This window comes from Cetorhinus maximus, chromosome 28, assembly GCF_964194155.1.
Source record: "Cetorhinus maximus chromosome 28, sCetMax3.hap1.1, whole genome shotgun sequence".
Taxonomy (NCBI): Eukaryota; Metazoa; Chordata; class Chondrichthyes; order Lamniformes; family Cetorhinidae; genus Cetorhinus; species Cetorhinus maximus.
Window position 1 is genome coordinate 4,626,398 of NC_135906.1, and position 71,652 is coordinate 4,698,049.

A 71,652-nucleotide genomic window follows, 5' to 3' on the forward strand; every position below is an offset into this window, starting at 1 on the left:
CATCCCGTAAAGGAAATAGACCAACAGTCAGCCCAAAAGAAGGCCCAATGCCAAGCAAAGGAAGCCCATAAACGAGGATGCTAGACAGCTCGTACAAAAGAAAGCAGGGCATCAGGAAACAACTCAACAGCAGCTGACGTAGTACTCTCCAGGTTCAGTGCAGGAGAAGCACTGGAATCAGTAAAAAGTAATGCCCCTACATGTCTGAACATACAACTTAGGAGCAGGAGTAGGCCGCTGGGCCCCAAGAGCCTGCTCCACTACTCAGAAGATCATGGCTGATCCGATTGTAACCTCAACCCCACATTCCTGCCTACCAGCGATAACCTTCCAACCCCGCCTTGTTAATCTATCCAGCTCTGTCTTGAAAATATTCAAAGACTCTGTTTCCACCACCTTTCGAGGAAGAGAGTTCCAAGGACTCTCTACACTCTGGGAGAAACGCTGCTGACTTTGCCTTCCCTGTAGATGTGGAAGGACTTTAGCTGCATACCTGGTCAGCTGGCAAGCTCCACAGACCGATCGGCGCAGGCTTGGAGGGCCGAAGGGCCTGTTCCTGTGCTGTACTTTTTTTTCTTCTTTGTTCTTTGACTGCTCAAGCTGAAAGCAAAGACAAAAATACAGCAGGCCTCGATCGAAGAACTCCTCTGCGCTGTGAGCTAGTTGCTCACACGGAAACTCAGCTACAAAGACTCATGGATTGTCTCTCATGCCTGTCACGTGTTCTCCCTTGTGACTGAGTGTTTCTCGAAATTTTCCATTACCTGCCAGTTACACGACACATCTAGCGCAACCGTAGACAGCGACCTTTCTCCATTACGCCTTTGCCCCAAACTTTAGTGCGTCCCTCAGCACGTAGTCCTGGACCTTGGAATGTGCCAACTCTTTGCAATGGAAGACCAACAAGTTTCGGACAGCCAAAGAGTGTCTTTCACCGAGTGGATCCTCCGGCGGTAGTTGATGTTTGTCTCGGCGTGTGTCCCTGGGAACAGCCCCTGGAGCACAGAGTCCATACCTGTGTCACGGAACTGCTCGGGATGCACCTCGACAAGAACCACGGCCACTCTCTTCAGAGTTCTGGTGATGAGGCATTCTGCCAAATGACCCTGACGGTCTGTTCGGCGAACCGTCCGCCGGAATCCACCATCTCCTTTTCCCGCAGGGCCTCTAGGGTGATACGTGCTAACCACTGCCTGATGGACTTGCGGACAAAGGTGTTTCTCTGCATAAGTTTTTCCACACGGGGCAGGTGATACGGCACTTGGAGCGTTCCGCGGCAGGGTGGCCAGACCCATCCTTCGCAACACCAGGGACAGGTAGAACCTCAGCACGTAGTGACGCTTGGTGTTTGGGTCTACACACAGCTTGATACTGCCATACACAAAGGTGGCCATCAGGATGAGGGTGATGTTGGGCATGTTTTTTCCCCCTTCATCCAGAGTTTTTTTACATCATGTCCCTGCAAACAGGATCCACTTTTGACCTCCAGATAAAGCGGAAGATGGCTGGCGTGATCGCCACAGCGCAGGAGTGAGGAATGGGCCAGACCTGCGCCACGTACAGCAACACCTGTCCCTGGTGGAAAAATTTATGCAGAAAAACACCTTTGACCACAAGTCCATCAGGCAGTGGTCAGCACGTAACGTCCTAGAGGCCCTGAGGGAAAAGGAGAGGGTGGACCCTGTGGGATGGTTCCCCGAGCAGACTGTCAAAGTCATTTGGCAGAATGCCTCATCGCCAGAACTTTCCAACAAGCACCAAGACGAAGCTTGGCTGGTGGTGAGAAAGGCCCTCCCCGTCAGATCCTTCCTACACGCCAGGAGTCTCACCCCCTCTGCACGTTGCCCTCGAGGTGGCTGTGGTGGGGAAGAGACCGTTGTTCACCTCCTTGTGGATTGTGCCTTTGCAAAGAAAGTCTGGAGAGAGATGCAGTGGTTGCTGTCGAGGTTCATCCCGAGCAGTTCTGTGACACAGGACTCTGTGCTCTACGGGCTGTTCCCAGGGACACACACCGAGACAAACATCGACTGCAGCTGGAGGATCATCAACTCGGTGAAAGACGCGCTTTGGTCTGCCCGAAACTTGTTGGTCTTCCAGCACAAAGAGTTGTCCCCGACCGATTGTTGCGGACTGGCACAATCCAAAGTCCAGGACTACGTGCTGAGGGACGCACTAAAGCTTGGGGCAGCTGCCGCCAAGGCGCAATGGGGAAGGGTCGCTGTCTAAGACATTTTTACCACAGCGCACCGAGAGACTGGGAACTGTTTAGAGCCCCTCGGGCTGTACAGATCAAAATGAAAGGCTGTAAATGATTGTAATATTGTTTGTACTGATGCACCTGGTGATACATTTTGTAAAAGTTTAACCTGGATTGTACCCTTGTAATGTTGTTTTTGAAATGGTTTTGAATGTGATTGAAGATTTTTTATGAAAAAAGTATATTTTTACAAAAAAAAAAAAAATCTGTTCTTATCAGTTTAATATCTGATACGTCCCTTATCTGGGGACCATATATTAAATTGATTTTTGGAGCAGGGAGATGGAATAGGGGCTTGCTCCGTCCACTCCACGCATCGACCTGGTATTGCAGTATCTCTGGGAATGGTGCACCACCCCTTTCCAGGGGATTTTCAATGCTAAAAATAGTTTTCTTACAAACATCTGCTTTCTTTACTTTTCAACATGCACATCTTTCAAAACACAACTTTCTTTCTTTCTCATCGCTTCTCGGCCTTTTGGCTAAGATCAAGTGTTGCAGGAGCGACACCATGGTCCTGCCATGGCAAGGTCGGGATGGAAGGCCGATAACCAATCGCAATCCGAATTCATACCGTGGGTTACCTATCACCGTCCGAGTCACGGTGAACCACAGCGACGAAGGAGGATCACCTATGGATCGGGGCTTCTTCACCAGGAGGATCCTGTTGAAGGCGTGTGGCTTCCAAGCTACGGAGATCTTCACCCTGCACGACTCCCGCAAAGGTGGTTATTTTGACGTCACGTTCAAGCGAGTGGCAGACTGCGTCCGGCTCCTGAGGGTGTTCGAGGAGAAGAGAGACCTGCCGGAGATGAAGATCCTGACGGCGGAGCCGCACTTTTCTCTGCCGTTGCAACGGGAACGTGAGGTGATGGTGCATGTGTACAACCCCTTCGTCCCTGTCGCCGACGTGGTCACCTTCCTCACCAGGTACTTCGATAAGGTGGGGAGCGGCACTGAGATTCGAGACGACTTGGGGATCTGGACAGGCAAACGCCTGTTTAAGGTCACGCTAAAGACCGATGGTAAGGGAGCCATTTTCCACCCTCCTTCCAGTTTCGCTATCGGGGGAAACCGTGGCTACCTGGTCTACGCTGGGCAACCCAAGCATTGTCGCTCATGCGGCAAGGCTGGTCATGTGGCGGCCAACTGCAGCGCCTCCCTCTGCAAGATCTGCAAACAGGAAGGGCACCAGACAAAAGACTGCAAACAGGCCAAGTGCTGCAACCTGTGTGGCGAGGCAAGTCACCTCTACAGGACCTGCCCCAAACGCTGCCGTACTTACGCACAGGCAGCCAAAGCCGACCACGGGGAAGCAGAAGAAATGTTCCGTGTCACTCCAACCACCAAGGCCCCCAGGGAGCTCAACGGGACAAAGGAGGACACAGAGAGAGACAAGGTGGAGAAAGAGATTGAGGCAACAGAGAGCCAATCAACAGCACTACCCCCTGAACCTTCCAGTCCTCAGGACAGCGAATCAATGGAGGAGGAGGCAGCAGTGGAAAAGCAGCAGGGGGAGTGGCGGACGGTGAAGAACAAGAAAAGTAAGAGGGAGCGAAGAAGAAGCAAAGGCGTTTCCCAGAGAAGCGGCAAGAGGCGTCTCCCATCCGACACGGATGACAAGGGCAGCAGCTCTTCGGATGATGAAGTGCCAGAGCGGCACCGACAGAAGAGGCGGCAAAGCTCCAGGGCGTTGGAGGACGAGACACCCGAGCTCCAGAAAATTGGAGACAACAAGGAGACCAGCGCACCCCAACTTTGCCTGCACCTGAGGAGGCCAGTGCACCACAGCCCCTGGAATCTGGGAGCAGTGAGGCAATCATCGCACCCCAGCTCCAGGAAGCCGGGAACAGCAACCCCCCAGAGGGGGTGAGTTTTGGAGAAGCTTCTCCAGCAAAGGTCATCTCAAAACCCGCTCACCACGTGAACCTCCAGATGCCACTGGAGCAGAACACGGCCAAGGAGATCTACCTCAGCCCATCCAAAGTGAAGGAATTTGAGCTCACTACGGGTATGAAGGAGCAGACTAAAGGTCTGGGACTCTCAGAGACAGTGGGTTTGGTAGGAGAATAAATGCTTTAATATGGGTTTAAAGATTGTATCCATAAATGTGCGTAGCATTAAATCTACTACGCGATGTGTTGCGACCTTGGACTACCTAGCCAAGGTCAAAGCTGACCTGTTGTTTCTGCAGGAGTGTGCGATACCGCACCTCAGCTCCTACAGGCAATGGTCACGATGGTGGTCCCACGGGCCATCGATCTGGTCGGGCGGAAACGACTCTCGTTCCTCCGGCCTGGGTATTCTGCTGCGGGGAGGCAACTTCACCGTCTCCGAGGTCAAGGAGGTGGTGGGCGGGCGACTCCTGGTAGCAGACGTAATGTACAAGAACGCTCCACTCCGGTTAATTAACGTGTATGGCCCGGCACAAGGGGCTGAGCGGCTGGAGGTTTTTCAGCAGCTCCCACTGCTGCTGGCGACCTCCAGGCCGGTCATTCTGGGCGGGGACTTCAACTGCATCATCGATGCGGCTGGACGATCCGGCAGGGCCGGAAGCAGATTGGACGCTACGTCCAGATCCCTGATGGAAACAGTTAAGGATGCCAAGCTGCACGACGTCTTCAGCAACCCTGCAGACGGAGCGCAGCGTAGATACACCTGGTCGCGGCCAGACGGGTCCATTCGTTCCAGGATAGACTTCCTGTTTGTGTCCCGTGCATTCACAGTCAGATCCACCGAGGTCAAGCCGGTGTTCTTCTCTGACCACTGCCTCCTACTGGCGGACTGCCACTTGGAGGAAGACCTGAGGGTGGGCAGGGGGGCATGGAAGCTAAATGTGCAACTGCTGACCCCAGAGAACATTGAGGAGCTCAAGAGGGATTACAAAGGTTGGAGAACCGTGAAACCCCTCTTTGAGTCCCTGACACACTGGTGGGAAGTGATCAAGGGAAGCATCAAGAGGTTTTTCATCCTCAAAGGCACCCAGAAAGCTAGAAAGGAACAGAGGGAAATGTCCCGACTCCAGGAAAAGATGCAGAATCTGCTCCGGCTGCGGTCGATGGGGGTCGATGTCAAGGAGGAGCTCCAAGAGGTGAAGGGCCAGCAAGCCTCGCACTTTGCCTCGGAGGCCTCCAAGATCATCTTCCGTTCCAGAGTCCGCTCCGTGGAGCAGGATGAGACGTGCTCACGTTTCTTCTTCCAAAAGGTACACAGAGAGCGCTCTGTGATCAGCAGCCTGAAGGAAGAAGACGGCTCAGTAAAGTCATCACGGTCCGACATTCTGAGGATCAGCAAATCCTTTTATGCCGGACTGTATGACGTGAAGCCCACGGACAGCACGGCCTCCCAGTCCTTCCTGTCCTCTATCACGGAGGTCCTAGACCACAGTACGCGGGAGAGCCTAGACAAACCGCTAACCCCTGACGAACTGACTAAGGCCCTCGAGTCCTTCGAGAAGAGTAAAACCCCCGGAAGCGACGGCCTGCCGGCGGAGTTGTATTCGGCTCTGTGGGACTTGATCGGCCCAGACCTGCTAGAAGTGTACGAGAGTATGCTCCTGGCCGGCAGCATGTCAGAATCCATGAGGAAAGGCATCATCACCCTCATCTACAAGCACAAGGGGGAAAGGGAGGAAATTAGAAATTGGCGACCCATTTCACTGTTGAATGTGGACTATAAGATTCTGTCCAAGGTCATCGCCAACCGGGTCAAATCCGCTCTGGAATTGGTGATTCACCCTGACCAGACCTGCTCTGTGCCAGGCAGGAAGATCTCTGACAGCCTGGCGCTGCTCAGGGATACGATTGCCTATGTACAGGACAGGGGTGTGGATACCTGCCTCATCAGCTTGGATCAGGAGAAGGCCTTTGACAGAATATCGCACACCTACATGGGGGATGTGCTCTCCAAAATGGGCTTTGGGGAGGGAATTCGAAATTGGATCCAACTGCTCTACACTAACATCAGTAGCGCAGTCTCAATCAATGGGTGGGAAACGGATAGCTTTCCGATTAAATCTGGAGTCAGGCAGGGCTGTCCTCTCTCGCCTGTCCTTTTCGTGTGCTGCATAGAACCCTTTGCCGAGTCCATCAGGAAGGATCCGGGCATAAGAGGAGTGACGATCCCAGGCAGTGGAGGCACTCAGGTAAAAGCCTCCCTGTACATGGACGACGTCGCCGTCTTCTGCTCGGATCCGCTGTCGGTGCGCAGACTGATGCACGTCTGCGACCAGTTCGAACTGGCCTCGGGAGCCAAGGTAAATCGTGGGAAGAGCGAGGCCATGTTCTTTGGGAACTGGGCTGACCGATCCTTTGTCCCCTTCACTGTCAGGGCTGACGGCCTGAAGGTGCTGGGGATATGGTTCGGAGGGACCGGGGCATGCGTTAGAAACTGGAAGGAGCGAGTGGCTATGGTGAAAAGGAAACTGGGCATGTGGGAGTGACGCTCCCTCTCCATTGCGGGTAAGAACCTGGTCATCAGGTGTGAGGTACTCTCGCTGTTGCTGTACGTGGCGCAGGTCTGGCCCATTCCACACTCCTGCGCGATGGCGATCACTCGAGCCATCTTCCGCTTTATCTGGAGGTCGAAAATGGATCGTGTCCGCAGGGACGCGATGTACAAGCCTCTAGATAAAGGGGGAAAAAACGTGCCCAACATCGCCCTCATACTGATGGCCACCTTTGTGTGTGGCTGCATCAAGCGGTGCGTAGACCCTCAGTACGCAAACACCAAGTGTCACTACGTGCTGAGGTTCTACCTGTCCCCGGTGTTGCGAAGGATGGGTCTGGCCACGCTGCCGCGGAACGCTCCAAGTAGTTGGACCGTGCCGTACCACCTGTCCCTGGTGGAAAAATTTATGCAGAAAAACACCTTTGACCACAAGTCCATCAGGCAGTGGTCAGCACGTAACGTCCTAGAGGCCCTGAGGGAAAAGGAGAGGGTGGACCCTGTGGGATGGTTCCCCGAGCAGACTGTCAAAGTCATTTGGCAGAATGCCTCATCGCCAGAACTTTCCAACAAGCACCAAGACGTAGCTTGGCTGGTGGTGAGAAAGGCCCTCCCCGTCAGATCCTTCCTACACGCCAGGAGTCTCACCCCCTCTGCACGTTGCCCTCGAGGTGGCTGTGGTGGGGAAGAGACCGTTGTTCACCTCCTTGTGGATTGTGCCTTTGCAAAGAAAGTCTGGAGAGAGATGCAGTGGTTGCTGTCGAGGTTCATCCCGAGCAGTTCTGTGACACAGGACTCTGTGCTCTACGGGCTGTTCCCAGGGACACACACCGAGACAAACATCGACTGCAGCTGGAGGATCATCAACTCGGTGAAAGACGCGCTTTGGTCTGCCCGAAACTTGTTGGTCTTCCAGCACAAAGAGTTGTCCCCGACCGATTGTTGCGGACTGGCACAATCCAAAGTCCAGGACTACGTGCTGAGGGACGCACTAAAGCTTGGGGCAGCTGCCGCAAAGGCGCAATGGGGAAGGGTCGCTGTCTAAGACCTTTCTACCACAGCGCACCGAGAGACTGGGAACTGTTTAGAGCCCCTCGGGCTGTACAGATCAAAATGAAAGGCTGTAAATGATTGTAATATTGTTTGTACTGATGCACCTGGTGATACATTTTGTAAAAGTTTAACCTGGATTGTACCCTTGTAATGTTGTTTTTGAAATGGTTTTGAATGTGATTGAAGATTTTTTATGAATAAAGTATATTTTTACAAAAAAAAAAAAAAAAAAATCTGTTCTTATCAGTTTCATCCAACTGCTCTACACTAACATCAGTAGCGTAGTCTCAATCAATGGGTGGGAAACAGATAGCTTTCCGATCAAATCTGGAGTCAGGCAGGGCTGTCCTCTCTCGCCTGTCCTTTTCGTGTGCTGCATAGAACCCTTTGCCGAGTCCATCAGGAAGGATCCGGGCATTAGAGGAGTGACGATCCCAGGCAGTGGAGGCACTCAGGTAAAAGCCTCCCTGTACATGGACGACGTCGCCGTTTTCTGCTCGGATCCGCTGTCGGTGCGCAGACTGATGCACGTCTGCGACCAGTTCGAACTGGCCTCGGGAGCCAAGGTAAATCGTGGGAAGAGCGAGGCCATGTTCTTTGGGAACTGGGCTGACCGATCCTTTGTCCCCTTCACTGTCAGGGCTGACGGCCTGAAGGTGCTGGGGATATGGTTCGGAGGGACCGGGGCATGCGTTAGAAACTGGAAGGAGCGAGTGGCTATGGTGAAAAGGAAACTGGGCATGTGGGAGCGACGCTCCCTCTCCATTGCGGGTAAGAACCTGGTCATCAGGTGTGAGGTACTCTCGCTGTTGCTGTACGTGGCGCAGGTCTGGCCCATTCCAGACTCCTGCGCGACGGCGATCACTCGAGCCATCTTCCGCTTTATCTGGAGGTCGAAAATGGATCGTGTCCGCAGGGACGCGATGTACAAGCCTCTAGATAAAGGGGGAAAAAACGTGCCCAACATCGCCCTCATACTGATGGCCACCTTTGTGTGTGGCTGCATCAAGCGGTGCGTAGACCCTCAGTACGCAAACACCAAGTGTCACTACGTGCTGAGGTTCTACCTGTCCCCGGTGTTGCGAAGGATGGGTCTGGCCACGCTGCCGCGGAACGCTCCAAGTAGTTGGACCGTGCCGTACCACCTGTCCCTGGTGGAAAAATTCATGCAGAAAAACACCTTTGACCACAAGTCCATCAGGCAGTGGTCAGCACGTAACGTCCTAGAGGCCCTGAGGCATAAGGAGAGGGTGGACCCTGTGGGATGGTTCCCCGAGCAGACTGTCAAAGTCATTTGGCAGAATGCCTCATCGCCAGAACTTTCCAACAAGCACCAAGACGTAGCTTGGCTGGTGGTGAGAAAGGCCCTCCCCGTCAGATCCTTCCTACACGCCAGGAGGCTCACCCCCTCTGCACGTTGCCCTCGAGGTGGCTGTGGTGGGGAAGAGACCGTTGTTCACCTCCTTGTGGATTGTGCCTTTGCAAAGAAAGTCTGGAGAGAGATGCAGTGGTTGCTGTCGAGGTTCATCCCGAGCAGTTCTGTGACACAGGACTCTGTGCTCTACGGGCTGTTCCCAGGGACACACACCGAGACAAACATCGACTGCAGCTGGAGGATCATCAACTCGGTGAAAGACGCGCTTTGGTCTGCCCGAAACTTGTTGGTCTTCCAGCACAAAGAGTTGTCCCCGACCGATTGTTGCGGACTGGCACAATCCAAAGTCCAGGACTACGTGCTGAGGGACGCACTAAAGCTTGGGGCAGCTGCCGCAAAGGCGCAATGGGGAAGGGTCGCTGTCTAAGACCTTTCTACCACAGCGCACCGAGAGACTGGGAACTGTTTAGAGCCCCTCGGGCTGTACAGATCAAAATGAAAGGCTGTAAATGATTGTAATATTGTTTGTACTGATGCACCTGGTGATACATTTTGTAAAAGTTTAACCTGGATTGTACCCTTGTAATGTTGTTTTTGAAATGGTTTGGAATGTGATTGAAGATATTTTATGAATAAAGTATATTTTTACAAAAAAAAAAAAAAATCTGTTCTTATCAGTTTAATATCTGATACGTCCCTTATCTGGGGACCATATATTAAATTGATTTTTGGAGCAGGGAGATGGAATAGGGGCTTGCTCCGTCCACTCCACGCATCGACCCGGTATTGCAGTATCTCTGGGAATGGTGCACCACCCCTTTCCAGGGGATTTTCAATGCTAAAAATAGTTTTCTTACAAACATCTGCTTTCTTTACTTTTCAACATGCACATCTTTCAAAACACAACTTTCTTTCTTTCTCATCGCCAAGGTAAATCGTGGGAAGAGCGAGGCCATGTTCTTTGGGAACTGGGCTGACCGATCCTTTGTCCCCTTCACTGTCAGGGCTGACGGCCTGAAGGTGCTGGGGATATGGTTCGGAGGGACCGGGGCATGCGTTAGAAACTGGAAGGAGCGAGTGGCTATGGTGAAAAGGAAACTGGGCATGTGGGAGCGACGCTCCCTCTCCATTGCGGGTAAGAACCTGGTCATCAGGTGTGAGGTACTCTCGCTGTTGCTGTACGTGGCGCAGGTCTGGCCCATTCCACACTCCTGCGCGATGGCGATCACTCGAGCCATCTTCCGCTTTATCTGGAGGTCGACAATGGATCGTGTCTGCAGGGACGCGATGTACAAGCCTCTAGATAAAGGGGGAATAAACGTGCCCAACATCGCCCTCACACTGATGGCCACCTTTGTGTGCGGCTGTATCAAGCTGTGCGTAGACCCTCGGTACGCAAACACCAGGTGTCACTACGTGCTGAGGTTCTACCTGTCCCCGGTTTAGCGAAGGATGGGTGTGGCCACGCTGCCGCGGAACGCTCCAAGTAGTTGGACCGTGCCGTACCACCTGTCCCTGGTGGAAAACTTTATGCAGAAAAACACCTTTGACCCCAAGTCCATCAGGCAGTGGTCGGCACGTAACGTCCTATAGGCCCTGCGGGGAAAGGAGATGGTGGATCCTGTGCGATGTTTCCACGAGCAGACTGTCAAAGTCGTTTGGCAGAATGCCTCGTCTCCAGAACTTTCCAACAAGCACCAAGACGTAGCTTGGCTGGTGGTGAGAAATGCCCTCCCCGTCAGATCCTTCCTGAAGTCTCACCCTCTCTGCATGTTGACCTCGAGGTGGCTGTCGTGGGGACGAGACCGTTGTTCACCTCTTTGTGGAATGTGCGTTTGCAAAGAAGGTCTGCAGAGAGTTGCCGTGGTTTTTGTCGCGGTTCATCCCAAGCAGTTCTGTGACACAGGTCTCTGTGCTCTACGTGTTGATCCCAGGGACAGGGACGCACATCGAGACAAGCAGGTGGAGGATCATCTACTCGGTGAAAGACGCTCTTTGGTCTGCCCGAAACTTGTTGGTCTTCCAGTGCAATGAGTTGTCCCCAGCAGAGTGTTGCAGACTGGCTGGCACATTCCAAGGCCGAGGACTACGTGCTGAGGGACGCACTAAAGCTTGGGGCAGCCGCCACAAATGCGCAGTGGGGAACGGTCGCTGTCTAAGACCTTTCAGCCATAGTGCACCGAGGGACTGGGAAAGGTATAGACCCCTCGGCCTGAAAGACTCACATTGAATGTATGCAGTGAATATTACATTTATCACAATTGTATTGAAGCACCTCAGAGTGCAACATGATCTATGTAGATAACTTGAATACTATTGCACTGTCTGACTGCCTGTAATGAGCATGTTGAAATGTCTGTAATGTTCATTGATCGTATTGAAGCGTCGCAGGGTGCGACATGATCTATTTGAAAAACTGGAATATGATTGCACTTTTTGCGATGGCCATTTTGAAATGTTTTGTAATGTTCTTTCAGATATTTTATGGATAAGGTATATTTTTCCACAAAAAAACGACAACAGTTACAAAGAAAACCAACAGCAGCAACAACAGCTCTTCTCCACAGTCTGAATTAGAATTTCAGAGTCAGAAAACAGAGCAAAAAAACACGCAGCGTCCTGAAATGACAAACCTGAAATGAAAGTGTACTTAGTGTATCAAGCCTTTAAACTGCATTGCTGAAAACTCCTTCCTGCCTGCTAGTGCAACAAGATGCTGCAAAGTATATTACACAGCGAATCAGGCCTTCAGTCGTCTTGACTTGTGCAGCTCCAGTGACTTCAGGCCTCCAAAAGCAGGCCAGTATTTGAAAGGGCTCCTCTTGACAAGTGTAAGACCCTGATCAAACTAAATATTTTAATTTTCTTAACCAGTGAGATTGAACGAACCGTGATGCATGTCCAAGACAAAATAGAATATAAAGCAATGTAAAGTAAATTAATAACAAATTGAGAAAGTAAATATGGAACACAAAATATTTTAAAACTAGGGCACAGGTTAAAAACATGATCCTAATTTCTGTTGAACTGAATGAGGCGAGTCATTACAGTGCGTGACCGATTTGTTTAAGTGTGCGGGCCCATTAAACTTTTTGCACAGCCGCGCAAATTTAAAGGGGCTTATGTGGCGGTGTGTCTGTGAGGAAACCTCTCCTCATATCTTGTATCCCACTGTGAAACCGTCTTCAGCTCCCAAATTGCACTCAGACAATGTGCTACATTTGCATATTGTGCAGGAGTCGGGGGAGGGGTCATGGGGCTGCCCCTTGTCTCTGTACTTGAAATGGCAGCCAGGCAGCAACTGTAGTGCTTCCTCAAATCCAACCTGAAGAAAAGGCAAGACATGTTGGGTGCTGAGAGGGAGAAGCATTGCCACTTTAGGTTCTACTTGGATTTTACTGAGGTAAAAGGTGATTGAAAAAGTCAAGCCTTTCTCCCCTAGCAGTTACCACTGAGGACAGAAATAATACCGAGCGCTGATCTATCACCGAGCACTGAGGCCGGCCAAGGGGAGGCATCTGAAAGCTGCAGAGAGAGCAAGAAGCCAGGATGGACGACTGAGAATACTGGCTGAGATAGACAGCAAAAACTGTGACACAAGCTCAGGTAAGCGTGGTGTTTTGCAGTTCAAGTTCATCACTTTGTGACAGTATAGGTATTTTTCACTTTCCTAGGATAAGGCTGTTCCCTTTCTAGAAGTTAGAAACAGCCGTGCAGATGTATTTTCTGCGCTCCTTTGCTTGCCTGCTGAATAGGACTGATGGGAGGGGAAAAGGTGATTAAAAGAGAGCCGACATCATTGCAGGCTGGCAGATGGTGTGCTGTGCTGTGCACGCAGGTGGTTTTGTTGTTTGGCTTGTGTGTGACTTCTGGTTGAAGCTGAAAGATTTCTAAAATTTTGAAGGAAATAATCTTCGAGAAGGGGAGAAACATTTTCAACATTTTAACAGGATCTAAGGCTGTTCGCTGTGTCGTACCTGTACTTATCCTTGCTGCCACCTGCCTTCTCACTGCTGATCATCATCTTGTGTTATTATAATGATATAATGCATTGGACTTATTTACTGTGACTTCATAACATGACACATTTCCCTTCTGGTGATGTCATGCTGACATCCCGTAAAGGAAATAGACCAACAGTCAGCCCAAAAGAAGGCCCAATGCCAAGCAAAGGAAGCCCATAAACGAGGATGCTAGACAGCTCGTACAAAAGAAAGCAGGGCATCAGGAAACAACTCAACAGCAGCTGACGTAGTACTCTCCAGGTTCAGTGCAGGAGAAGCACTGGAATCAGTAAAAAGTAATGCCCCTACATGTCTGAACATACAACTTAGGAGCAGGAGTAGGCCACTGGGCCCCAAGAGCCTGCTCCACTACTCAGAAGATCATGGCTGATCCGATTGTAACCTCAACCCCACATTCCTGCCTACCAGCGATAACCTTCCAACCCCGCCTTGTTAATCTATCCAGCTCTGTCTTGAAAATATTCAAAGACTCTGTTTCCACCACCTTTCGAGGAAGAGAGTTCCAAGGACTCTCTACACTCTGGGAGAAACGCTGCTGACTTTGCCTTCCCTGTAGATGTGGAAGGACTTTAGCTGCATACCTGGTCAGCTGGCAAGCTCCACAGACCGATCGGCGCAGGCTTGGAGGGCCGAAGGGCCTGTTCCTGTGCTGTACTTTTTTTTCTTCTTTGTTCTTTGACTGCTCAAGCTGAAAGCAAAGACAAAAATACAGCAGGCCTCGATCGAAGAACTCCTCTGCGCTGTGAGCTAGTTGCTCACACGGAAACTCAGCTACAAAGACTCATGGATTGTCTCTCATGCCTGTCACGTGTTCTCCCTTGTGACTGAGTGTTTCTCGAAATTTTCCATTACCTGCCAGTTACACGACACATCTAGCGCAACCGTAGACAGCGACCTTTCTCCATTACGCCTTTGCCCCAAACTTTAGTGCGTCCCTCAGCACGTAGTCCTGGACCTTGGAATGTGCCAACTCTTTGCAATGGAAGACCAACAAGTTTCGGACAGCCAAAGAGTGTCTTTCACCGAGTGGATCCTCCGGCGGTAGTTGATGTTTGTCTCGGCGTGTGTCCCTGGGAACAGCCCCTGGAGCACAGAGTCCATACCTGTGTCACGGAACTGCTCGGGATGCACCTCGACAAGAACCACGGCCACTCTCTTCAGAGTTCTGGTGATGAGGCATTCTGCCAAATGACCCTGACGGTCTGTTCGGCGAACCGTCCGCCGGAATCCACCATCTCCTTTTCCCGCAGGGCCTCTAGGGTGATACGTGCTAACCACTGCCTGATGGACTTGCGGACAAAGGTGTTTCTCTGCATAAGTTTTTCCACACGGGGCAGGTGATACGGCACTTGGAGCGTTCCGCGGCAGGGTGGCCAGACCCATCCTTCGCAACACCAGGGACAGGTAGAACCTCAGCACGTAGTGACGCTTGGTGTTTGGGTCTACACACAGCTTGATACTGCCATACACAAAGGTGGCCATCAGGATGAGGGTGATGTTGGGCATGTTTTTTCCCCCTTCATCCAGAGTTTTTTTACATCATGTCCCTGCAAACAGGATCAACTTTTGACCTCCAGATAAAGCGGAAGATGGCTGGCGTGATCGCCACAGCGCAGGAGTGAGGAATGGGCCAGACCTGCGCCACGTACAGCAACACCTGTCCCTGGTGGAAAAATTTATGCAGAAAAACACCTTTGACCACAAGTCCATCAGGCAGTGGTCAGCACGTAACGTCCTAGAGGCCCTGAGGGAAAAGGAGAGGGTGGACCCTGTGGGATGGTTCCCCGAGCAGACTGTCAAAGTCATTTGGCAGAATGCCTCATCGCCAGAACTTTCCAACAAGCACCAAGACGTAGCTTGGCTGGTGGTGAGAAAGGCCCTCCCCGTCAGATCCTTCCTACACGCCAGGAGGCTCACCCCCTCTGCACGTTGCCCTCGAGGTGGCTGTGGTGGGGAAGAGACCGTTGTTCACCTCCTTGTGGATTGTGCCTTTGCAAAGAAAGTCTGGAGAGAGATGCAGTGGTTGCTGTCGAGGTTCATCCCGAGCAGTTCTGTGACACAGGACTCTGTGCTCTACGGGCTGTTCCCAGGGACACACACCGAGACAAACATCGACTGCAGCTGGAGGATCATCAACTCGGTGAAAGAGGCGCTTTGGTCTGCCCGAAACTTGTTGGTCTTCCAGCACAAAGAGTTGTCCCCGACCGATTGTTGCGGACTGGCACAATCCAAAGTCCAGGACTACGTGCTGAGGGACGCACTAAAGCTTGGGGCAGCTGCCGCAAAGGCGCAATGGGGAAGGGTCGCTGTCTAAGACCTTTCTGCCACAGCGCACCGAGAGACTGGGAACTGTTTAGAGCCCCTCGGGCTGTACAGCTCAAAATGAAAGGCTGTAAATGATTGTAATATTGTTTGTACTGATGCACCTGGTGATACATTTTGTAAAAGTTTAACCTGGATTGTACCCTTGTAATGTTGTTTTTGAAATGGTTTGGAATGTGATTGAAGATATTTTATGAATAAAGTATATTTTTACAAAAAAAAAAAAAATCTGTTCTTATTGTTTGTACTGATGCACCTGGTGATACATTTTGTAAAAGTTTAACCTGGATTGTACCCTTGTAATGTTGTTTTTGAAATGGTTTGGAATGTGATTGAAGATATTTTATGAATAAAGTATATTTTTACAAAAAAAAAAAAAAAAAATCTGTTCTTATCAGTTTAATATCTGATACGTCCCTTATCTGGGGACCATATATTAAATTGATTTTTGGAGCAGGGAGATGGAATAGGGGCTTGCTCCGTCCACTCCACGCATCGACCCGGTATTGCAGTATCTCTGGGAATGGTGCACCACCCCTTTCCAGGGGATTTTCAATGCTAAAAATAGTTTTCTTACAAACATCTGCTTTCTTTACTTTTCAACATGCACATCTTTCAAAACACAACTTTCTTTCTTTCTCACTCACCCGCACCATCTACACACAAAAAACACGCACGCTCACCCAACGCTCACAGACACCACTCTCATCTCACAAACACTCTACCTCACTCATACAAAAACATCTTTCACTTGCAAATACACCTCTCAAACACTCTCTCAGCTGCACCTTTCGCCTCACAACACTTTCAACCAGCTCTCTGCTGCCGCTCCCGCCCGCTGCTGCTGCTGCTGCTGATACAGCAACAGTCAAAACTCACACCTCAAAGCTCACACACTTTACACAGCTACTCGGAAACGTCTACATCCACGTTCACACAATCCTTACGCTGCACAAGGAGCCCATTCCGCCCGTCGTGACTGCACCAGCTCTCCCAATGAACATTTCACTTCGTGCCATTCTCCTGCCTTCTCCACGTAACCCAGCACATGCTTTCTTTTCAAATAATCATCTCATTCCCTCTTCAATTGAACCTGCCTCCGCCACGCTATCAGGCGGTGCATTCCAGACCCTGACCACTCGCTGCTCCTATCACTTTTGCTTCTTCTGCTAGTTACTTTAAACCTGTGCCCGCTCCTTCTCGATCCTTTCATCGGTGCAAGCAGTTTCTCCCTATCTACTCTCTCCAGATACCTCATGATTTTCAATACCTCTATCAAGTCTCCTCTCAGACTTCTTTTCCCCAAGGAATACAGTCCCAACTTCTCCAATCTTACTTCATAACTCAACTTCCTCGCCCCTGGAACCAAACTCGTAAACCTCTTCTGCACTCTCTCCAATGCCTTCACTACCCTCCTAAAATGCAAGTCAAAATGCAATCCATCAGAGTCAGCATGGCTTTATGAAGACTAAATCGTGTTTGACTAAATTGCTAGAGTTCTTTGAAGATGTGACAAGCAAAGTGGATAATGGCGATCCTGTAGATGTAGTATGTCTGGACTTCCAGAAGGCATTTGATAAGGTGCCGCACAAAAGATTAATACACAAGATAAGATCACACGCAGCTAAGGGTAATATATTTGCTTGGATAGAGCTTTGGCTAACCAACAGAAAGCAGAGAGTCAGGATAAATGGGTCTTTTGTGGATGGCAAGCTGTAACTAGTGGGGTGCCACAGGGTTCGGTCCTTGGGCCCCAACTATTTACTTGGATTCAGGAGTAGAAGGTACCATAGCTAAATTTGCAGATGACACCAAAATAGGTGGGAAAGTAAGTTGCAGTGAAGAAATGAGAAATTTACAAATGGATATGGACAGGTTAGGTGAATGGGCCAAAATTTGGCAGATGGAGTTTAACGTGGATAAGTGAGGTTATCCAGTTCAGCTCCTACAGGCAATGGTCACGGTGGTGGTCCCACGGGCCATCGATCTGGTCGGGCGGAAACGACTCTCGTTCCTCCGGCCTGGGTATTCTGCTGCGGGGAGGCAACTTCACCGTCTCCGAGGTCAAGGAGGTGGTGGGCGGGCGACTCCTCGTAGCAGACGTAATGTACAAGAACGCTCCACTCCGGTTAATTAACGTGTATGGCCCGTCACAAGGAGCTGAGCGGCTGGAGGTTTTTCAGCAGCTCCCACTGCTGCTGGCGACCTCCAGGCCGGTCATTCTGGGCGGGGACTTCAACTGCATCATCGATGCGGCTGGACGATCCGGCAGGGCCGGAAGCAGATTGGACGCTACGTCCAGATCCCTGATGGAAACAGTTAAGGATGCCAAGCTGCACGACGTCTTCAGCAACCCTGCAGACGGAGCGCAGCGTAGATACACCTGGTCGCGGCCAGACGGGTCCATTCGTTCCAGGATAGACTTCCTCTTTGTGTCCCGTGCATTCACAGTCAGATCCACCGAGGTCAAGCCGGTGTTCTTCTCTGACCACTGCATCCTACTGGCGGACTGCCACTTGGAGAAGGACCTGAGGGTGGGCAGGGGGGCATGGAAGCTATTCGTGCAACTGCTGACCCCAGAGAACATTGAGGAGCTCAAGAGGGCTTATGAAGGTTGGAGAACCATGAAACCCCTCTTTGAGTCCCTGACACACTGGTGGGAAGCGATCAAGGGAAACACCAAGAGGTTTTTCATCCTCAAAAGCATCCAGAAAGCTAGAAAGGAAGAGAGGGAAATGTCCCGACTCCAGAAAAAGATGCAGAATCTGCTCCGGCTGCAGTCGGTGGGGGTCGATGTCAAGGAAGAACTCCAAGAGGTGAAGAGCCAGCAAGCCTCGCACTTTGCCTCCAAGAACATCTTCCGTTCCAGAGTCCGCTCCGTGGAGCAGGATGAGACGTGCTCACGTTTCTTCTTCCAAAAGGAACAGAGAGAGAGCTCTGTGTTCAGCAGCCTGAATGAAGAAGACAGATCAGTAAAGTCAGCGCAGTCCGACATTTTGAGGATCAGCAAATCCTTTTATGCCGGATTTTATGACGTGAAGCCGACGGACAGCACGGCCTCCCAGTCCTCCTTGTCCTCTATCACGGAGGTCTTAGGCGACAGTACACGGGAGAGGCTGGACAAACCGCGAACTCCTGACGAACTGACTTAGGCCCTTGAGTCCTTCGAGAAGAGTAAATCTCCCCAGAAGCGACGGCTTGCCGGCGGAGTTGTATTGGGCTCTGTGGGACTGGATGGGCCCAGACCTGCTAGGGGTGTACGAGAGTATGCTCCTGGCCGGCAGTATGTCAGAATCCATGAGGAAAGGCATCATCACCCTCATGTACAAGCACAAGGAAGAAAGGGAGGAAATTAGAAATTGGCGACCCATTTCACTGTTGAATGTGGACTATAAGATTCTGTCCAAGGTCATCGCCAATCGGGTCAAATCCGCTCTGGAATTGGTGATACACCCTGACCAGACCTGCACTGTGCCGGGCAGGAAGATCTCTGACAGCCTGGCGCTGCTCAGGGATACGATTGCCTATGTGCAGGACAGGGGTGTGGACACCTGCCTCATCAGCCTGGATTAGGAGAAAGCCTTTGACAGAATATCGCACACCTACATGGTGGATGTGCTCTCAAAATGGGGTTTGGGGAGGGAATTCGCAATTGGATCCAGTTGGATCCTACTCTACACTAACATCAGTAGCGCAGTCTCAATCAATGGGTGGGAATCAGATAGCTTTCCAATTAAATCTGGAGTCAGGCAGGGCTGTCCTCTCTCGCCTGTTCTTTGCTGAGTCCATCAGGAAGGATCCGGGCATTAGAGGAGTTACGATCCCAGGCAGTGGAGGCACTCAGATCAAAGCCTCCCTGTACATGGACGATGTCGCCGTCTTCTGTTCTGATCCGCTGTCGGTGTGCAGACTGATCCACATCTGCGACCAGTTCGAACTGGACTCGGGAGCCAAGGTAAATCGTGGGAAGAGCGAGGCCGTGTTCTTTGGGAACTGGGCTGACCGATCCTTTGTCCCCTTCACCGTCAGTGCTGACGGCCTGAAGGTGCTGGGGATATGGTTCAGAGGGACCGGGGTATGCGTTAGAAACTGGAAGGATCCAGTGTCTATGGTGAAAAGGAAACTGGGAATCTGGGAGCGACGCTTCCTCTCCGTTGCGGGTAAGAACCTGGTCATCAGGTGTGAGGCACTCTCGCTGTTGCTGTACATGGCGCAGGTCTGGCCCATTCCAGACTGCTGCGCGACGGCGATCACCCGAGCCATCTTCCGCTTTATCTGGAGGTCGAAAATGGATCGTGTCCGCAGGGACGCGCTGTATAAGCCTCTAGATAAAGGGGGAATAAACGTGCCCAACATCGCCCTCACACTGATGGCCACCTTTGTGTGCGGCTGTATCAAGCTGTGCGTAGACCCTCGGTACGCAAACACCAGGTGTCACTACGTGCTGAGGTTCTACCTGTCCCCGGTTTAGCGAAGGATGGGTGTGGCCACGCTGCCGCGGAACGCTCCAAGTAGTTGGACCGTGCCGTACCACCTGTCCCTGGTGGAAAACTTTATGCAGAAAAACACCTTTGACCCCAAGTCCATCAGGCAGTGGTCGGCACGTAACGTCCTATAGGCCCTGCGGGGAAAGGAGATGGTGGATCCTGTGCGATGTTTCCCCGAGCAGACTGTCAAAGTCGTTTGGCAGAATGCCTCGTCTCCAGAACTTTCCAACAAGCACCAAGACGTAGCTTGGCTGGTGGTGAGAAATGCCCTCCCCGTCAGATCCTTCCTGAAGTCTCACCCTCTCTGCATGTTGACCTCGAGGTGGCTGTCGTGGGGACGAGACCGTTGTTCACCTCTTTGTGGAATGTGCGTTTGCAAAGAAGGTCTGCAGAGAGTTGCCGTGGTTTTTGTCGCGGTTCATCCCAAGCAGTACTGTGACACAGGTCTCTGTGCTCTACGTGTTGATCCCAGGGACAGGGACGCACATCGAGACAAGCAGGTGGAGGATCATCTACTCGGTGAAAGACGCTCTTTGGTCTGCCCGAAACTTGTTGGTCTTCCAGTGCAATGAGTTGTCCCCAGCAGAGTGTTGCAGACTGGCTGGCACATTCCAAGGCCGAGGACTACGTGCTGAGGGACGCACTAAAGCTTGGGGCAGCCGCCACAAATGCGCAGTGGGGAACGGTCGCTGTCTAAGACCTTTCAGCCATAGTGCACCGAGGGACTGGGAAAGGTATGGACCCCTCGGCCTGAAAGACTCACATTGAATGTATGCAGTGAATATTACATTTATCACAATTGTATTGAAGCACCTCAGAGTGCAACATGATCTATGTAGATAACTTGAATACTATTGCACTGTCTGACTGCCTGTAATGAGCATGTTGAAATGTCTGTAATGTTCATTGATCGTATTGAAGCGTCGCAGGGTGCGACATGATCTATTTGAAAAACTGGAATATGATTGCACTTTTTGCGATGGCCATTTTGAAATGTTTTGTAATGTTCTTTCAGATATTTTATGGATAAGGTATATTTTTCCACAAAAAAACGACAACAGTTACAAAGAAAACCAACAGCAGCAACAACAGCTCTTCTCCACAGTCTGAATTAGAATTTCAGAGTCAGAAAACAGAGCAAAAAAACACGCAGCGTCCTGAAATGACAAACCTGAAATGAAAGTGTACTTAGTGTATCAAGCCTTTAAACTGCATTGCTGAAAACTCCTTCCTGCCTGCTAGTGCAACAAGATGCTGCAAAGTATATTACACAGCGAATCAGGCCTTCAGTCGTCTTGACTTGTGCAGCTCCAGTGACTTCAGGCCTCCAAAAGCAGGCCAGTATTTGAAAGGGCTCCTCTTGACAAGTGTAAGACCCTGATCAAACTAAATATTTTAATTTTCTTAACCAGTGAGATTGAACGAACCGTGATGCATGTCCAAGACAAAATAGAATATAAAGCAATGTAAAGTAAATTAATAACAAATTGAGAAAGTAAATATGGAACACAAAATATTTTAAAACTAGGGCACAGGTTAAAAACATGATCCTAATTTCTGTTGAACTGAATGAGGCGAGTCATTACAGTGCGTGACCGATTTGTTTAAGTGTGCGGGCCCATTAAACTTTTTGCACAGCCGCGCAAATTTAAAGGGGCTTATGTGGCGGTGTGTCTGTGAGGAAACCTCTCCTCATATCTTGTATCCCACTGTGAAACCGTCTTCAGCTCCCAAATTGCACTCAGACAATGTGCTACATTTGCATATTGTGCAGGAGTCGGGGGAGGGGTCATGGGGCTGCCCCTTGTCTCTGTACTTGAAATGGCAGCCAGGCAGCAACTGTAGTGCTTCCTCAAATCCAACCTGAAGAAAAGGCAAGACATGTTGGGTGCTGAGAGGGAGAAGCATTGCCACTTTAGGTTCTACTTGGATTTTACTGAGGTAAAAGGTGATTGAAAAAGTCAAGCCTTTCTCCCCTAGCAGTTACCACTGAGGACAGAAATAATACCGAGCGCTGATCTATCACCGAGCACTGAGGCCGGCCAAGGGGAGGCATCTGAAAGCTGCAGAGAGAGCAAGAAGCCAGGATGGACGACTGAGAATACTGGCTGAGATAGACAGCAAAAACTGTGACACAAGCTCAGGTAAGCGTGGTGTTTTGCAGTTCAAGTTCATCACTTTGTGACAGTATAGGTATTTTTCACTTTCCTAGGATAAGGCTGTTCCCTTTCTAGAAGTTAGAAACAGCCGTGCAGATGTATTTTCTGCGCTCCTTTGCTTGCCTGCTGAATAGGACTGATGGGAGGGGAAAAGGTGATTAAAAGAGAGCCGACATCATTGCAGGCTGGCAGATGGTGTGCTGTGCTGTGCACGCAGGTGGTTTTGTTGTTTGGCTTGTGTGTGACTTCTGGTTGAAGCTGAAAGATTTCTAAAATTTTGAAGGAAATAATCTTCGAGAAGGGGAGAAACATTTTCAACATTTTAACAGGATCTAAGGCTGTTCGCTGTGTCGTACCTGTACTTATCCTTGCTGCCACCTGCCTTCTCACTGCTGATCATCATCTTGTGTTATTATAATGATATAATGCATTGGACTTATTTACTGTGACTTCATAACATGACACATTTCCCTTCTGGTGATGTCATGCTGACATCCCGTAAAGGAAATAGACCAACAGTCAGCCCAAAAGAAGGCCCAATGCCAAGCAAAGGAAGCCCATAAACGAGGATGCTAGACAGCTCGTACAAAAGAAAGCAGGGCATCAGGAAACAACTCAACAGCAGCTGACGTAGTACTCTCCAGGTTCAGTGCAGGAGAAGCACTGGAATCAGTAAAAAGTAATGCCCCTACATGTCTGAACATACAACTTAGGAGCAGGAGTAGGCCACTGGGCCCCAAGAGCCTGCTCCACTACTCAGAAGATCATGGCTGATCCGATTGTAACCTCAACCCCACATTCCTGCCTACCAGCGATAACCTTCCAACCCCGCCTTGTTAATCTATCCAGCTCTGTCTTGAAAATATTCAAAGACTCTGTTTCCACCACCTTTCGAGGAAGAGAGTTCCAAGGACTCTCTACACTCTGGGAGAAACGCTGCTGACTTTGCCTTCCCTGTAGATGTGGAAGGACTTTAGCTGCATACCTGGTCAGCTGGCAAGCTCCACAGACCGATCGGCGCAGGCTTGGAGGGCCGAAGGGCCTGTTCCTGTGCTGTACTTTTTTTTCTTCTTTGTTCTTTGACTGCTCAAGCTGAAAGCAAAGACAAAAATACAGCAGGCCTCGATCGAAGAACTCCTCTGCGCTGTGAGCTAGTTGCTCACACGGAAACTCAGCTACAAAGACTCATGGATTGTCTCTCATGCCTGTCACGTGTTCTCCCTTGTGACTGAGTGTTTCTCGAAATTTTCCATTACCTGCCAGTTACACGACACATCTAGCGCAACCGTAGACAGCGACCTTTCTCCATTACGCCTTTGCCCCAAACTTTAGTGCGTCCCTCAGCACGTAGTCCTGGACCTTGGAATGTGCCAACTCTTTGCAATGGAAGACCAACAAGTTTCGGACAGCCAAAGAGTGTCTTTCACCGAGTGGATCCTCCGGCGGTAGTTGATGTTTGTCTCGGCGTGTGTCCCTGGGAACAGCCCCTGGAGCACAGAGTCCATACCTGTGTCACGGAACTGCTCGGGATGCACCTCGACAAGAACCACGGCCACTCTCTTCAGAGTTCTGGTGATGAGGCATTCTGCCAAATGACCCTGACGGTCTGTTCGGCGAACCGTCCGCCGGAATCCACCATCTCCTTTTCCCGCAGGGCCTCTAGGGTGATACGTGCTAACCACTGCCTGATGGACTTGCGGACAAAGGTGTTTCTCTGCATAAGTTTTTCCACACGGGGCAGGTGATACGGCACTTGGAGCGTTCCGCGGCAGGGTGGCCAGACCCATCCTTCGCAACACCAGGGACAGGTAGAACCTCAGCACGTAGTGACGCTTGGTGTTTGGGTCTACACACAGCTTGATACTGCCATACACAAAGGTGGCCATCAGGATGAGGGTGATGTTGGGCATGTTTTTTCCCCCTTCATCCAGAGTTTTTTTACATCATGTCCCTGCAAACAGGATCCACTTTTGACCTCCAGATAAAGCGGAAGATGGCTGGCGTGATCGCCACAGCGCAGGAGTGAGGAATGGGCCAGACCTGCGCCACGTACAGCAACACCTGTCCCTGGTGGAAAAATTTATGCAGAAAAACACCTTTGACCACAAGTCCATCAGGCAGTGGTCAGCACGTAACGTCCTAGAGGCCCTGAGGGAAAAGGAGAGGGTGGACCCTGTGGGATGGTTCCCCGAGCAGACTGTCAAAGTCATTTGGCAGAATGCCTCATCGCCAGAACTTTCCAACAAGCACCAAGACGTAGCTTGGCTGGTGGTGAGAAAGGCCCTCCCCGTCAGATCCTTCCTACACGCCAGGAGGCTCACCCCCTCTGCACGTTGCCCTCGAGGTGGCTGTGGTGGGGAAGAGACCGTTGTTCACCTCCTTGTGGATTGTGCCTTTGCAAAGAAAGTCTGGAGAGAGATGCAGTGGTTGCTGTCGAGGTTCATCCCGAGCAGTTCTGTGACACAGGACTCTGTGCTCTACGGGCTGTTCCCAGGGACACACACCGAGACAAACATCGACTGCAGCTGGAGGATCATCAACTCGGTGAAAGAGGCGCTTTGGTCTGCCCGAAACTTGTTGGTCTTCCAGCACAAAGAGTTGTCCCCGACCGATTGTTGCGGACTGGCACAATCCAAAGTCCAGGACTACGTGCTGAGGGACGCACTAAAGCTTGGGGCAGCTGCCGCAAAGGCGCAATGGGGAAGGGTCGCTGTCTAAGACCTTTCTACCACAGCGCACCGAGAGACTGGGAACTGTTTAGAGCCCCTCGGGCTGTACAGCTCAAAATGAAAGGCTGTAAATGATTGTAATATTGTTTGTACTGATGCACCTGGTGATACATTTTGTAAAAGTTTAACCTGGATTGTACCCTTGTAATGGTGTTTTTGGAATGGTTTGGAATGTGATTGAAGATATTTTATGAATAAAGTATATTTTTGCAAAAAAAAAAAAAAAAAAAATCTGTTCTTATCAGTTTAATATCTGATACGTCCCTTATCTGGGGACCATATATTAAATTGATTTTTGGAGCAGGGAGATGGAATAGGGGCTTACTCCGTCCACTCCACGCATCGACCCGGTATTGCAGTATCTCTGGGAATGGTGCACCACCCCTTTCCAGGGGATTTTCAATGCTAAAAATAGTTTTCTTACAAACATCTGCTTTCTTTACTTTTCAACATGCACATGTTTCAAAACACAACTTTCTTTCTTTCTCACTCACCCGCACCATCTACACACAAAAAACACGCACGCTCACCCAACGCTCACAGACACCACTCTCATCTCACAAACACTCTACCTCTTTCACTTGCAAATACACCTCTCAAACACTCTCTCAGCTGCACCTTTCGCCTCATAACATTTTCAACCAGCTCTCTGCTGCCGCTCCCGCCCGCTGCTGCTGCTGCTGCTGATACAGCAACAGTCAAAACTCACACCTCAAAGCTCACACACTTTACACAGCTACTCGGAAACGTCTACATCCACGTTCACACAATCCTTACACTGCACAAGGAGCCCATTCCGCCCGTCGTGACTGCACCAGCTCTCCCAATGAACATTTCACTTCGTGCCATTCTCCTGCCTTCTCCACGTAACCCAGCACATGCTTTCTTTTCAAATAATCATCTCATTCCCTCTTCAATTGAACCTGCCTCCGCCACGCTATCAGGCGGTGCATTCTAGACCCTGACCACTCGCTGCTCCTATCACTTTTGCTTCTTCTGCTAGTTACTTTAAACCTGTGCCCGCTCCTTCTCGATCCTTTCATCGGTGCAAGCAGTTTCTCCCTATCTACTCTCTCCAGATACCTCATGATTTTCAATACCTCTATCAAGTCTCCTCTCAGACTTCTTTTCCCCAAGGAATACAGTCCCAACTTCTCCAATCTTACTTCATAACTCAACTTCCTCGCCCCTGGAACCAAACTCGTAAACCTCTTCTGCACTCTCTCCAATGCCTTCACTACCCTCCTAAAATGCAAGTCAAAATGCAATCCATCAGAGTCAGCATGGCTTTATGAAGACTAAATCGTGTTTGACTAAATTGCTAGAGTTCTTTGAAGATGTGACAAGCAAAGTGGATAATGGCGATCCTGTAGATGTAGTATGTCTGGACTTCCAGAAGGCATTTGATAAGGTGCCGCACAAAAGATTAATACACAAGATAAGATCACACGCAGCTAAGGGTAATATATTTGCTTGGATAGAGCTTTGGCTAACCAACAGAAAGCAGAGAGTCAGGATAAATGGGTCTTTTGTGGATGGCAAGCTGTAACTAGTGGGGTGCCACAGGGTTCGGTCCTTGGGCCCCAACTATTTACTTGGATTCAGGAGTAGAAGGTACCATAGCTAAATTTGCAGATGACACCAAAATAGGTGGGAAAGTAAGTTGCAGTGAAGAAATGAGAAATTTACAAATGGATATGGACAGGTTAGGTGAATGGGCCAAAATTTGGCAGATGGAGTTTAACGTGGATAAGTGAGGTTATCCAGTTCAGCTCCTACAGGCAATGGTCACGGTGGTGGTCCCATGGGCCATCGATCTGGTCGGGCGGAAATGACTCTCGTTCCTCCGGCCTGGGTATTCTGCTGCGGGGAGGCAACTTCACCGTCTCCGAGGTTAAGGAGGTGGTGGGCGGGCGACTCCTCGTAGCAGACGTAATGTACAAGAACGCTCCACTCCGGTTAATTAACGTGTATGGCCCGTCACAAGGAGCTGAGCGGCTGGAGGTTTTTCAGCAGTTCCCACTGCTGCTGGCGACCTCCAGGCCGGTCATTCTGGGCGGTGACTTCAACTGCATCATCGATGCGGCTGGACGATCCGGCAGGGCCGGAAGCAGATTGGACGCTACGTCCAGATCCCTGATGGAAACAGTTAAGGATGCCAAGCTGCACGACGTCTTCAGCAACCCTGCAGACGGAGCGCAGCGTAGATACACCTGGTCGCGGCCAGACGGGTCCATTCGTTCCAGGATAGACTTCCTCTTTGTGTCCCGTGCATTCACAGTCAGATCCACCGAGGTCAAGCCGGTGTTCTTCTCTGACCACTGCCTCCTACTGGCGGACTGCCACTTGGAGAAGGACCTGAGGGTGGGCAGGGGGACATGGAAGCTATTCGTGCAACTGCTGACCCCAGAGAACATTGAGGAGCTCAAGAGGGCTTATGAAGGTTGGAGAACCATGAAACCCCTCTTTGAGTCCCTGACACACTGGTGGGAAGCGATCAAGGGAAACACCAAGAGGTTTTTCATCCTCAAAAGCATCCAGAAAGCTAGAAAGGAAGAGAGGGAAATGTCCCGACTCCAGAAAAAGATGCAGAATCTGCTCCGGCTGCAGTCGGTGGGGGTCGATGTCAAGGAAGAACTCCAAGAGGTGAAGAGCCAGCAAGCCTCGCACTTTGCCTCGGAGGCCTCCAAGATCATCTTCCGTTCCAGAGTCCGCTCCGTGGAGCAGGATGAGACGTGCTCACGTTTCTTCTTCCAAAAGGAACAGAGAGAGAGCTCTGTGATCAGCAGCCTGAATGAAGAAGACAGATCAGTAAAGTCAGCGCAGTCCGACATTTTGAGGATCAGCAAATCCTTTTATGCCGGATTTTATGACGTGAAGCCGACGGACAGCACGGCCTCCCAGTCCTCCTTGTCCTCTATCACGGAGGTCTTAGGCGACAGTACACGGGAGAGGCTGGACAAACCGCGAACTCCTGACGAACTGACTTAGGCCCTTGAGTCCTTCGAGAAGAGTAAATCTCCCCAGAAGCGACGGCTTGCCGGTGGAGTTATATTCGGCTCTGTGGGACTTGATCGGCCCAGACCTGCTAGGGGTGTACGAGAGTATGCTCCTGGCCGGCAGTATGTCAGAATCCATGAGGAAAGGCATCATCACCCTCATGTACAAGCACAAGGAAGAAAGGGAGGAAATTAGAAATTGGCGACCCATTTCACTGTTGAATGTGGACTATAAGATTCTGTCCAAGGTCATCGCCAAGCGGGTCAAATCCGCTCTGGAATTGGTGATACACCCTGACCAGACCTGCACTGTGCCGGGCAGGAAGATCTCTGACAGCCTGGCGCTGCTCAGTGATACGATTGCCTATGTACAGGACAGGGGTGTGGATACCTGCCTCATCAGCCTGGATTAGGAGAAAGCCTTTGACAGAATATCGCACACCTACATGGTGGATGTGCTCTCAAAATGGGGTTTGGGGAGGGAATTCGCAATTGGATCCAGTTGGATCCTACTCTACACTAACATCAGTAGCGCAGTCTCAATCAATGGGTGGGAATCAGATAGCTTTCCAATTAAATCTGGAGTCAGGCAGGGCTGTCCTCTCTCGCCTGTTCTTTGCTGAGTCCATCAGGAAGGATCCGGGCATTAGAGGAGTTACGATCCCAGGCAGTGGAGGCACTCAGATCAAAGCCTCCCTGTACATGGACGATGTCGCCGTCTTCTGTTCTGATCCGCTGTCGGTGTGCAGACTGATCCACATCTGCGACCAGTTCGAACTGGACTCGGGAGCCAAGGTAAATCGTGGGAAGAGCGAGGCCGTGTTCTTTGGGAACTGGGCTGACCGATCCTTTGTCCCCTTCACCGTCAGTGCTGACGGCCTGAAGGTGCTGGGGATATGGTTCAGAGGGACCGGGGTATGCGTTAGAAACTGGAAGGATCCAGTGTCTATGGTGAAAAGGAAACTGGGAATCTGGGAGCGACGCTTCCTCTCCGTTGCGGGTAAGAACCTGGTCATCAGGTGTGAGGCACTCTCGCTGTTGCTGTACATGGCGCAGGTCTGGCCCATTCCAGACTGCTGCGCGATGGCGATCACCCGAGCCATCTTCCCCTTTATCTGGAGGTCGAAAATGGATCGTGTCCGCAGGGACGCGCTGTATAAGCCTCTAGATAAAGGGGGAATAAACGTGCCCAACATCGCCCTCATACTGATGGCCACCTTTGTGTGCGGCTGCATCAAGCGGTGCGTAGACCCTCAGTACGCAAACACCAAGTGTCACTACGTGCTGAGGTTCTACCTGTCCCCGGTGTTGCGAAGGATGGGTCTGGCCACGCTGCCGCGGAACGCTCCAAGTAGTTGGACCGTGCCGTACCACCTGTCCCTGGTGGAAAAATTTATGCAGAAAAACACCTTTGACCACAAGTCCATCAGGCAGTGGTCAGCACGTAACGTCCTAGAGGCCCTGAGGGATAAGGAGAGGGTGGACCCTGTGGGATGGTTCCCCGAGCAGACTGTCAAAGTCATTTGGCAGAATGCCTCATCGCCAGAACTTTCCAACAAGCACCAAGACGTAGCTTGGCTGGTGGTGAGAAAGGCCCTCCCCGTCAGATCCTTCCTACACGCCAGGAAGCTCACCCCCTCTGCACGTTGCCCTCGAGGTGGCTGTGGTGGGGAAGAGACCGTTGTCTACCTCCTTGTGGATTGTGCCTTTGCAAAGAAAGTCTGGAGAGAGATGCAGTGGTTTCTGTCGAGGTTCATCCCGAGCAGTTCTGTGACACAGGACTCTGTGCTCTACGGGCTGTTCCCAGGGACACACACCGAGACAAACATCAACTGCAGCTGGAGGATCATCAACTCGGTGAAAGACGCTCTTTGGTCTGCCCGAAACTTGTTGGTCTTCCAGCACAAAGAGTTGTCCCCGACCGAGTGTTGCGGACTGGCACATTCCAAGGCCGAGGACTACGTGCTGAGGGACGCACTAAAGCTTGGGGCAGCTGCCGCAAAGGCGCAATGGGGAAGGGTCGCTGTCTAAGACCCTTCTGCCACAGTGTACCGAGGGACTGGGAACTGTTTAGAGCCCCTCGGGCTGTACAGCTCACAATAAATGTACGCCCTTTGTTTTGATCATTTCCGATTTCATGATCTATCTCTAAATCACAAAATCTTGATACTGCTTTGTGATGTCACAGAATTTTTTACAGTGTGGAAGGAGGCCATTCGGCCTATCAAGTCTGCACTGGGTCTCTGAAAGAGCCTTCCACCTAGTCCTACTCCCCTGCCTCATCCCCGTAACCTTGCACATTCTGTCTTTTCAGGTAACGATCCAATTCCCTTCTGAATACCTCGATCGAATCTGCCTCCAGCACCCTCTCAGGAATTTTGTTCCAGACTCCAACCACCCTCTGGGTGAATTAATCTTTCCTCACATCACATTTACTCCTTTTGCCAATTATTTTGAATCTGTGCCCTCTAGTCCTTGATGTTCACTTGAGTGGAAACAGTTTCTCACGATTTACCTTGTCCATATCTCTCAGGATCTTGAATACCTCCACCAACTCTCCTCACAGCCTTCTTTTCTCCAAGGAAAACAGTCCCATCCTCTCCAATCTATCCTCATAGCTACAGTTCTTCATCCCGGGAATCATTCTTGTGAATCTCCTCTGTACCCTCTCCAATGTCTTCACATCCTTCTTCAAGTATGGCGCCCAGAACTGGACGCAGTATTCCAGATGAGGCCTAATTAGTGTCTTATACGAGTTCAACATGACCTCCTTACTCTTGTACTCAATGCCCCTATTAATAAAGCCTAAGATACTATCTGCTTTATTAACTGCTCTCAACACGTCCTGCCATCTTCAATGGCCTATGTACGTCTGAGTTCCCTCTGTTTGTGCACCTCTTTTAGAGGCTCTTCCTTTATTTTATGCTGTCTCACCATATTCTTCCTGCCAAAATGGATCACCTCACACTTCTGTACATTGAACTTCATCTGCCACTTGTCTGCTCAATCCACCAACACGTTGAAAGAACCGAGGAATACTCTGGTACAAAAGTTCAACACTCGGAGTCCAGATGCAATATTCAAGTGGTTCCTTTATTACGCATGCGGGGAGCAAACACTGGGCAATCCAGGCACTTCTCCACCGAGGTTCAAATGAGCACAGTTTATATATCTTTTATTATCAGTAACTTAATGGTATTAATTAGACAAAGGCCACAGCACAATGACCCCCTGGTTGACTGAGACCTGATCCCTTTGTTGGACGTACATTATTCACGCGTGTCCGATACTAACTGGGAGCCGGGGTTCCCTTGTATCCTGAGCGGGTGTGATGGTTTCCTCTGTGGGTAATTTCTAATATACAACCCTCCGTTCGGTTGTACCCACATTTGTCCAGCACCACCCCCGTTCCAACTGGTTGGGAGCAAATTGTGAGGCTACCTTTCCTCCTGCACCCACTCAGTGATACCCCGTGTATGCCCTCATTCTTGCGTATGGCATGCATATCTATGGGGTAGTACCGGAGGGAGTCATTGTCTCGGATTAACCCAATGTTCTCCACTTGGTACTGAGGGTGTGGGCCCGTGTCTGCTGTGACTGAGGGGATTGCCCATACCTATCACGTTCATTTGGTTTGAGGTGCACTTCTGAATCACCGCATACACCCTGGTCACTCCTTTCAATGTACATGCGTCGATGACGCCTGGGTTCTTGGCCATCCCCCACTACCGGGCACTGTTGATCCAGCCCAGTACCTCCCCCCTTTGGATCTGGCCCAGATTGTGTCTTAATTGCCCGATCATCCACCGGCCGTAAGCTGGCTTTTTTGGGTGCTGCCCTCTTGTCGTTCCTCCCTTTCTGTTAATTGGCTGGTGGCTTTAGCATGGGTCTCTATAACGTGTACGCTTTCCAATACAGATGCCACACTCTTGCCCCCTACGGCCGCTGCCGTTTCACCACCCCTCGCTACTCTCATGAGCAAGCTGCCTCATGATCCCTTTAAGATTCGTGACCTCGGAGTTGATTCCTTGAATGTCGAGAGAGTTTACCAGGGAAGTCCCTGTGTTCACCCCTGTCAGTACATTGTTAACTAACTCTTTCTCCTGGCGGTGGAAAGCAGGATGTCCCCTGAATCTAGTGGCACCCGTGGCGTCGGCCGGCTGATTAATCACAGCCTTACTCAGTAATTTGTACAGTTTTCGTAGGGGTGCTTGGTTACTGCAATACTCAGGCAGTTGCTTACCTGCCAGGTTCACAATTACCTGTACAATTTCATGTTTAACATTATCATACAAGAGTTCACCGTCCATATACAGTACCAGTTCATTCTGTGGCCCAAGGGTCATGTCTGGGCAAGATAGTCTCTTGTCGTGTCCTGTGATAGCGGGGTGGTGTCGGTCCGGGGGTCCGCCGTTGCAGTCAACTCTCCGTGTTTGGCCCTCAAGATCCAATGCCAGGTATCTGTCATTCCCAAGTCCTCCTCCCCGGGACAGTGACCCCAGTTGTTGTTGTCCTGGGGTGTGAAGGTAAATTGTGAAAAATCTCTCACACACTGTATCTGGACCTGTACCCCCTTCGCACATGTCCAGGGTCCGTCCGAACCATCGCTGATCTGGAAGCATAGTGGGCCCTCATTTTTCCATCGGAGTTCCGTTCCCGAATGCGAGCTCTGCCCGAGGCTCTCACCATCGCTCATTCCAATGGATAGTTGCGTAAGCCCGGTGCCACACTTGAAGAGCATTGACCTTTCCGTTGTGACATTCACACCTCCTTTCACGCAATATCCGTCGCTGACATTCTTGTAGTATAAGCCCATACCGGCCACTGCTTCACGGTTTACATTCTGTATGCCGGTGGCTGCGATAGCCAGGGCCCTGGTAATGATCATGGACACCCAGCTTTTTTCCATCTTGGCGTGGAGGTTACCCGGTTATTGTTATTTCTGTAATGAAGCACACTGCTGGTGATCACCAGGGTTTAGGTTGGATATAAGAGGCAGCTTTCTCCTTTACGTCCCTCCTTGTGCACAGCCCACGGTGACCCTCCCCGTAGTTGAGGATTCCCCCTTTTGTCTTTCAGATGGCCAGTCCTCCAGATCGGGAATGAATCCTAAACCACTTGGCCTACACAGTACGGACTGCTCGTTGCCCGTTTTCCCCCCGCTGCCTGGTAATTTAGTCTCTCTTACTTACATCATACCTTTTCAGTTGCGACCAGTGTTTCCACCTAGCTTTTCCCTTCATACCGACGCAGGCACGTGAATAATTCCGTACGGTCCAGTCCATTTTGGGGCAAAAACTGGTTGGCTAGGGGTGATATGAACAAACACCATGTCTCCGACCTCAGCCGGTGGTGACGGGAGTCCCCCTTTTGTCCTCTCTTCTAAATCCCTGATAGCCTGTTGGTCCTTCACTTCCTGTTGTAATTCCTTTAGCTGTCCATCCAATTGCTTAATATCGTTTTTAATTTTATCTCTGATGGGTCCCATATCCTCACTTCCGGTGGCTCTGCCCTCTGGCAAGCGCATAGCCCTCCCGGTCAGCAACTCATAAGGGGTTAAACCAGTTGTCCTGTTGGGGGTAGCCCTCAGTCGCATCAATATGCAGGGGAGCACATCCACCCATCCCCCACCAGTTGTTGTGTTTGCCATTGCAATAGCATTTTTTAACGTGCGGTTCATACATTCTTCCATTCCTGAGCTTTGTGGACGGTCAGGTACGTGAAATTTCTGTTTTACTCCGAGCAGCTCACACGTCCTTTTCATAATACTGTCCGTAAAATGCGCTCCTTGATCCGAATCTATCTGTAAAGGGATTCCCCATCTTGGTACTACTTCAAAAGCGAGGATCTTTGTGGCCGTGGTGGCGCTGCAGTCCCTGGTGGGGAAAGCTCTAGTGAACCTCCAGTGCACCTACACCCCCATAGTTACAATATGCCTCAAACTTCCAATTGCCATATTCATGGGCACTCTCGCCCTTTTCTTGTTTTACTCCAGTCACTGTATTCCAATTAACTGGGGCTTGCCCTAAGACTTGTGCCATTTCTGCTCTAAAGGCTCGGAAATCAGCTTGCTGCTGTCCCTGGTCTGCAGCGATATCATTACACCAGGTTCCGTCCTGATACGCTCGCTGCAGCCGTCCCCAAAACGCCTCAGGTAGTTTTATCCGGACTAACCCGCGAACGTCCCTGTTATGGAGATTGTGGCATTGCCGTATTTCCCTCAATTTTTGCCAAAACGACTCATTTCCATGTCTAGGTTTTAGTTGGGGTAATTTGTTTCCAATAGCTTCATGGTTGCGCTAGGTGACAGGGACACATACGTGGTTCTCAGTTGCGCCGGGAAGCCCCCGTTATAGCTCTCTGTCCGTGTATTGGCGCCTGGGCCGGCTGCCCATTTTGTGCCGGTACGGCCGCTTGAGCGCAGCGTAGATACACCTGGTCGCGGCCAGACGGGTCCATCCGTTTCAGGATAGACTTCCTGTTTGTGTCCCGCGCGTTCGCAGTCAGATCCACCGACGTCAAGCCGGTGTTCTCTGACCACTGCCTCCTACTGGTTGACTGTCACTTGGAGGAAGACCAGAGGGTGGGCAGGGGGGCATGGAAGCTAAACGTGCAACTGCTGACCCCAGAGCACAGCGAGGAGCTCAAGAGGTCTTACAAAGGCTGGAGAACCGTGAAACCCCTCTTTGAGTCCCTGACACAGTTGTGGGAAGCGATCAAGGGAAACATCAAGACGTTTTTCATCCTCAAAGGCACCCAGAAAGCTAGAAAGGAACAGAGTGAAAGGTCCCGACTCCAGAAAAACCTGCAGAATCTGCTCCTGCTGCAGTCGATGGGGGTCGATGTCAAGGAGGAACTCCAAGAGGTGAAGGGCCAGCAAGCCTCGCTCTTTGCCTCGGAGGCCTCCAAGATCATCTTCCGTTCCAGAGTCCGCTCCGTGGAGCAGGATGAGACGTGCTCGCATTTCTTCTTCCAAAAGATACACAGAGAGAGCTCTGTGATCAGCAGCCTGAAGGAAGAAGACGGCTCACTAAAGTCATCGCAGTCCGACATTTTGAGGATCAGCAAATCCTTTTATGCCCGATTGTATGACGTGAAGCCCACAGACAGCACGGCCTCCCAGTCCTTCCTGTCCTCCATCACGGAGGTCTTAGACGACAGTACATGGGAGAGCCTGGACAAACCGCTAACTCCTGACGAACAGACTAAGGCCCTCGAGTCCTTCGAGAAGAGTAAAACTCCCGGAAGCGACGGCTTGCCAGCGGAGTTGTATTCGGCTCTGTGGGACTGGATGGGCCCGGACCTGCTAGAAGTGTACGAGAGTATGCTCCTGGCCGGCAGCATGTCAGAATCCATGAGGAAAGGCATCATCACCCTCATCTACAAGCACAAGGGGGGAAGGGAGGAAATTAGAAATTGGCGACCCATTTCGCTGTTGAATGTGGACTATAAGATTCTGTCCAAGGTCATCGCCAACCGTGTCAAATCCGCTCTGGAATTGGTGATCCACCATGACCAGACCTGCACTGTGCCGGGCAGGAAGATCTCGGACAGCCTCGCGCTGCTCAGGGATACGATTGCCTATGTACAGGACAGGTGTGTGGATACCTGCCTCATCAGCTTGGATCAGGAGAAGGCCTTTGACAGAATATCGCACACCTACATGGTGGATGTGCTCTCCAAATTGGGGTTTGGGGAGGGAATTCGAAATTGGATCCAACTGCTCTACACTAACATCAGTAGCGCAGTCTCGATCAATGGGTGGGAAACAGATAGCTTTCCGATTAAATCTGGAGTCAGGCAGGGCTGTCTTCTCTCGCCTGTTCTTTTCGTGTGTTGCATAGAACCCTTTGCCGAGTCCATCAGGAAGGATCCGGGCATAAGAGGAGTGACGATCCCAGGCAGTGGAGACACTCAGTTCAAAGCCTCCCTGCACATGGATGATGTCGCCGTCTTCTGCTCGGATCCGCTGTCGGTGCGCAGACTGATCCACATCCGCGACCAGTTCGAACTGGCCTCGGGAGCCAAGGTAAATCGTGGGAAGAGCGAGGCCATGTTCTTTGGGAAGTGGGCTGACCGATCATTTGTCCCCTTCACTGTCAGGGCTGACGGCCTGAAGGTGCTGGGGATATGGTTCGGAGGGACCGGGGCATGCGTTAGAAACTGGAAGGAGCGAGTGTCTATGGTGAAAAGGAAACTGGGCATGTGGGAGCGACGCTCCCTCTCCATTGCGGGTAAGAACCTGGTCATCAGGTGTGAGGCACTCTCGCTGTTGCTGTACGTGGCGCAGGTCTGGCCCATTCCACACTCCTGCGTGGTGGTGATCACACGAGCCATCTTCCGCTTTATCTGGAGGTCAAAAATGGATCGTGTCCGCAGAGACGCAATGTACAAGCCTCTAGATAAAGGGGGAAAAACCGTGCCCAACATCGCCCTCATACTGATGGCCACCTTTGTGTGTGGCTGCGTCAAGCGGTGCATAGACTCTCAGTACGCAAACACCAAGTGTCACTACGTGCTGAGGTTCTACCTGTCCCCGGTGTTGCGAAGGATGGGTCTGGCCACGCTGCCGCTGAACGCTCCAAGTAGTTGGACCGTGCCCTACCACCTGTCCCTCGTGGAAAAATTTATGCAGAAAAACACCTTTGACCACAAGTCCATCAGGCAGTGGTCAGCACGTAACGTCCTAGAGGCCCTGAGGGAAAAGGAGAGGGTGGACCCTGTGGGATGGTTCCCCGAGCAGACTGTCAAAGTCATTTGGCAGAATGCCTCATCGCCAGAACTTTCCAACAAGCACCAAGACGTAGCTTGGCTGGTGGTGAGAAAGGCCCTCCCCGTCAGATCCTTCCTACACGTCAGGAGTCTCACCCCCTCTGCACGTTGCCCTCGAGGTGGCTGTGGTGGGGAAGAGACCGTTGTTCACCTCCTTGTGGATTGTGCCTTTGCAAAGAAAGTCTGGAGAGAGATGCAGTGGTTGCTGTTGAGGTTCATCCCGAGCAGTTCTGTGACACGGGACTCTGTGCTCTACGGGCTGTTCCCAGGGACACACACCGAGACAAACATCAACTGCAGCTGGAGGATCATCAACTCGGTGAAAGAGGCGCTTTGGTCTGCCCGAAACTTGTTGGTCTTCCAGCACAAAGAGTTGTCCCCAACCGATTGTTGCGGACTGGCACAATCCAAAGTCCAGGACTACGTGTTGTGGGATGCACTAAATCTTGGAGCAGCTGCCGCAAAGGCGCAATGGGGAAGGGTCGCTGTCTAAGACCTTTCTGCCACAGCGCACCGAGGGACTGGGAACTGTTTAAATCCCCTCGGGCTGTACAGCTCAAAATGAAAGGCTGTAAATGATTGTAATATTGTTTGTACTGATGCACCTGGTGATACATTTTGTAAAAGTTTAACCTGGATTGTACCCTTGTAATGTTGTTATTGAAATGGTTTGGAATGTGATTGAAGATATTTTATGAATAAAGTATATTTTTGCAAAAAAAAGAAAAAAAAGGTTCTCCCAGGACGAGGCTAGCCCATTGCACTTCGGGTGTGCTAACGCCTGCGATGTCCCCAAATGCGGGATACTCGACTGCAAAATTTGTGGTAGTGGGGGACTGCGTTCGCGCTCTCCCCTGATTCACAATTCAAAAAATAGATTTCATCATATCTTTCATTTTCTCTTCTATTTCCTGTCAGCAACCTTTTCTGAAAAAAGAAATATATAACCCCCAATGTGTGCTCTTCAAAATCTATACTGGACTGGTTATTTAGTTTTTTCTTTCCTCCTCGCAAATATTATCCAACCCCCATTCTTTTCCTCCCTGTCATTATCAGCCGGCAATTATTCCATCTCTGCATCATTTTCGCCAGACCGTTTGTTTTGTGGCCGCCAAATTACTCGCGCCATTTTTAACCCCGCGTTTGCCCACTCAAAAATCTCTCTCAAACAACCCCCATCTAACACCCAACCCACCATCACAACAGTCCCCACACTCCCAGCACCGCCCCACCCCCTATCTCTCTGGACGTCTGTATAAATACAAACTCATATCAGTCAGCTATTAACTCATATGCATTCACCATTTTAAACATGTAGCAGCGACCCCTCACTATTTCAAACATGAACAAGCACCCTGTCCCCATGTTCATTCAAATTACCCCCCCTCCGAAACGAACAGCAGCCTCCCACCTCCTCTGTATAATCTCCCCCTTAATCAGCCCCCTGTGTGACTCCTACCTTCTGAAACTCCTGCCTCCTCTCCCCATGTGTAAAGTCTTTCCCTGCCCCTTCTGCAGCTCACTTCCCCTGCTGTGGGTCCATCAATTCACCTGTGATTATTCCTTGAAGGCTTAAATAGCGCAAAGCGAAGAAATAAACAGAAAGAAAACTGGAGAAAGGCAGATAGAAACCTAAACCCTCAGTAAAATGACCACCGGGAATCCCGTTTAACCGTCAGAATGATTGCGCAGCCCAAATTACACGCATTATCCCTGAATTATAACAAGATTTTAGGCAGCTTCACTTTAGGACTTTTCATTTCCTCTTGTGGGGCTCCTGTTCCTCACACACTGGAGGCTAACATGTAAGTTTTAGATTGCAAGGCTGGGCTACTTTAACCCCAAGATTTTCTTTTTGAAACTCCAGGCCCACAGTCCAACAGGAACTGGTTAACCGGAGCCACCGAAAACCAGGGTCCCGGAGAGGAATTGAAATCTCGGGGTAAGAAACGGACACAAACTCACGTGGGCCCATGGAGCACGGCCTTGGAGAAGGTCTCAGGAAACTCCTGAAGAAGAAGAGTCCTTGTCCCAGTCTGGATCTTCAGATTGCAGGTTTCAAAATAAAAATTCTTTGAGGGGTGGGGGAGAAAATTAATTCCATTAAAACAGAGAGCAAAGAACATTTTCAAACAAAATAACGCAAGAGCCAATGAATCACTCTCAGTTACAACTCAGCAACATCCAAATACAAACAAGTCAAAGAGTTATAAAGCAGATTGAGACAGAGGGAACACACACGCACATTAAGCCAGAGTGGGGACTAGCTCCGCACTCTGGAGGCGGTTTTCGGATTGGGTTCCTAGCCAGGTATATCCTGAATGAGCAGTTTGCAGACTCCACCCCTGGCATGTTGGGATGTCTCTCAATCTGCTCCCCAGGAGGCCTGTCCATTGATATGTTAATCCCAGGGCAGGACAACTTTCTGATTCTTCCTGTCCTTTGACGTGTTCACCCCAGGAAAACAATGTTTCAGCCATTTTCTGGTTAATGTTAAAACTTTAACTCATCTTGTCGGGAATGTCACTGCAGTTCGAAATATCAAACACTAAACCCCCAACACAAGACTGTGCAAAGCATGTGGATTGTTACTGAGATTCCGTCTGTGATTTTTAGTGATGTCAGTGTGGATTGTGTAATCTGTGTGTGTGTGAGTGTTGCTGGTCCCATAATGTAACGCAAATGTCTCCTTGCAGCCTCTCAGTACGCCACTCATGGTCCCCTGGTACTTTTTGGATTGTCTGGAGAAGACATTGAAAGAATTAGAGTTAAACAATGCTAACACTAGCTGCACTGCGACGAGTATATGAGAGCTTATTCTTATCCAGGGGTGTATGTCCACATTCAGCCCCCATTCCCACACTTGCTCCCACCGTCGGATCTCTCAAGTGCTCTTCCGTATCATTGATTAGCCTTTTAAACACCGCCTGTAACACGTAATGCTGATTCCTCACCTTTCGTAAGTCACCTTTAAACTTTGTCAGACTTTCGGGAAGGTGGGGAATTGGGGCCTGCTTAGGTTCCTCATAGTGTTCCAGGGCATGGTGGAGTGTGTCGGAGGCGTTGACTGAGACCTGACCCCTTTGTTGGACGTACATTATTCACGCTGTGTCTGATAGTAACTGGGAGCCGGGGTTCCCTTGTATCCTGAGCGGGTGTGATGGTTTTCTCTGTGGGTAATTTCTAATATACAACCCTCCGTTCGGTTGTACCCGCATTTGTCCAGCACCCCCCCCCGTTCCAACTGGATGGGAGCAAATTGTGAGGCTACCTTTCCATCTGCAGCCGCTCAGTGATACCCTGTGTATGCCCTCATTCTTGCGTATGGCATGCATATCTATGGGGTGGTACCGGAGGGAGTCATTGTCTCGGATTAACCCAATGTTCTCCACTCGGTACTGAGGGTGTGGGCCCGTGTCTGCTGTGACTGAGGGGATTGCCCATACCTAACACGTTCATTTGGTTTGAGGTGCACTTCTGAATCACCGCATACACCCTGGTCACTCCTTTCAATGTACATGCGTCGATGATGCCTGGGTTCTTGGCCATCCCCCACAACCGGGCACTGTTGATCCAGCCCGGTACCTCCCCACTTTGGATCTGGCCCAGATTTTGTCTTAATTGCCCGATCAGCCACTGGCCGTAAGCTGGCTTTTTTAGGTGCTGCCCTCTTGTCGTTCCTCCCTTTCTATTAATTGGCTGGTGGCTTTAGCATGGGTCTCTATAACGTGTACGCTTTCCAATACAGATGCCACACTCTTGCCCCCTAGGGCCGCTGCCGTTTCACCACCCCTCGCTACTCTTATGAGCAAGCTGCCTCATGATCCCTTTAAGATTCGTGACCTCGGAGTTGATTCCTTGAATGTCGAGAGAGTTTACCAGGGAAGTCCCTGTGTTCACCCCTGTCAGTACATTGTTAACTAACTCTCTCTTCTGGCGGTGGAAAGCAGGATGTCCCCTGAATCTAGTGGCACCCGTGGCGTCGGCCGGCTGATTAATCACAGCCTTACTCAGTAATTTGTACAGTTTTCGTAGGGGCGCTTGGTTACTGCAATACTCAGGCAGTTGCATACCTGCCAGGTTCACAATTACCTGTACAATTTCATGTTTAACATTATCATACAAGAGTTCATCGTCCGTATACAGTACCAGTCCATTCTGTGGCCCAGGGGTCATGTCTGGGCAAGATAGTCTCTGTGGTGTCGTCGTGTCCTGTGATAGCAGGGTGGTGTCGGTCCGGGGGTCCGCCGTTGCAGTCAACTCTCCGTGTTTGGCCCTCAAGATCCAATGCCAGGTATCTGTCATTCCCAAGTCTTCCTCCCCGGGACAGTGACCCCAGTTGTTGTTCTCCTGGGGTGTGAAGGTAAATTGCGAAAAATCTCTCACACACTGTATCTCTCACACACTGTAGCTTTCTCCTTTACGTCCCTCCTTGTGCACAGCCCACGGTGACCCTCCCCGTAGTTGAGGATTCCCCCTTTTCTCTTTCAGATGGCCAGTCCTCCAGATCGGGAATGAATCCTAAACCACTTGGCTAACACAGTACGGACTGCTCGTTGCCCGTTTTCCTCCCACTGCCTGGTAATTTAGTCTTTCTTACTTACATCATACCTTTTCAGTTGTGACCAGTGTTTCCACCTAGCTTTTCCCTTCATATCGGCGCAGGCACGTGAATAATTCCGTACGGTCCAGTCCATTTTGGGGCAAAACCTGGTTGGCTAGGGGTGATTTGAACAAACACCATGTCTCCGACCTCAGCCGGTGGTGACGGGGGTCCCCCTTTTGTCCTCTCTTCTAAATCCCTGATAGCCTGTTGGTCCTTCACTTCCTGTTGTAATTCCTTTAGCTGTCCATCCAATTGCTTAATATCATTTTTAATTTTATCTCTGATGGGTCCCATATCCTCACTTCCGGTGGCTCTGCCCTCTGGCAAGCGCATCGCCCTCCCGGTCAGCAACTCATAAAGGGGTTTATCTTAAATCCAGCATTTTTCAGTGTCCTTATGACTATCAGGAGAGCTCCGATGTGGCCCCTTTCCGATTCTGACGCTATTAGGATATCATCTGCATATTATAAGATTGTACTGTTGTTAGACTCTACGTCGCACGGACTCAGCTTCTCACTCGTGACCCGATGGAGGACGTTGGGGCTGTTGTGGAATCCCTGTGGGAGCCTCGCCCATGTACACCGTCTCCCTCCCACTGTGAAAGCGAATTTATCTTGGGATTCCTGGTCCAGTGGTATCGACCAAAATCCATTGGCTACATCTAACACTGTAAATATTTTATGTTCGGGTTTTTACAATTAAAGCACACCTAGGGTTTAGGAACGGCTGCTGCAGTGGCCACCATTTCAGTGGGGTTTGTAACCTCACTGCCGACACCTTTATCTTAGTTTTCCCTATGTGGTTATCTACCCCGGTGGCCCATCTTCCTCGATCATATGTGTTCTTGTCTACTAGCCCGGTGTCTAGGATTGACTGGTGGGCCCGGGCCCGGTGTCTAGGATGGCCTGGTGGGCCCGGGCCTGGTGTCTAGGATGGCCTGGTGGGCCCGGGCCCGGTGTCTAGGATGGCCTGGTGGGCCCAGTGTCTAGGATGGCCTGGTGGGCCCGGGCCCGGTGTCTAGGATCGCCTGGTGGGCCCGGGCCCGGTGTCTAGGATTGCCTGGTGGGCCCGGGCCCGGTGTCTAGGATTGCCTGGTGGGCCAGGCTAAGGCCATCCTTGTACAATTGCATAAACTGTACATCGTCTCGGTTCAGCGCAGCACCTACACCCCCGTAGTTACAATATGCCTCAAACTTCCGATTGCCATATTCATGGGCACTCTCGCCCTTTTCTTGTTTTATGGGGCTTGCCCTAAGTCTTGTGCCATTTCTGCTCTAAAGGCTCGGAAATCAGCTTGCTGCTGTGCCTGGTCTGCCTGGTTGTCCGGGCACCGGGGGCACAAGCTCTATCTTAATTGGGGCCACGGGTTATGGTGGTGGTGATTCCCAACCCGCTTCCCGTTGTTCCTCATATCCTGCCGCCTGTTCCACCAGCCCGTTCCAATCTATATTATCTGCGTATTGTGCAGCTACTGGTGGCTGTGGTAAAGCTGCCGAAACTGACATGAGATTTTTTGCCTGGACCAGCTCTTCATTTTGGGATTTGTTGGCCAACATTCGATTTACTTTCTTACTTAACTCTATGTGTTGTCTTAACATTAGGATCCAGGCTTCATCATCTTTGTCTTTTTTCTGATTATCCCACCATTTTCTCTGATCAGCGGGTGAGTCAAATGGGTTCCAATTGTTCTTTCTCATTTTGCCTATCGATTTCTTATTTTTGTCAGCTCAATGCTGTGTCAAGGATCCCTCTGGTCCCCACTCGAGTTTGTCACCACTGGCCATCTCTGGGTAAGACGGTCGGGGTATAGTTGTTGTCAGCGGTACGGTTCTTACCCTGGATCCTTTCTGACCGAACTCGTTACTTGCGGCTAATACCGGATGTAATTATAACAATCTATAAGACAAGCAAACTACCCCACCCTTACCACCCCTTGAACTATTGCCTGGAGCCCAGGTTTCTGATACGCGGGGTGCCTGACACTTCCTGGATCGGGACGGAGTCGGATTTAGTATGAATAAAAATGAATTCACACTGTGACTCATCCCATTTCCCCGTCGGTGTCCTGCATCCTTCGGGCCCTGCTCGCAGCACCAATTGAAAGGTCTGAGGAATACTCTGGGACAAAATTTCAACACTCGGAGTCCAGATACAATATTCAAGTGGTTCCTTTACTACACTTTTTTTTTTGCAAAAATAAACTTTATTCATAAAATATCTTCAACCACATTCCAAACCATTTCAAAAACACCATTACAAGGGTACAATCCGGTTCAACTTTTACAAAATGTATCACCAGGTGCATCAGTACAAACAATATTACAATCATTTACAGCCTTTCATTTTGAGCTGTACAGCCCGAGGGGATTTAAACAGTTCCCAGCCCCTCGGTGCGCTGTGGTAGAAAGGTCTTAGACAGCGGCCCTTCCCCATTGCGCCTTTGCGGCAACTGCCCCAAGCTTTAGTGCGTCCCTCAGCACGTAGTCCTGGACTTTGGATTGTGCCAGTCCGCAACACTCGGTCGGGGACAACTCTTTGCGCTGGAAGACCAACAAGTTTCGGGCAGACCAAAGCGCGTCTTTCACCGAGTTGATGATCCTCCAGCTGCAGTTGATGTTTGTCTCGGTGTGTGTCCCTGGGAACAGCCCGTAGAGCACAGAGTCCTGTGTCACAGAACTGCTCGGGATGAACCTCGACAGAAACCACTGCATCTCTCTCTAGACCTTCTTTGCAAAGGCACAATCCACAAGGAGGTGAACAACGGTCTCTTCCCCACCACAGCCACCTCGAGGGCAACGTGCAGAGGGGGTGAGACTCCTGACGTGTAGGAAGGATCTGACGGGGAGGGCCTTTCTCACCACCAGCCAAGCTACGTCTTGGTGCTTGTTGGAAAGTTCTGGCGATGAGGCATTCTGCCAAATGACTTTGACAGTCTGCTCGGGGAACCATCCCACAGGATCCACCCTCTCCTTTTCCCTCAGGGCCTCTAAGACGTTACGTGCTGACCACTGCCTGATGGACTTGTGGTCAAAGGTGTTTTTCTGCATAAATTTTTCCACCAGGGACAGGTGGTAGGGCACGGTCCAACTACTTGGAGCGTTCAGCGGCAGCGTGGCCAGACCCATCCTTCGCAACACCGGGGACAGGTAGAACCTCAGCACATAGTGACACTTGGTGTTTGTATACTGAGGGACTACACACCGCTTGATGCAGCCACACAAAGGTGGCCATCGGTATGAGGGCGATGTTGGGCACGTTTTTTCCCCCTTTATCTAGAGGCTTGTACATCGCGTCCATGCGGACACGATCCATTTTTGACCTCCAGATAAAGCGGAAGATGGCTCGAGTGATCGCCACCACGCAGGAGAGTGGAATGGGCTAGACCTGCGCCACGTACAGCAACAGCGAGAGTGCCTCACACCTGATGACCAGGTTCTTACCCGCACTGGAGAGGGAGCTTCGCTCCCACATGCCCAGTTTCCTTTTCACCATAGACACTCGCTCCTTCCAGTTTCTAACGCATGCCCTGGTCCCTCCGAACCATATCCCCAGCACCTTCAGGCCGTCAGCCCTGACAGTGAAGGGGACAAAGGATCGGTCAGCCCAGTTCCCAAAGAACATGGCCTCACTCTTGCCACGATTTACCTTGGTACCCGAGGCCAGTTCGAACTGGTCGCAGATGTGGATCAGTCTGCGCACCGACAGCGGATCCGAGCAGAAGACGGCGACGTCGTCCATGTACAGGGAGGCTTTGACCTGAGTGCCTCCACTGCCTGGGATCGTCACTCCTCTTATGCCCGGATCCTTCCTGATGGACTCAGAAAAGGGTACTATGCAACACACGAACAGGACAGGGGAGAGAGGACAGCCCTGCCTGACTCCAGATTTAATCGGAAAGCTATCAGATTCCCACCCATTGATTGAGAGTGCGCTAGTAATGTTAGTGTAGAGCAGTTGGATCCAATTGCAAATTCCCTCCCCAAACCCCATTTTGGAGAGCACATCCACCATGTAGGTGTGCGATAATCTGTCAAAGGCCTTCTCCTGATCCAAGCTGATGAGGCAGGTGTCCACACCCCTGTCCTGCACATAGGCAATCGTATCCCTGAGCAGCGCGAGGCAGTCAGAGATCTTCCTGCCCGGCACAGTGCAGGTCTGGTCAGGGTGGATCACCAATTCCAGAGCGGATTTGACCCGATTGGCGATGACCTTGGACAGAATCTTATAGTCCACATTCAACAGTGAAATGGGTCGCCAATTTCTAATTTCCTCCCCTTCCCCCCTTGTGCTTGTAGATGAGGGTGATGATGCCTTTCCTCATGGATTCTGACATACTACCGGCCAGGAGCATACTCTCGTACACTCCTAGCAGGTCTGGGCCGATCAAGTCCCACAGAGCCGAATACTACTCCGCCGGCTAGCCGTCGCTTCCGGGAGTTTTACTCTTCTCCAAGGACTCAAGGGCCTTAGTCAGTTCATCAGGAATTAGCGGTTTGTCCAGGCTCTCCCGTGTACTGTCGTCTAAGACCTCCGTGATAGAGGACAGGAAGGACTGGGAGGCCGTGCTGTCCGTGGGCTTCACGTCATACAATCCGGAATAAAAGGATTTGCTGATCCTCAAAATGTCGGAGGGCGATGACTTTACTGAGCCGTCTTCTTCCTTCGGGCTGCTGATCACAGAGTGTACCTTTTGGAAGAAGAAACGTGAGCACGTCTCATCCTGCTCCATGTAACGGACTCTGGACCGGAAGATGATCTTGGAGGCCTCCGAGGCAAAGGGCGAGGCTTGCTGGCTCTTCACCTCTTGGAGTTCCTCCTTGACATCGACCCCCATCGACTGCAGCCGGAGCAGATCCTGCATGTTTTTCTGGAGTCGGGACATTTCCCTCTGTTCCTTTCTAGCTTTCTGGGTGCCTTTGAGGATGAAAAACCTCTTGATGTTTCCCTTGATCGCTTCCCACCAGTGTATCAGGGACTCAAAGAGGGGTTTCACGGTTCTCCAACCTTTGTAATCCCTCTTGAGCTCCTCAATGTTCTCTGGGGTCAGCAGTTGCAGGTTCAGCTTCCATGCCCCTCGGCCAAGCCTCTGGTCTTCTTGAACCACTGCAGTCCATGTAGTGTAGGTACACCCACAGTGTTTTTAGAGTGGGAGTTTCAGGATTTTGACCCAGCGACAGCGAAGGAAAGGTGATATGTTTCCAAATCAGGATGGTGCGTGATTTGGAGGGGGACTTCCAGGCGCTGGTGTTCCCATGTATCTGCTGCCCTTGTCCTTCTAGATGGTAGTGGTCATGGGTTTGGAAGGTGCTGTCTAAGGAGCCTTGGTGAGTTCCCGCAGTGTATCTTGTAAATGATACACACTGCTGTTACTGAGCGTTGGTGGTGGAGGGAGCGAATGTTTGTGGATGGGGTGCCAATCAGCGCGCTGCTCTGTCCTGGATGGTGTTGAGCTTTTTGAGTGTTGTGGCAGCTGCACTCATCCAGGCAAGTGGGGAGTATTCCATCACATTCCTGACTTGTGCCTTGTAGGTGGTGGACAGGCTTCGGGGAGTCAGGTGGTGAGTTACTCTCCACAGGATTCCTAGCCTGTGGTCAGCTCTTGTAGCCACAGTATTTATACAGCTAGTCCAGTTCAGTTTCTGGTCAATGGCACCCTCAGGATGTTAATAGTGGGGGATTCAGTGATGGCAATGCCATTGAATGTCAAGGGGCGATGGTTGGATTCTCTCTTGTTGGAGATGGTCATTGCCTGACACTTGTCTGGCACCAATGTTACTTGCCACTTGTCAGCCCAAGCCTGGATATTGTCCAGGTCTTGCTGCATTTGGACATGGACTGCTTCAGTATCTTCAACCATCAGCAAACATCCCCACTTCTGACCTTATGATGGAAGGAAGGTCATTGATGAAGCAGCTGAAGATGGTTGTGCCGAGGACACGACGCTGAGGAACTCCTGCACTGATGTCCTGAACCAAGATGACTGACCTCCAACAACCACAACCATTTTCCTTTGTGCTAGGTACGCCTCCAACCAGTGGAAGGTTTTCTCCCGATTCCCATTAACTCCAGTTTTGCTAGGGCTCCTTGATGCCACACTCAGTCAAAAACAGCCTTGATGTCAAGGGCAGTCAATCTCACCTCACCTCTGGAGTTCAGCTCTTTTATCCGTGTTTGAACCAAGGCTGTAATGAGGTCAGGAGCTGAGTGACCCTGGCGGAGTCCAAACTGGGCATCAGTGAGCAGGTTATTGCTAAGCAAGTGCTGCTTGGCAACACTGTTGATGACCCCTTCCATCACTTTACTGATGACCAAGAGTAGGCTGATGGGGCGGTAATTGGCCAGATGGGATTTTTCCTGCTTTTTGTGTACAGGACAAATCCGGGCAATTTTCCACATAGCCGGGTAGATGTCAGTGTTGTAGCTGTACTGGAACAGCTTGGCTAGGGGCGTGGCAATTACTAAAGCACAAGTCTTCAGTAGCATTGCCGGAATATTGTCAGGGCTGATAAAGACCTGTACTGATATACATAGAAGACAGAGGGTAGCAGTGGAAGGGTGCTTTTCTGAATGGAGAGCTGTGACTAGTGGAGTTCCACAGGGATCAGTGCTGGGACCATTGCTGTTTGTAGTATACATAAATGATTTGGAGGAAAATGTAACTGGACTAATTAGTAAGTTTGCAGACGAGACCAAGGTTGGAGGAGTTGCAGATAGTGAAGAGGATTGTCAAAGGATACAACGGGACATAGATCGGTTGGAGACTTGGGCGGAGAAATGGCAGATGGAGTTTAATCCGGACAAATGCGAGGTAATGCATTTTGGAAGGTCTAATACAGGCAGGAATTACACAGTAAATGGCAGAACCATTAGTGCATCGACGGGCAGAGGGATCTGGGTGTACAGGTCACTGAAAGTGGCAACGCAGGTGGATAAGGTAGTCAGGAAGGCATATGGCATGCTTGCCTTCATCGGCAGGGGTATTGAGTATAAAAGCTGGAAAGTCATGCTGCAGCTGTATAGAACCTTGGTTAGGCCACACTTGGAATATTGCGTGCAATTCTGGTCACCACATTACCAGAAGGATATGGAGGCGTTGGAGAGGGTGCAGAGGAGGTTTACCAGGATGCTGCCTGGTCTGGAGGTTATTAGCTATGAGGAGAGGTTGGAGAAACTCGGATTGTTCTCACTAGAGCGACGGAGATTGAGGGGCGACTTGATCGAAGTTTACAAAATTATGAGTGGCATGGACAGAGGAGATAGTCAGAAGCTTTTTCCCTGGGTGAAAGAGTCAATTACTAGGGGACATAGATTTAAGGTGAGAGGAGGAAACTATAGAGGAGATGTGTGGGGCAAGTTTTCTACGCAGAGGGTAGCGAGTGTCTGGAATTCGCTGCCAGAGGAGGTGGTGGAAGCAGGTACGATAGTGGTGTTTAAGAGGCAGCTTGACAAATACATGAATAGGATGGGAATAGAGGGATACGGACCCCGGAAGTGCAAAATGTTTTAGCTGACGGGCAATATGATTGGCACAGGCTTGGAGGGCCAAAGGGCCTGTTCCTGTGCTGTACTTTTCTTTGTTCTTTGATAAAGACCTGTGTGTGTGTTAATACTCATGTATTCTCTCGATGATTTATCCAGTTCTAATTGTTGGATGGTTGGCTCATATCCACTATTGTATAGGACTTGCCTCCAGCCAGCTTTGCATACAATTGGTCTATCCTTGGAATGGGGCAGTTGTCTGGTTTTGCTGCCTTATTCACTGTCAACTTATACTTCCCACCAATTCCTATGGTTTGGTCAGGCTTAACCACTGGAACTATGAGTGCTGCCCACTCTGAGAATTGGACAGCTTGGGCGATGCCCAGTTTTTCTAACTGGCACAGTTCTGCATCCGCCTTCTCCTTCAATGCATAAGGCACAGGTCCGGTCTTAAAGAAACGTGGTGTCACCTGTGGATCCACATATATCGTGGGCTTTTAACTTCCCTGATTAATCCCAAAATACCATGGCGTATTTCCTTAGCAGTTCAGGAACTCCTGTTTTCAGGTGAAATATCTCAGACCAGTCAAGCTTGATCTTCTGTAACCAGTCTCGGCCTAACAGACTGGGTCCTTCTCCAGTCACTATTATCACAGGCAGCTGGGATGTCTGTTGCCTGTAAGACACTGGCGCTGTGGCGATCCCCTTTACCTGAATAGATTCTCCAGTGCAATATCTTTAATTTAGCGGTTCTCTGCTCCAGGTTTACTAACTTTCTACCTTTAGTCAGGGATCTGAAAGTGTGCTCTCCCACCACTGTAGTTGAGGCCTCCATATCCACCTCCATTATTAATGGCTTCTCATTAACTTGGATTGTGACAGTGATGGATTCGGTTTTTACAGCTGTTACATTACACAGTGAATAGATGTCGGTGTCAGCAGCTTCAGGTTCTGCTGTATTCTTTAATTCAATCTTCTTGGTTTGATGCTTTGTGGGCTGTTTCGACCCTTCTTATGGCAATAATGACATTCTGCCTCCTTGAATTTACAGCTGTCTGGCACATGGTCACCTCCACATCTATAACAACTTAATCTTGGAGCCGCTGATGAATTCTTTCTTTTGATAAAGGACTTTTCATGGTTTTAACAGCAGACATTGCATCTCCCCTCGATGCTGTGGGTCTGGTTTCCACGCCACACTCAGCAGCAGGTTCCTGCCCCACATGAAGAACAGCGCCATGTTGTATGTGTACAAAGCCTGCCAGTCTCTCGCTGCACTTTCCATGGCGAGGGAGATTCCTTGGGTACGCTTAAAGACGATGTTTACCTCGGTGAGTGAAAGGCGCTCTGTGGCATCGTCTTGAACTCCACAAACTAATCGGTCCTGCAGCAAATCATTTACCGTGTTCCCGATGTCAGTGTTCTGTCAGTGCACCCCATCTCTGGGAAGCAGCAACGCCCCTGAGGGGGAATGGATCAGAGAGATTTCTCCAGCAGAGAACAATCCAAACCTCGCTCCTTGCACGAACCCCCCGTTGTCACCTGAGCGGAACATTTCCAACGGGGCGGTTCTGGGCTGTTTCCTCAGCCCGTCAAAAGCGAGACAATTTGCAAACACTATGGGTTTGTAGGAGCAAACCAAAGGACTGGAACTGACAAAAACAACAGGACTGGTAAGTGAGAAAATGCATTAAAATGGGGATCAAGATTGAGTCCATCAACGTGTGTAGCGTTAAATCTGCTACGCGATGTGTTGCAACCTTGGATTACCTTGCCAAGGTCAAAGCTGACCTGTTGTTTCTGCAGGAGTGTGCAATACTGCACCTCAGCTCCTACAGGCAATGGGCACGATGGTGGTCCCAAGGGGCATCACTCTGGTCGGGAGGAAACGACTCTCGTTCCTCCGGCCTGGGTATTCAGCTGCAGGGAGGCAATGTCACCATGTCCGAGGTTGAGGAGGTGGTGGGCGGGCCCCTCCTCGTAGCGGACATTATTGTACAAGAATGCGCCACTCTAGTTAATTAACATGTATGCCCCGGATCAAAACAGCGAGTGGCTGGTTGTCCTTCAGCAGCTCCCACTTCTGCTGGCGACTTCCAGGCTGGCCATTCTGGGCGGTGACTTCAGCCGCATCATCGATGGAGCTGGACAATCTGGCAGGGCCGACAGCAGACTGGACACCACGTCCAGATCCCTGATGGAAATAGTAAAGGATGGCAAGCTGCACAACGTCTTCAGCAACCCTGCAGATGAAGCGCAGCAGAGATACACCTGGTCGCGGCCAGAGTGGTCCACCCACTCAAGGATAGACTTCCTGTTTGTGTCCCGAGCGTTCACAGTCAGGTCCACGGACATCAAGCCAGTGTTCTTCTCTGACCACTGCCTCCTACCGGTCAAATGTCACTTACAGGAAGACCAGAGGCTTGGCCGGGGGACATGGAAGCTGAACGTGAAACTGCTGACCCCAGAGAACTCAAGAAGGATTACAAAGGCTGGGGAACTGTGAAACACTCTTTGATTCCCTGACACACTGGTGGGAAGCGATCAAGGAGGATATCAAGAAGGTACTCATCCAGAAAGCGAGAAAGGAACAGAGGGAAATGTCCTGACTCCAGCGAAACATGCAGAATCTGCTCCGGCTGCAGTCGATGGGGTTGATGTCAAGGAGGAACTCCAAGAGATGAAGCCCACAGACAGCACGGTCTCCCAGTCCTTCCTGTCCTCTATCACAGAGGTATTAGACGACAGTACACGGGAGAGCCTGGACAAACCGCTAACTCATGACGAACTGACTAAGGCCCTTGAGTCCTTCGAGAAGAGTAAAACTCCCGGAAGCGACGCCTTGCCGTTGGAGTTGTATTGGGCTCTGTGGGACTGGATGGGCCCAGACCTGCTGGAAGTGTACGAGAGTATGCTCCTGGCCGGCAGCATGTCAGAATCCATGAGGAAAGGCAACACCCTCATCTACAAGTGGAAGTGGAAAGGGGAGGAAATTAGAAATTGGCGACCCATCTCACTGTTGAATATGGATTATAAGATTCTGTCCAACGTCAATGACAATTGGGTGAAGTCTGCTCTAGCGTTGGTGATCCACCCTGACCAGACCTGCACTGTGCCGGGCAGGAAGATCTCTGACAGCCTCGCGCTGCTCAGGGATACGATTGCCTATGTGCAGGACAGGGGTGTGGACACCTCCCTCATCAGCCTGGATCAGGAGAAGGCCTTTGACAGAATATCGCACACCTACATGGTGGATGTGATCTCCAAAATGGGGTTTGGGGAGGGAATCTGCAATTGGATCCAACTGCTCAACACTAACATCAGTAGCGCAGTTTCAATCAATGGGTGGGAATCAGATAGCTTTCCCATTAAATCTGGAGCCAGGCAGGGCTGCTCTCTCTCCCCTGTCCTGTTCGGATGTTACACTGAACCCTTTGCTGAGTCCATCAGGAAGAATTAGGGCATAAGAGGAGTGACGATCCCAGGCAGTGGAGGCACTCAGGTCAAAGCCTCCCTGTAGATGGACGATGTCGCCATCTTCTGCTCGGATCCGCTGTCGGTGCGCAGACTAATCAGCATCTGCGATCAGTTCAAACTGGCCTCGGGAGCCAAGGTAAATCATGACAAGTGCGAGGCCATGTTCTTTGGGAACTAGGCTGACCGATCCTTTGTCCCGTTCGTCACCAGGTGAGACTGCCTGAAGGTGTTGGGGATATGGTTTGGAGGGACCAGGGCATGCGTTAGAAACTGGAAGGAGCGAGTGGCTATGGTGGAAAGAAAACTGGGCATGTGGGAGCGACGCTCCCTCTCCATTGCGGGTAAGAACCTGGTCATCAGGTGTGAGGCACTCTCGCTGTTGCTGTACGTGGCGCAGGTCTGGCCCATTCCTCACTCCTGCGTGGTGGCGATCACTCGAGCCATCTTCCGCTTTATCTGGAGGTCAAAAATGGATTGTGTTCGCAGGGACGCGATGTACAAGCCTCTAGAAGAAATGTGCTTAACATCACCCTCATCCTGATGGCCACCTTTGTGTGTGGCTGCATCAAGCTGTCTGTAGACCCTCGGTACGCAAACACCAAGTGTCACTATGTGCTGAGGTTCTACCTGTGCCCGGTGTTGCGAAGGATGGGTCTGGCCACGCTGCCGCAGAACGTTCCAGGTAGTTGGACCGTGCCGTACCACCTGTCCCTCGTGGAAAGATTTATGCAGAGAAACAACTTTGACCACAAGTCCACCAGGCAGTAACGTCCAAGAGGCCCTGAGGGAAAAGGAGAGGGTGGATCCTGTGGGATGGTTCCCCGAGCAGACTGTCAAAGTCATTTGGCAGAATACCTCATCACCAGAACTTTCCAACAAGCACAAAGACATAGCTTAACGGGTGGTGAGAAAGGTCCTCCCCGTCAGTTCCTTCCTACACACCAGGAGTCTCACCCTCTCTGCACGTTGCCCTCGAGGTGGCTGTGGTAGGGAAGAGACCATTGTTCACCTCCTTGTAGATTGTGCCTTTGCAAAGAAGGTCTGGAGAGAGATGCAGTGGTTTATGCCGTGGTTCATCCCGAGCAGTTCTGTGACACAGGACTCTGTGCTCTACGGGCTGATCCCAGGGACAGGGACGCACATCGAGACAAACATCAGCTGCAGCTGGAGGATCATCTACTCAGTGAAAGACGCTCTTTGGTCTGCCCGAAACTTGTTGGTCTTCCAGCGCAAAGAGTTGTCCCTGACCAAGTGTTGCAGACTGGCACATTCCAACGCCCAGGACTATGTGCTGAGGGACGCACTAAAGCTTGGGGCAGCCGCTGCACAGGGGAAAGGTCGCTGTCTAAGACCTTTCAGCCGTAGTGCACCGAGGTGCTGGGAATCGTATTGACCCTTCAGGCTGTGTGACTCACATTGAATGTATGCAGTGAATATTACATGTATCACAATTGTACTGAAGCACCTCAGAGTGCAACATGATCTGCAAGGAAAAGCTGAATATTATTACTCTTTTTGTGAAGGCCATTTTGAAATGTCTTGTCATCTTCTATGTTCATAAAATATCTGAAAGTACAGTTTTGCACAAAAAAATCATTTTTCACTCCTCACTGGATACAGGCGAGGTACCAGAGCACTGGAGGTCTGTGAATGTTGTGCCATTGTACAGATAGGCCAAATAATTATAGACCAGTCAGTCTTACTTAGGTAGTATTCAGATTATTAGAATCAATTCTCAGACACAGAGAAAACTGTCAATTAGAAAGGCACAGATTAATCGGGGACAGTCAGCATGGTTTTCTTAAGGGAAAGCTGTGCCTTATTAACTTAACTGAATTTTTTGAGTAAATAACGAGGATTGATGAGGGTAGTGCAGTGAATGTTGTCTACATGGATTTTAGTAAGGTATCTGACAAAGTTCCATATGGCAGACTGGTCAGAAAAGTCAAAGCCACAGGGGACACAGGGGAATGTGGTGGGTTGGATCCAAAATTGGCTCAATGACAAGAAACGAATGGTAATGGTCGACAAATGTTTTAGCGAAAGGAAAGCTCTTTCCAGCGGTGTTCCACAGGGCTCAGTATTGGGCCCCTTGCTGTTTGTGGTGTGTATTAATGATTTGGACTTAAATGTGGGAGGCATAGTTGGGAAATTTGCCCATGTCACAAAAATTGTCCATGTCATGATTTGTGAAGATATCAATGGTTTGGCCGAGTGCGCAGAAAAGTAGCAAATGGGGTTCGATCGGAAATGTCTGAGGTAATGCATTTGGGGAGAGCAAACAAAGCAAGGGAATACTCAATAAATGGGAGGATATTGAGAGGGGTTGAGGAATTGAGAGTCCTTGGAATGCATGTCCAGAGGTCCCTGAAGGTGGCAGGACAGGTGGATAAGGTGCTCAAGAAAGCATATGGAATGCTGTCTTTTATTTGACAAGGTATTGAATATAAAAGCAGGGATGTAATGAGGGAACTGTATATAGCGCTGGTTAGGCCACAGCTGGAATTTTGTGCACAGTTCTGGTCACCAGATTACAGGAAGGACATAATTGCTCTGGAGAAAGTGCAGAGGTGATTTACAAGAATGCTGCCCGGGCATGAAAATTGCAGCTATGAGGAGAGACCGGGTAGGCTGGGGTTGTTTTCCTTAGAACAGAGGAGGCTAAGGGGTGACCTAATTGAGGTGTACAAAATTATGAGGGGCCGAGATAGAGAGGACAAGATGCCCTGTTTACCCCAGTGGAGAGGTCAATTAGCAGGAGGCACAGATTTAAGATGCTTGGAAGAAGGGTTCGAAGGGATATTAGGAATAACTGTGTCACCCAGAGGGTGGTGGGCATTTGGAATTTGTAGCCCAGATTGGTATCGAAGCAGGAACCCTAAAACCATCGGTTGCACACCGCGATTTTACGTGGGCGGGCCAATTACAGCCCGCCCAGCGTAATTCGTGCCTCCTGATATCTGCAGCAAGGGGCGGGCAGCGGCAGGAGGCCAATGACTGCCGGGTCCAATGGCGACCCGGCGGCCTATTCAAAAACGGTGCAGGCAGCCACTGAGTTCGGTCATCTGCTATGTATTGATTTCAGCCTCCAACATGGGATTCCCATTGATAATGGAAAGACGAGCGCATCCTGATCCGGGTGCCAGGCATGCACATTAACAGTGTAACTACTTCAACTAATCAAATGTCCTGGTTTTCCCTTTCAGCCTCACCAGAGCACGCCCGGTCTCAGGAGCCTGAGGGACCGCCGCTGACCCCTGAGACACAGATGATATGAACGTACCAGCGCCACACCCTCTCAGCCAGGCAGGCACCAGCGCCACACCCTCTCAGCCAGGCAGGCACCAGCGCCACACCCTCTCAGCCAGGCAGGCACCAGTGCCACACCCTCTCAGCCAGGCAGGCACCAGCGCCACACCCTCTCAGCCAGGCAGGCACCAGTGCCACACCCTCTCAGCCAGGCAGGCACCAGCGCCACACCCTCTCAGCCAGGCAGGCACCAGCGCAGATACCAGCACCTCAGTGAGAATAAGATTGTCAGCTAGAAACTCGGTGCACAGCGGTGAGGGCACTTCATACTCGCTTGAGGTGTAGGCGGAGGCAGAGCACGTCCAGGGCGCTGGCAGTTGGAGGACGGCTGGGGACCAGAAACATGCTCAGTCAGTGGCTGCTGATGAGCCTCTGGTGTCGTCCCTGAGACAGCAGATGCTGGAAGTCCAGCAGGTTGTGTGGGAGGATCTGACGGAGATACATGAGGGAATGCGTGCCATGGTCTACGTTGTGGAGGAGTCCATACGGAGCATGAGCAATGCAACGACCCTCATGGCCGAGTGCGCTGCCTCCTCCATAGAGAGAGTGGCAGCTCTCATGGAGAGGCTCCTCCAGGAGAACAACCAGGGCTTCCTGGGGATGCGCTCAGACCTGCAAGCCCTCAATGACCGGCAATGACCTCAGGTGGTCACCGTCAGTGTGGGAGATGGATTGGTACCCAGTATCCCAGCTAGGCGACTATCCATCAGTGGTGAGCAGGGAGGTCCAAAGTGACCTGACGGTGGCGCACCAACTGCCTGTCGTCTCTGCGAGCTCCTCTCAGGCCGCTCTGGGAGGCTCCGTGAGCAGCAGCTCCTCTACCCCTCTGCCAGTGACCGTGGCGTCTGGTGAGGCTACGGCAACTGGGGAGATGCCAGCCATGGCACTGGCCACTCCCTCCCAGGCAGGGACAGCATAGGCTCCATGGCCAGAGGATGCCCACCAAGGTCATCAAGGCCAACAGGACAGCAGAGTGAGCAGGCTGTCTGCAATGCCAGTGTCAACGAGGGGGGAGCACCAAGACGTAGCACCCGCCAGTGTAAATGTAAAGCACTTTATGCACAACACGGGCTTAACACTAGTCGTTTTCTTTTGTCCCGCTTTTAAGTTCCTGTTAAGTTGGTGCTGGTGTTGAACACATTTTCATTTAGTTTAATTTCTGTATGCCAAGCTGTAAAGCATTAAATGTGTTGGTTCTCAACAAGCCTCTGGGTGCTTCATTAGTTCTGCAGGTGAAGGGGAATCCATGATGTTATGAGTGACTGTTTGTCACTGAGCTTTATTGAAATGGCACATAGTGCATGTTGCTGACCAAGCAACTGTTGCTCTCAGGTATTGAGTATGGAGCCTCCAGCCCTGCCATGTGGTGGTGGTTCATGTGTGGTAGGCGAGCTGAAGGAACAGTAGATCAAAGCCTCCCGAGTGTCCCTGCTTCCCTGGAGGTTGCCCAGGTCGGCATCTATCTCTTCAGCGTTCTCCTGACCGTGTTCGTCCTCGGACTCACGACTGGACTCATTGTCTGCTGCCAGAGCAGCTGTGGCAACATCATCCTCCACTGATTCCCCCCTTTCCGATGCCAGGTTGTGGAGAGTCCAGCATGCAACCACTATCAGTGACACACGATCTGGGGGGTACTGGAGTGTGCCCCCTGGACGGTCCAGGCATCGGAAGTGCATCTTGAGAAGACCGATGGTTGTCTCTATCACCGCCCTTGTGGTGCCATGACTCCTATTGTACTGCTGCTCAGCCTCTCTTCCTGGATGGCGGAGAGGCGTCATGAGCCACCTTCTGAGGGGATAGCCCTTGTCACCCAGCAGCCATCCATCCAGCCGGGCTGGAGCACTGAAGAGCTGCGGCGCCTGGGAGAGTCTCGGGGTGTACGGGTCATGGGAGCCTCCTGGGTACCTTGCACAGACTTGCAGAATCTGCATCCTATGGTCACACACTATCTGCACGTTCATGGAGTGGAATCCCTTCCTGTTGACGAAGGCTCCCGGCTCACCCGCTGGTGCCTTGATGGCCACTCGTGTGCAGTCGATTGCACCCTGGACGTGGGGGAACTCAACAATCACTGCAAAGCCTCTGGCTCGCTCTGCCTGACTGGCCTCGTCCGTACGGTAGTGAATAAAGTACAGTACCCGCCTGAACAGAGCATCCACCAGCTTGACACAACTGTGGACAGCTGACTGGGGGACTCCACATAGATCACCCACTGACCCCTTCTATACCGGAGGGCATAGAAGTTGAGGGCCACAGTGACCTTCAGTGCCACTGGCATGGGGTGTCCACCCACACAGTTGGAACGGATCTCAGGGCCGATCATCTGACAGGTGGAGGTCACTGTCTCCCTTGAGACACGGAGCCTCCTTTGGCATTGCACCTCAGGCATATTGAGTAGCTGCATCGCCGTCTTTAAACCCTGGCAGCAGGTTAGTGGCATCTTCTGCGGTCCCTTCTGCCTCGGACGTCCTGTTGGCCCCGCACCCATGTGCCTGTGCCTCTCCTCCCACAGGTCAGCCTGGAGGCTGAATAGGGACACTTGGTCTCCTCCCTCTTCTACCCCTCTCTTCCTCTTCAGAATAGGGGCCTCCAGCGGAGATCACAATCCCTTTTCGCAGGGTAAGCCAAGGCTGTCTGATACCTGGAAGGCCTCAAATGTTATGAATCCTCCGGGAGCCTGGAAAACAAAACTGAGTCCTGAACTGAAGCCTCTTATTTCTGTCAAAGCACTTCTGAAGCGAAATGAAGATGCCTTATTCACACAAGCAACCAGCAGCAAGTTATATCCTAAACTACAAACTACTCACATTTACAAGCTCTCTGACCCCTCTTACCCCACTCGTGGATGAGGTTTTTGTCAATGTGGCCTGCACGCCAGCACATTTAGCCCATGCGGTAGCCTGAAAATCGCACGGGCTACGTAAAGTCCGGGACACTTAGTGTCTCAAGGGCCTTAACTGGCCAGTTAATTAATGGACGGTGCGCCTCCGACCCCATCGTGCACCCACCTAGCGAAATATGCTGAGAGTGCGCTCGGCTGAGGTCAACTCGCTTTATATCACAGTCGGGCATGTCGGGCGGGCGCCTGCACACCGAGCTCAAAATTCTGGCCTGGGAGTTTTGCTCACCTTATACCTGGGCCTGTTGGAGACAAATTGATAAGAGTTTGATCGCTGTGATTAGTGAACAACTCCATCAACATCCTATCATGCAACTACCACAGGTGGTGAACTGGATGAACCTTAAGGGCAGAATTTTGCCCACGTTGGGCAGGATTTGCAGGGTGAGCGGGAGCGGCTGGGAAATGGACCACTGCCCACGAGTGGGCTGTGACCACGATTTCACACTGTGCGGACCAATTAAGGCCTTAACTGTCCCCCCAGCGTGAACGCCAGCTGCAGAAATGTTTGAGAAGGGGCAGGCGGGGGCCTGTTGGCCGCTGGGTCCAATGGCGACCCGGCAGCCAGTTCAAGAACGACGCAGGCAGCGCCAGGGAGGCTGCCCGGGTCAGAGTTGCTGCAAGGACATGGCTGCAAACGAGGATGCAGAGACCAGGCGGGAGAGGAGGTCGGCTGGTCACTCGGTACCCTGTTTTTCGGACGAGTGCCTCGTCGTCCTCCTGGAGGGGGTGGCTGCCAGGAGGGACACCCTTATCCCCAGAGATAGGAGGAGGAGGCCACTGCACCTCAGCAAGAGGGCATGGGAGGAGGTGGCAGCCCGGGTGAGCAGCCACGATGTGGTTTAATGACCTGCTGCGCTCAGGAAGGGCGAGTACCATGTTGGCATGGGTCAGTGTGGTGAAATGTTAAGGGCTGGCCGTCTCCTCGTGGAGCTCAGGGGTTTTACAGTGTGACTGCCAACTGTCTACGACACCGGAGCTGTCCCAGGGGCTGAGTCCTGGCTGCTTGGACTGAGTGCCTTGCGGCATGAGGCCCCCAACTCGGATGAGCCCTGTGAGGTGCTCCTCAGGTGGGGTTGGCCAGGCTGCAATGGTGCTGCAGGGAGAGAGTGGACCAATCAATGCTCCTCTGTCCTTTCAGGAAAAGATATCCTATAACAATATTGAGAGGTCACGGACAGGCGGAGGACCCCCACACCTTCTCAGCCTCTCCCACAATGAGCAGGAGGACTTGGAGCTTGAGAGGTGCCACGCATCTCAATTAACCAGCCATGGAGAGGCTGGGAGTGCCAGGTGAAGGTAAGAGTGCAGTGCACTGAGGTGAGAGTGTCGGATGGTGCAAACATGTAGTCTCATTATTCATGGTAGCCTCCAGACTGGAGTCTCCATAGGCCACTGAATGATGATGGCACCATGATGCACATCGCCATTGTCTCACCAGGGTGCCTGGCATGCATTAAACTAATGACTTGTCCTCATTCTCCCCTAGGTCTGCCACCAAGCAGCGAAGCACACAACCCCCAGGAGCTATACCTGACCCCAGAGGACCACCATGCTCCCCAAGCACATCCGCCACACCCACTCTCTGAACCAGACACCAGCGCAGATACCAGCACCTCGGTGGGCATCAGTTCGGCAGATAGTATCTCAGTGCACATTGGTGAAGGCACTTCACACTCGCTTGAGGTGTAGGCAGAGGCAGAGAGTGCTCAGGGCTGATGATGAGTCTCTGGAGTTGTCCATTAGGCGACAGATGCTGGATGTCCAACGGGATGTGCGGGAGGATCTGGCGGAGATACACGAGGGTATTCGTGCCATGGTCTCCAGTATGGAGGAGTCCCTGTGGAGCATCAGCACTGTGTTGACCCTCATGGCCGAACGCACTTCCTCCTCCATTGAGAGAGTGGCGACTCTCATGGAGAGGCTGCTCCAGGGACAGAATCAGGGGTTCCTGGGGTTGCGCTCAGGCCTGCAAGCCCTCACACAGACGCTAACCTCAAGTGGTCAGTGTCAGTGTGGGAAGTGGATGAGGCACCCAGTATCCCAGCTAGCTGCCCATCCATCAGCAGCAAGCAGGGAGGTGCACAGCGACCTCACGTTGGATCACGACCTTCTTGTTGTCTCTGCGGGCTCCTCTCAGGGCGCTCTGGATGATGGCAGCAGCTCCTCCATCCCTCTGCCAGTGACTGTCACATTTGATGAGGCTGCGATGACTGGGACGATGCCAGCCGTGGCACTGGCCGCTCCCTCCCAGGCGGGGCCAGCACAGGCTCCACTGGCCAGAGGATGACACCAAGATCATCAAGGCCAACAGGACAGCAGAGTCAGCAGGCTGTCTCCAATGTCGGTGCCAGCGAGTGGGGAGCACCTAGGCATAGCAGCTGTAAACATTAGTTTAAAGCACCTTAAGCACAAGAGGGACTGGTCACGGGTGATCTTTTGTTTCTCTTTTTGTTTTTCTTTACTTAATGGTGTGACCACCAACAGCGGATATTGTTCCCTTCAAAGCCATGTGAGTTCCAACATCAGACTAGATTTGCTTTTGTGTTATTGGCGTGAGTCTGTTTCATTTATTTTGTAGGTGCAGGGTACGCCGGTATGTAATGCTGGATGTGGGTGGCTCGAAACTTTATTGCACAGGCACTGAGTGTATCTTGGGGACCAGGGAAAGGGTGATTTCTGTGATCCAGGATGGAGGTGGCAGCCCTGGCATGTGGTGGTAGTTCTTATTTGGCAGCCTAGCTGAAGGAGCGTTGGATCAAGGCATCCCTGGTGTGCCTGCCACACCGGAGATTAGAGAGGTCTCCCTCCACACCCTCAGCGCTCTCCTCACTGTGCTCCTATTCTGACTCACTACGGGATTCATCATATGTGGCCTGTGGAGCTCCCTCAAGATCCTCTTCCTCCAGTGGGTCCCGCCTTGCCATTGCCAGATTGTGGAGGGTGCAGCGTGCAAGCACTATCAGTGACACCCGCTCTAGGGGGGTTATTGTGGTACTCCCCCTGAACAGTCCAGGCATCGGAAGCGCATCTTCTGAAGATATGGTCTTCTCTATCCCCTCCACCCTTGTGGAAGTGTGGCTCCTGTTGTAATGCTGTTCGGCCTCTGTTCTTGGGTGACGGAGAGGAGTCATGAGCCACCTTTTCAACGGATAGCCCTTGTCACCCAGCAGCCATCTATCCAGCCGGGCTGGAGCACTGAAAAGCCGCGGCGCCTGGGAGAGTCTCAGGGTGTACGGGTCACGGGAGCTGCCTGGGTACCTTGCACAGACTTGCAGAATCTGCATCTTATGGTCACACACTATCTGCACGTTCATGGAGTGAGATCCCTTCCTGTTGACGAAGGCTCCCGGCTTACCCACTGGCACCTTGATGGCCACATGTGTGTCAGGGGATGGCACCCTGGACATGGGGGCATCCACCAATCACTGCGAAGCCTCTGCCTCACTCAGCCTGGCTACCCTCATCCATACAGAAATGAATGACAGTCAATACCCGCCTGAACAGAGCTTCTGTCACTAGCTTGACACAACTGTGGACAGCTGATTGGGAGGCTCCACATAGATCTCCCACTGAGCCCTGGAAAGAGCCAATGGATAGAAGTTGAGGGCCACAGTGACCTTCAGAGACACTGGCATGGGGTGTCCACCCACAGTCAGATCTGCAGGTCCTTCAGCATTGCACCTTGGATAAATTGAGGTAGCTGCATCGCAGCCTGTAAACCCTGGCAGCAGGATAGTGGCGGCACCTGCAGCCCCTTCTGCCTTGGACTACCTGCTGGCCCTGCGCCCCTTGTGCCTGCAACTCTCCTCCCGCAGGTCACTCCCCTGGAAGCTGCATTGGGACACCTGGCCTCCTCCCCCTTCTGCCCCTCTCTTCCTCCTCAGAGGAGATGCTGCCCAGCGGAGACCACAATCCCCATGACCAAGGTAACAGGAGGCTGTCTGATACCTAGAAGGGGCCACACGATCAAAATCGTCAGGGGGCCTGGGAGACACCAGTGAGTCCTGAAATGAAGCCCTGAACAGAGATGAAGCTGCCAAGTACCGATAAGCAACCAGCAACAAACTATTGCCAAAACCCCTCATTACTCACACTGGAAATGCTGCTGACCCTTATTATCCCGCCCGTGGATGAGGTTTGCGAATGGTCGGCTGCCCGAGCGATGAGCGCAAACTTGCACTGGCAACGTTAAATCGGTGTCACTTGGCTTAAGGGCCTTAACTGGCCTCTTAATTAATGGCGGGAGCGGCTCTGACTCCCATGCGTGCCCGCTGACTGAACTATCCGTGAGTGTGCGATGACGTTGGGACGCTCGCCCAAGGTCTTCGCGCGTCACCTTACGCTCGAGCGTGTTGGGCATGCGCCCGAACGCCGGTGCAAAAAATTCTGCCCCAAGTCTTCTTTCCATCCAGTAATTCCAATGTTCGTTTCTCACCAGTGATTGGAAAGATCATGGTGATTCTTTTGGTAAAAGGCAAATATCTTTACTTTTTATCTCCAAAATTATTATTAGTGTTGTTAGAAACAAGATTTGAGGTGATATTCAAAACACAGTGAACAGTGATGTGAAATAAACAACATGCATTTTAATTTCCAAATCTATGATTGTCCACCAGTGGGAACAGACTTTGGCCTTTTGTTAACTTTAACTGGTTTGAATTGGAATATAAAAGATATTGTTTGGTTTAATAAAGTTTCAGTCTAACAGGAGCCCCAGAGTCAACCCCGAGCAACACCCACCCACCACCTCCTGTTACTGGGCAGCACGATGTAACCTCCCCTTCACCCACTGTCCTTATCACTTTAATGTCACATTCAAGCCCAGATGGGCAGCCGATCATAAAATGATTGGGAGTAAAAAATGAAAATGCTGGAGAAACTGAGCAAGTCCTTCGGGCTGATACCTGGCAGGGAGAGACCATGATCATGTTGCTTCTGCATATGTGCAAATGTAGTTTTTGTGGGTATCATTTCTTTTACCGGGTGGTTTCAGCAAAGCTTTTGGCCTTTTTGCCCTTTGGTATTGGAGGCTCTTCTGTGGTTGTTTGTCCTCCTTTGAAGAGGCTTCAGTGCCGAACAGGAGTGATGGCTGCAACCAGTCAAGCCCCAAACCAGCGTTAGGGAGGCAGTGAAGGACAGCGAAGGAGGGACACCCATTGGCTGAGCCTTCTTCATTAAAAGAGTCCTTTTGGAATCCTGTGGAATTGAAGCTGCTGAGACCTACTGTCTGCAGGACTTGCCCAGCGCTGGATACTTCAATGTGACCTTCAAGAATGTTGCTGCCTGTGCCCAGTTCCTGAAGGTGTTTGAGGAGAAGGGAGACCAGCCACAGTTGAGAATCCTCACGGTGGAGCCACTCTTTACTCGGACTCCGCAATGGGACCATGTGGTGACTGTGCTTCACACTCGCTTGAGGTGCAGGCAGAGGCAGAGAGTGGGATATGCGGAAGGATCTGGCGGGGATAAATGAGGGAATGTGTGCCGTGGTCTCCATTGTGGAAGAGTTCCGGTGCAGCAGCGGCACTGCGTTGACCCTCATGGTTGAGCGCACTGCCGCCTCCATGAGGAGAGTGGTGAGTCTCATGGAGAGGCTGCTCCAGGGACAGAATCAGGGGTTCCTGGGGTTGCGCTCAGGCCTGCAAGCCCTCACACAGACGCTAACCTCAAGTGGGAAGTGGATGGGGCACCCAGTATCCCAGCTAGCTGCCCATCCATCAGCAGCAAGCAGGGAGGTGCACAGCGACCTCACGTTGGATCACGACCTTCTTGTTGTCTCTGCGGGCTCCTCTCAGGGCGCTCTGGATGATGGCAGCAGCTCCTCCATCCCTCTGCCAGTGACTGTCACATTTGATGAGGCTGCGATGACTGGGACGATGCCAGCCGTGGCACTGGCCGCTCCCTCCCAGGCGGGGCCAGCACAGGCTCCACTGGCCAGAGGATGACACCAAGATCATCAAGGCCAACAGGACAGCAGAGTCAGCAGGCTGTCTCCAATGTCGGTGCCAGTGAGGGGAGAGCACCCGTAAACGCAAGTTTAAAGCACCTTAAGAACAAGAGGGACTGGTCACCGGTCATCTATTGTTCCCTGTTTTGTTTATCTTGTTTTAATGGTGTGACCACCAACAGCGGATATTGTTCCCTTCAATACTATGTGACTTCCAACATTAAATTATATTTGCTTTTGTGTTATTGGCGTGTGTCTGTTTCATTTATTTTGTAGGTGCAGGGTACGCCGGTATGTAATGCTGGATGTGGGTGGCTCAAAACTTTATTGCACAGGCACTGAGTGTATCTTGGGGCCCAAGGAAAGGGTGATTTCTGTGATCCAGGATGGAGGTGGCAGCCCTGGCATGAGGTGGTAGTTCTTATTTGGCAGCCTAGCTGAAGGAGCGTTGGATCAAGGCATCCCTGCCTCCATAGACGTTACTGAGTCTCCCTCCACACCCTCAGCGTTTTCCTCACTGTGCTCCTCTTCGGACTCACTCCGGGATTCATCATCTGTGGCCTATGGAGCTGTGTCAAGATCCTCTTCCTCCAGTGGGTCCCCCTTTGCCATTGCCAGATTGTGGAGAGCGTAGCATGCAAGCACTATCAGTGACACCCACTCTGGGGGGTTATTGTAGTGCTCCCCCGAACGGTCCAGGCATCGGAAGCGCATCTTCTGAAGTCTTTTGGTCCTCTCTTACCACCCCGCTTTGGAGGCTTGGCTCCTGTTGTATTGCTGCTCTTGGATGACGGAGAGGCATCATGAGCCACCTTTTCAGGGGATAGCACTAGTCTCCCAGGAGCCATCAATCCAGATGGGCTGTAGCACTGAATAGCCTTGACGCCTGGGAGTGTCTCAGGATGTAAGTGACATGGGGTCTGCCTGGGTACCTTGCATAGACTTGCAGAATCTGCATCCTATGGTCACACACTATCTGCACGTTCATGGAGGGGAATCCCTTCCTGTTGACGAAGGCATCCGGCTTACCCACTTGCACCCAGGATGGGAGGGCATCCCAGTAATCGCTGCAAAGCCTCTGGCTCGCTCAGCCTGGCTGGCCTCGTCTTACGGAAATGAGTGAAGTCAATACCCGCCTGAACAGAGCTTCTGTCACCAGCTTGACACAACTGTGGACAGCTGATTGGGAGGCTCCACACAGATGCTCCACTGAGCCCTGGAAAGAGCCAGAGGCATAGACATTGAAGGCCACAGTGACCTTCAGAGCCACTGGCATGAAGTGTCCATCCACGCAGTCGGAGGTCATCTCAGGCCCGATCATCTGACAAATGGAGGTCACAGTCTCGCTGGAACGATGGAGCCACCTTCAGCATTGCACCTCAGACATATTGAAGTAGCTACATCACTGCCTGTAAACCCTGGCAGCAGGATAGTGGCATCTTCTGCGGCCCCTTGTGCCTTGGACTACCTGCTGGCCCTGCGCCCCTTGTGCCTGCAACTCTCCTCCCGCAGGTCACTCCCCTGGACCTGCATTGGGACACTTGGCCTCCTCCCCCTTCTGCCCCTCCCTCCTCAGAGGAGGTGCCTCCAGCAGAGACCACAAGGCTGTCTGATACCTGGAAGGGTCCACACGATCCGAATCCTCAGGGGGCCTGGAAGACACCAACGAGTCCTGGAATGACGTGTGGAAATGCTCTGAATGAAGCCCCGATCAGAGATTCAGCTGACAAGTACCAATAAGCCACCAGCAGCAAGTTATCTCCAAAACTCCTCACTACTCACATCGACAATGCTGCTGACCCTTCTTACGCCGCACGTGGATGAGGTTTAGCGAATTGTGGGCTGCCCACCTGCCTGTGCAAGGACTGACAAGTCGCACGGGGAACATTCAATCAGCATCAGCTGAGTTGCTAAGGGCCTTAACTGGCCTCTTTATCAATGGCAGGCGCGGCTCCGACTTCTGCGTGGGTCCGCCGAGCGAAATATCGCACGAGTGCGCGATGACACCAGGACACTCGCCCGCCGCCATCGCCCGTCATTTTACACTTGTTCAAGTCGGGCGCACGCCCGCCCAGGTGAAAAGTCTGGCCTATATGTATTTCTGTAGACTGTATGTACCTTCTGTAACTTTGTAATTTCTGTAAGGCAACGTGTCACTCTGTACTTTCACCATTTTTTAAAATTAACTTGTACCAAGCACAGGCAGATAAGAATTCTAGAAGACATCTAGACATCAATTAAACAGTTAAGTTAGTGAGCCTCATACCGCTACCTGCACGTTGGTAGAGGAGAATATTGGCATCTTGAAGATGCGATTCTGAAGCCTCGACAGATCTGGCAGAACGCTCCAGTCCAATCCCCAGAGGGTCTCACAGATCATCGTAGCTCAGTGAATGCGGCCTAACCTGGCACTACAAAGGGGTGAAGACTTATTCGTGGGTGTGGACATCACTGCCTAGACCAGCATCTATTGCCCATCCCTAGTTACCCTTGAGAAGGTGATGGTGAGCTGCCTTCTTGAACTGCTTCAGTCTATGTGGTGTAGGTGCATCCATAGCACTGTTAGGGAGGGAGTTCCAGGGTTTTGACCCAGTGACAGTGAAGGAAAGGTGATATATTTCCCAGTCAGGATGGTGAGGGGCTTGAATGGGAGCTTCCAGGTGGTGGTGATTCCATGTGTCTGCTACCCTTCTCCTTCTAGGTGGTAGCGGTGGTGGGTTTGGAAGGTGCAGTACAAGGAGCCTTGGTGAATTTTTGCAGTGCATCTTGGGGATGGTACACACTGCTGCTACTGTGCATCGGTGGTGGAGGGAGTGAAGGTTTGTGAAAAGTCCAGCTAAACGCGATTAGGGATGGGCAATAAATGTTGGCCGAGCCAGCGACACCCACATCCCATCAATCAAAAAAACAAACACCTCACCCGGAGACTTCAGAGAGGCACAACTGATTTGAGCTGGGCTGCTCCAAAAAGCAGGGACAGAATTGTTATGTGAGCCATCAAATGCTGAAGCCTTTTATCCTCAGGGTGGGGATTTGTAGAAAGTTTAGCTTTAATAATTAGCTTGTAGTTCAGTTATGTTTAGTGATCAACCAATCGAAGTATGTTCATCAATTAACCCAACATGACTTTGCTGAATTGTAGTCAATACAGGACATTAGTGCATCACATGACTAGGCCCTTGTTAAAAGTCAGATCCACACTTGATCGAGTGGACACACCACACGGCCCCAAGCCAGTGCTCTGAAGTCAGTCAATGTTGATTCGATTAGAATGTAGCGTCATTGTGCTTCCTAGCAATTGAAATTCAGATTGCATTTCAAAATTTAAATGAAGAAATTTAAAAGGTTTATTGTGTGAAGTAAAACAACTGCAAGGTTCTAAACAATTAATCAGAACCAGCTTAGTCTTTTTAAACTGGGAGTGTTGTAAATATATAACCATCCTCGTCTCTGTAAATTTAGTGAAGTTCTGTAATCGGTTTTTGTAGCTGTGTAGTTCCTGTGACTTTTATTCTTTATGAACCTGTGATATATTAGTCTATATCTTGTACCTGTACCTTGTTACCTTAAGATAAAAGCAAAAAATTGCAGATGCTGGAAATCCAAAACAAAAACAAAAATACCTGGAGGAACTCAGCAGGTCTGACAGCATCTGCGGAGAGGAGCACAGTTAACGTTTCAAGTCTGTATGACTCTTCACCAGAACTAAGAAAAAATAGAAAAGAAGTGAAATATAAGCTGGTTTAAGGGGAGGTGGGACAGGTAGAGCTGGATAAAGGACCAGTGATAGGTGGAGATTGCCAAAAGATGTCATAGACAAAAGGCCAAAGAGGTGTTCACGGTGGTGATATTAGCTAAGAAATGTGCTAATGGTGACATTAAGGGTAGAAAGCAGGACGAGCAAGGTACAGATAGCCCTAGTGGGGGTGGGGTGGGGGGAAGGGATCGAAATAGGCTAAAAGGTAGAGATAAAACAATGGATGGAAATACATTGAAAAATAATAGAAATAGGTGGGAAAAGAAAAATACATATAAATTACTGGAAAAAGGGGAAGAGACAGTTCATGATCTAAAGTTGTTGAACTCAATATTCAGTCCGGAAGGCTGTAAAGTACCTGGTCGGAAGATGAGGTGCTGTTCCTCCAGTTTGCGTTGAGCTTCACTGGAACAATGCAGCAAGCCAAGGACGGGCATGAGAGCAGGGTGGAGTGTTGAAATGGCAAGCGACAGGGAGGTCTGGGTCATACTTGCAGACAGACCGGAGGTGTTCCTCCAAGCTGTCACCCAGTCTGCGTTTGGTCTCTCCCATTGGGAGAAGTGAATGCAGTAGACTAAATTGAGGGAAGTGCAAGTGAAATGCTGCTTCACTTGAAAGGAGTGTATGGGCCCTTGGACGGTGAGGAGAGGGGAAGTAAAGGGACAGGTGTTGCACCTTCTGCGGATGCATGGGAAGGTGCTGTGGGAGGGGGTTGAGGTGTTGGGGCTGATGGAGGAGTGGATCAGGGTGTCTCGGAGGGAACGATCCCTGCGGAATGCCACCGGGGGGGTGAAGGGAAGATGTGTTTGGTGGTGGCATCATGCTGGAGTTGGCGGAAATGGCGGAGGATGATCCTTCGAATGCAGAGGCTGGTGGGGTGACCTCAAGGTAACCTTGTTACCTTAAGTTTAATACAGCAGTAATCTCTATGCACTGATATATGCATTTGTGTAGACTGTTTGTACTTTCTGTAACTTTGTAATTTCTATGACGCTATGTACCAATTTGCACTTTCACTATTTTAAAAATTAATTTGTAACATTTAGGTGAATGAGTCTAAATGTTAATCAGTAGTGTTGGGCACCACACTCTCCTAACATAATCCAAAAATAGAACTCATCATGCACATGGGTTGTACTTTGGAAAGAGTTAAAAGCACCAGCTTTAAGCTGTCAGGCACTATGAATTTGAAGATTGAACTGGGAGCAGAAGACCACAGAACTGATAGAGAAAAGGTGGGGGGAGGGGGAGAGAGAGAGATGGGGGGAGGGGGAGTGAGAGAGAGGGGTGGAGGGGGAGAGAGAGAGAGAGGGAGAGAGGGGGGAGGGGGAGAGAGACGGGAGAGAGAGAGAGAGAGGGGGGAGGGGGAGAGAGAGGGAGAGGGGGAAGGAGGGGGAGAGAGAGGGAGAGAGAGAGGGGGGAGGGGGAGAGAGAGGGAGAAAGAGAGAGAGAGAGAGGGGGGGGAGGGGGAGAGAGAGGGAAAGGGGGAAGGAGGGGGAGAGAGAGAGGGGGGAGGGGGAGAGAGAGGGGGGGAGGGGGAGTGAGAGAGAGGGAGAGAGGGGGGAGGGGGAGAGAGACGGGAGAAAGAGAGAGGGGGGAGGGGGAGAGAGAGGGAGAGGGGGAAGGAGGGGGAGAGAGAGGGAGAGAGAGAGGGCGGAGGGGGAGAGAGAGGGAGAAAGAGAGAGAGGGGGGGGGGAGGGGGAGAGAGAGGGAAAGGGGGAAGGAGGGGGAGAGAGAGGGAGAGAGAGAGGGGGGAGGGGGAGAGAGAGGGAGAAAGAGAGGGGGGAGGGGGAGAGAGACGGGAGAGAGAGAGAGCAAGTGAGCCTAGCTTGAATGGAGAAGTAAAAACTGTATTAAGTCAGTAAATTCACTGCCTAATTGGTTAATTCTTATTTTTGGTGCTTAATAAACGTTCCTGAGTTACATTACTAGATTGTGTTCTGTTGCCTGAATGGTTAAAGTCTCAAAAGAACAAACTAATATTGGGTGAGTGGATTTGGAGGTTAAAACCCTGAAAAAACTTAGTGGCCATGTACTGAACAACTCCACACAGACACACACAACAGGAAGAGACCAGCTGAGCTGCTACTTGGATACAAAGCAACAGCAAGATGCCAGAGCTGAGGGAGATCAGTGTAGATCAGGAGGTCTGAGATCATGATGCTGAAAAAATGCAGAGGCTGCTGCAAAGCTTTATGGAGACCACTGAAGGCGGGCGGTGGGGGGGCACGAGACAGTCTGATCAAATACTGCTGAGACAAAAGAATCTGAGGGAGAACGGATACACCATTTTACCCCAAGCTGTACACTGTCATTGCCGAGAAGGGAAACCGTGCGAATCTCCAGCTGCCAGAAGCAGTACTGTGTGGCACAAATTCTCCATGTGTCGAAAAGGATTCTGGTGACAAAGGCATAAGCAGCAGATGAACCAGATGTAGGAGCTGAGGCAAAGCTGACATCCAGTAATCCACAAGCCCAGGTCAGCAATGCTGACGGCAGGCACACAGCTAGCTATCCAGAGGGGAAAGCACCAGTTCCAGAGGGGAACCTAACCCTGACATGATGGCCAGAGTTCCCAAAACAGCAGGCAGGGCCACGATGCGACAGGTTTGGCTCAAAGAAGGGCAGGACTGGGCATTAAATATTCTCGGTGTTTGGGAGAGACAGGAAAGGGGGGAAACGGCCGGGGGTGGATGGGAGCGGCGATATTGGTTAAAGGTGGCTTTACAGTACTGGAAAGAGAGGATGTCCCAGAGGGGTCAAGGACAGGATCTCTCTGGCTAGAGCTAAGGAATGAAAAAGTTGCAATGACATTGATCAGTGTAGTATATAGATCGCCAACTAGTGGAAGGGATGTGGAGAGATAAATTTGCAAAGTAATTTCATAGAGGTGCAAGAATTATAGAGTAATCGTAATGGGGGACTTCAACTATTCAAATTCACACTGGGATAGGAATAGTGCAAAGGGACAAGAGGGGCCAGAGTTCCTGGAATGTGCTTAAGATCATTTTCGGCGGCAGCATCTTTCCAATCCAACCAGAGGGCAGGCACTGCTGGACCTGCTTCTGGGCAATGAGTTGGCCCAAGTGGTCAAATATCACTGGGAGAGCCTCGAGGGGACGGTGATCATTGTATCATAAGGTTTAGATTGCCCATGGAAAAGGACAGAGAACAATCCAGAGCAGGGATAATTAATTGGGGGAAAGACAACTTCGATGAGATGACAATGCACCTGAGTCAAGTGAGTTGGAATCGAATGTTGGCGGAAAAGACAGTGGCTGAACAATGGACCATGTTCAGAGAGAAAGTATTGTAGACCATGTCAAGGTATATTCCCTTGCAGGGAAAGGTCGGACAAATAAATCCAGAACGCCCCTGGATGATGAGAGATGGAGGTGAGGTTGAAATGGAAGGAGTGCACATATGTCAGGTGGAAACTACAATCGACAATCAGGCTAAATATAGAAAGACCAAAAGGGAAGTGAAGAAACTAATAAGAAAAGCAAGGAGAGAGCCTGAAAAGAAGCTTCCAGCGAACATAAAAGGGAATTTCA

General features: G+C 51.0%; 1 non-coding gene and 4 pseudogenes across 1 annotated transcript; all 5 read left to right on the forward strand.

Annotated features, from left to right (window-relative positions):
- The first annotated feature begins 2,438 nt into the window (after window positions 1–2,438).
- On the forward strand, window positions 2,439–2,615 carry LOC144669131 (U2 spliceosomal RNA; annotated as a pseudogene).
- Window positions 2,616–9,770: 7,155 nt separating this feature from the next.
- LOC144669076 (U2 spliceosomal RNA) lies at window positions 9,771–9,948 on the forward strand (annotated as a pseudogene).
- A 5,886-nt stretch (window positions 9,949–15,834) lies between these two features.
- On the forward strand, window positions 15,835–16,015 carry LOC144669099 (U2 spliceosomal RNA; annotated as a pseudogene).
- Window positions 16,016–25,054: 9,039 nt separating this feature from the next.
- Window positions 25,055–25,237, forward strand: LOC144669157 (U2 spliceosomal RNA). The gene has a single exon (XR_013573613.1). It is a non-coding gene; the product is annotated as a U2 spliceosomal RNA (small nuclear RNA).
- A 12,092-nt stretch (window positions 25,238–37,329) lies between these two features.
- LOC144669059 (U1 spliceosomal RNA) lies at window positions 37,330–37,481 on the forward strand (annotated as a pseudogene).
- Window positions 37,482–71,652: the final 34,171 nt, after the last annotated feature.